General features: G+C 46.6%; 1 protein-coding gene and 1 long non-coding RNA gene across 2 annotated transcripts; one reads left to right on the forward strand and one right to left on the reverse strand.

Moving 5' to 3' along the window:
• The first annotated feature begins 19565 nt into the window (after positions 1-19565).
• LOC144180529 (uncharacterized) lies at positions 19566-22886 on the forward strand. The gene is made up of 2 exons (XR_013324452.1): positions 19566-19726; positions 22293-22886. It is a non-coding gene; the product is annotated as an uncharacterized LOC144180529 (long non-coding RNA).
• Positions 22887-28967: 6081 nt separating this feature from the next.
• LOC144179967 (endothelin-converting enzyme 2-like) lies at positions 28968-59847 on the reverse strand. Its single transcript, XM_077708383.1, has 6 exons — positions 59458-59847; positions 53894-54319; positions 46695-47039; positions 31287-31337; positions 29263-29386; positions 28968-29062 (listed from the first exon to the last, which is right to left on the reverse strand). Exons 1-6 carry the CDS (start codon positions 59845-59847, stop codon positions 28968-28970), a joined length of 1431 nt encoding a protein of 476 aa, XP_077564509.1.
• Between the last annotated feature and the right edge of the window lie 1101 nt (positions 59848-60948).

Genomic DNA, 60948 nt, shown 5'->3' on the forward strand with positions numbered 1-60948 from the left:
GAAGCGGCGCGACTAACGCAACGCCGTAAACACTGTCAAGTTCAGCTTTGACGAAGTGAATCCCACGGCACACACACAATAAAAGAAAGCAGATTTGAAATTCACCGAAGCTCAATGAGACGAACACCCTCCTAATGAAGTTTCTAGTATCCGGAACAACAAAAAACAAACGCCAGCATCGAGCATCTGTGAATAAGCGGACAGTGATCTCGATACGAACGGACGTTAATCTACAGAAACGCTTCATTGTGCCTGGGGGAAGGCACAATTCTGATTTGGAGCACGATTAGGAGAGTATCAGCGCGCCTGGAAACGAAAACGGACGACAAAAGCTGCCACCCGAAGACACGCAGAAAACAGCAGTTTACGGCCACGGCCGCACCGACAAGCCCCGAGCTCCCCTGAGCCCGATCCTGTTTTTCAAATCAATTAAACATTTTATTTTTTTCTATTTAGTCTTTCATTCGAGATACGACCTAGCTAACAGTGCAGATAAGTTGATTATTCGTGAGTAATACAAATTAAGTACTCATGAGTACAGATTGAGTACTATGAGTGCATAATGAGTAGTACTCATGATTGCAGAATGAGTAGTACTCGTGATTGCAGAATGAGTAGTACTCATGATTGCAGAATGAGCAGTACTCATGAGTACAGAAGATTGAGTACTCATGAGTACAGATTGAGTACTCATGAGTACTGGGTGAGTACTCATGAGTACAGATTGAGTACGAATACTCGTGAGGACAAATGAGTTTGAGTACAAGTGAGTATGATTACAAATGAGTATTTGATGAGTGAGTACGAGTGATTTTGTGAACAGACCAGCTTTTTGAGTCTGAGTTTGATTGAGTACAGCGTGAATGAAAAAAATTGTGATTGAGTTTGAGTGAGTTCTTTCTGTTTTGCCGACCTATGGGCTCTACACATGCCCAGGCGTGGCCTTGCAGCGCGCTTTGGGTTTTTTAAGACGGCAGTATTTCTTGGGCTACTTAAACGCGAAAACTTTGGTCTGTGTCTGTATGTGTATTTTTCTGTCTCCCTGTCGCTTGATTCAGCCGCCCAGCCAGAAATTAGAGGAATTTTTAAACGAGACGTTTCTGTAGGCAAATCATATCTAAACAATTTAATCTCGTCAAAATACTTCTACTTGTCAAGATTTCTGAGCAAAACGAAAAGACATAACGCATATTTGAGGCAAAACATGAATACACAACTGATATGTGCAGTGTTTTTTAATCGAGCAGCTATGTAAATAATACATAGCTGCTTGATTTTTGCTATACACAAAACACAAAATAGGCTTTGGAAAACAAATTTTTGACCGGAAATACAAATCAGTTAGCGGCGCCCCCTCAGCGCGGCATTCCAAGAAGGCCAACAGTAACAAAAGCTTCCAGCAGTTGGCATGCGAGCAGTGAAATGCAATAAAACAAAAACTGGTACTGGTTTGAACAAATCTCCTCTGAGCTTATCTTGAAGGAGAGAGACGGAGGGGAATAGCGAAAGTGGTGGGTGGTAAACTAAAGACAGGCACTTACGCGGCAGGAGCGGCAAAAGACTATCGCCTTTCGGCGATATTTTTAGTGGAGTGAGCAATGCCCGGCCAATTTTTGCTTTATTTCTTGGACAAGCAGCTTTTCGATACGAGTCGAACCAATAAAAGTCATGCGGCGTGTTCCTTATGCGCCGTGTTTCTACCACGGCTTTCTGCTGACGGTGGCGTTTTTGCGGAATGACCCAAGTAGCGTTTTAGCGCTGATGGAACTCCCGGAAAACACAAAAATTACCAACGAAGCAGCATGTGTTTCGGAACGAGCTCGGTTCTTTCCTCAGGGGTGACTATGGGAATGTTGCAGCGGCGGCTTATAGTCGTCAGCCCGAACATTCGAAAGCTCATCCAAATGCCAACACATGATATTATTTAGTAATATCTTGCCCAGTGAAAAATGGCAAAGCAGCTTATTCGTGACTGCGAAGATAGAGGTGTTCACGATGCGTGCACAGTGATCGAGTTTGGCCTTCACTGTGCAGAGTAGCAATAGTGGTTATAGTAGCAGGAAGTCATTTGATACCAGGTCTATTTTCGTGGCCAAGTTGCACCAATTATGTTTTTCTTGCCAAAAAATTACAATTAGTGTGGCATTGCTCAATAGACCACTCACTCGTGTTTTTTATTGTTATTATTGTTATTTCAGGCTCCGTGCAGGAAGTCGAGTTTCCAGCGGCGTAACTGTGCATACTGTTCCCCAGCTTTGAAGAAGCAGTAAAGGATGCCATAGACATTCTTCCGCCAATATTTTGTTACCTTCTGCCAAACCGTTTCCTTCCAACACCAACAGGGCTGCACATCACAAAATTTCAAAAGGAGTCATCCCTAGATAAAGGCATTCAGGGCATAAACAAAATGTTCCGCAGTTTTCATGGTGTGAAGAAGTAATATTACATTTGGTTTTAACAGCACAGCTGTTCAGGCGGCACAAATCCGTCCGACGCAGGTAGAAAACCACGAGCGCACTTGAGCACGAGCCTCGCGGTGAATGCCCGGCGTCGTCCAGGCTTGCGCGTGGGCGTACGCCACACGAGGAGCTCACAGCTGTGCTGTTGAAACCCCGAAGCCTAAAGAATGCCAGCGTTCGTGGCGTGATCTTCTCGTCGCTGTGCACGTGCGTTCGCACCTCGAATGGCCAGCACAGACAAGCTCGCGCTCCCGGCGCCGAGTTTTCGCTGCCGGCTACAGCCGGTATACTAGCGCGTGCCAACGCGGCCCACTTTCCGAGATACTTGAAAGGGGGCGTCGCAACAAATCGTAGTATAAAGGCTCGACTACAGCAGTGGTCTGCCACACTTAGCGATGGGGACATCGAAGAAGCTCCCAAGTGCTGACAAGGAGCAAGCCGTTTACGGGGAATAGCGTAGCGCTGCAACGCGAGAACACTCTCTCCTACGCCATGCCGGCCCGGCAGAGCAAGCCAAAGAGGCCACGGCCAAGCGACGACGCCGAGTCGAGGACCCCGTGTACGTCCAGCGACACAAATCGAGAGACCGAGAGAGGAAGCGGACCACCTGACTTCCCAGCCGCCGCGAACGAGAAAAGCGAGTTTCTCTTCCTTGAGTTTCGCCACATGTACCGAGTCTTCTACCGTCTCTGGTTCGGCGCTAATCTCACTACGCTGATGTCGGTGCGCAACTTTGAGAAGCGCTCTTTCAGGCTAAGCTGAAGTCCTTCCGTGGCAAAGCCGCCTATTTGACTCAAACAAGGTTGCAAAGAATGGACTCGAGCGGCGCAAAACAGGAGCGGTTGGAGGTCGATGGAGGTCGGAGGTTTGAGTCCTTCGTCCTGCAGTAGGCCTAGTCGGCTGCTGCTGCGGACGATAATGATACAACAGCCGGGTCTACGACGAAGGGACAGGAGCGGCCACGTCTGCTTTTTCTCAAGCCTTGCACCACTAGTGCAAGCTGCGCCATTTTTTTAACTCTGCCCTCACCTTGTTGCACAGAAATGGTGGATATGGGTTGAATTGATATGGATTGATATATGAGTGAACCACACTGAAGCATCGGCAGGTTGGCATGACTGATAGTGCTGTACCTAATTTCACCAACTCCAAGCATCACTCTTGAAGATGTGAGGTACGGGGCGGCTGCCACGGTGGTGGGCAAAGGAGTGAAATTAAAAGTAATAATTTTAGATGTTATTAAATGTATTCGAAATATCACATTTAGGCGCGTTTGGTTTTGTTGCGCTTGAAGCAACAGGAGGCGACATCTCTTGTTTTGGTGTTTGCATTTATGTCGGCTCCCTTCAAAGCCGTTCTTAAGTTCTTAACGCGTCAGTTTTAATTGGTTATGGACAAACAAACAATTCCACATTTTGCCTTCAGTAAAAGAATGCTGGTGCTCTCACGTTGCGCCTCAAAGCAGTGTTGTACGGAACGGCGTTACAAGGAACGGCGTTCCTGGAACTAGTTCCTTTTTGGAGGAACGGATGAACGCCACCGTTCCATTATAAGGGTTGGTGGAACTGTAACGGTAACACGTTACGTTTTTGAAGTAACGGCAGGAACGGTGTTCTTGCCGTTACATCGCTAGGATTTGGCTGTTTTTGATGTCAAGGCTCGAGCACAAAAATCCACAAATCGCTACTTGCTTCTCTTCCTATAAGCTGGTCAATTGGCCCGCCCTTCAGCCGTAAATGCTTCCTCGAAGGTCAAAGGCAGAAGAATAGCCACGCAGCAGGCCGCAGCTTGTGCTTGCTTTCATGCTGGATGAACTTACGCGGCGTTCGACGGGGGAATAGCGTAGCCGCGAGAATGCTTTTCACCTTTCATGGCTTGCCTGGGGAGGCCAGGACGCGCGTCTGGTCGATAGAATTGGTTCCTGTCTAATACGGGATCCGGAGATTTCGGTGTCGGACATTTAGGTGCAGGACGTTTTGGTGCGGACATTTCTGTGCACTGACATTTTGGTGGACGACGTCTTGGCCCAGACATTGTGGGATTGACGGGATGTCCAAGGCATTCTTTGAACATTTTAGCTTTAATATTGTAATTTCGTGACTTGATATGATTTTACGTTCGAGACTTGTGCTTTCGCCGCCGTGTGTGGAAACGAACGCTAAACCCTGGCGGAGCTTGCCACGTAAAACAAACTTTTTTAGTAGATGGTAAAAATTAACGTTGTTAATTTGCACCCGTTCCACCTTTTTTTTAAAAAAACATTCATGTGAACAACCCTACTACTTTAAGTTTTACCAAAGCGCTTTGCTTTCACTTCACCCTACGGTGCAAGACGCTGCTGCTTTTAGTACATTCTCCGCTTCCCCCCCACAGCAAAACATCCGCAAAAAAAAAAAAAAAACAACAGAAAAACGAGGTAGAGTAAGCGCGTGTGCATTCCGTTTTAATTATTGTCTCAATCAAACTCGTATTCGTTGCATCCGGTGTCGGTTCTACTGAAAACTAACCAACCAACAATCGCACTTACGGTGGCGTCACTTAGGGGACGGGAAGGCTGAGCCCGGCGGCTACAAGCCCCCTTCGTAGAGAGAGAGGGGTGTCACTTGTGGTTCCCCATTGCGTCGACTGGACTTCGAAAACGTGAAGACGACTGTTGCCGCTCTCGTCACACTAGCCTATTCAATTTTTTTCCTCCTTATAATGGGAGAAAGCAATGTATGCCTGGGGTGTCCATGATATGCGCGACCTGAGGAGTTGATTCCCAATGGGGCGACCGAAGGCGAAGAAAGAGCGATTCCTGGAGTGGGGGCGCCATCGGTATGACCGCGACGCGCGGAAGGGTGTAGCCAGCAAACTATACTGTCCATTGTGTTCTCAGCGGCTTTTTGGGTGGCTTTTTGTGGCACATTATAGAGGTTTCGTGAGCTCCTGGTGAATGTAAAGCTTTTTCCTGTATCACTGCGGTGAGGCTTCGGAGGCCGTGAACTCCGCCACGCCTGTAGGATTTTCAGGGGAAACCGAAAATAATATGACTGAAAAAGAAATCTGGTCGAGATTCGCAGGTCGGGGAAGGGGGGGGGGGGGCTAGGACAAAGAACTAAAATGTGGTGAATGTAGGCATGTAAACATAAAACGAAGGTTGGTTTTCTCGAACGGGATGGGTGCAATTTGTATGCACAGCCCGTGCGCGCTTAAACAACACTTAGGACATTAGAAGCTGCGGTTGTTTTCAAAAATGCCCGTTCTTCCTCCACGACAATATCGTAGACCAGTGTTCGCAAATTCATTTTAGCAAGGCAGTCCAGCCTACGTAATACCCTTCATAAGGTTTTCTGCATTCTGTGGGCTAGCTAATGTTTGTTACGTTTTGGATATTGAGATTGTGCTTGTGATTTAGTAATTTGAAGTTGTGTAATTAAAAAAAATGCAAAAAAGGCGTCGGACCATCGTAAACACCGGTTAATTGTCTTAGCTAAAAAATAGGGAATATAAATTACAACCTGTCGTAAATGCAAAAAAAAACGTGTGCTAAAAAATTCAATCGGCTGCATAACAGGTGTCCGCAGGAATATGTATTAAACAAAAATATATAAATGTAAATTTCTGAAAAAATTAAAAAATAAATTCACTGCTCCAGATTGTTGTCCATAACGCACGTTAAGCGGAAATAAAAATATAATGGCTGTAGCAAAGAGGCAAACCCCGGGTAATTTGGTCGCCGAAAAGTTTGCGCACCGAAAAGTTTGCGCACCGGAATGTCCGTACACCGATATGTCCGCACACCGAAATTTCCGCACCGAAACATCCTGCACCGAAATGTCCTAGAGCCGTCTGGAGTTTGTCCAGTGCTCCCTGAAACAAAATTCGCCTAGGAGATTTTCTTTTGATTATTTTTATCTCCAGATAATCTGCTTCCGGCGGTGTTAATATTCGTATAATATACGTAGTTTTAAATTTCTCACTTAATTTTGCCCCAGGATTATCCGACTCTACATTTTAATTTAAAAACCTAATTGTAACGTTAATGTAACGACACGTTCCAATTTTCCAAGTGGAACTGGAACGCGTTCCTTTCGCAATAAAGGAACTTGTAACAGGAACTCGTTTCAAAATTGGGAAGGAACGAGGAACGAGCTTTCGTTCCTATTTTAGAGGAACGTGTACAACACTGCCTCAAAGGTGTCTGGGGTCTCATTTGCGCTGATGAGTGTTACCATGCATGAGCCATGAGAGAAGCTCTAGTAGTTTCAACTGCATGCCTTTAATATATATACTGCGTGTTCAAGCATTTCCTCAGCTTTATTTTTATTTTTTGAGCCGTCGGCCATTTTTCTGCCATCCACCAGGCGTTTTTTGCTTACCAATGTCAGGAATTTCGCCGTCAATTATTTCGTTTGTGCAGTTTTTCGCTCCCTTTTTGCTGCATTCTTGATAGACACAAAACAGCCCTGAAGTGAAGTGTTGTTCTAAAGCTCACCAGAGGTGCAATTTTTTCCCCTCATATTGTAGAAGGTGGCCTGATTGACCATGATTTTTAGGCTTAATAAACTTCTCCATCGAAAAACTGGCTGCAATATAATTTTGCTGTACATGTGTACGTCAGGCTCCAGATTCAGATGCCTTTGATTTTTACACTTATTTTATTCAGCTTCTCATGTCGCTACGCGCTTCTTCTCCACGTGGGTCCCTGTAAAAAACCTGGTGGTCGCAGGTGTTCGAGAACCTTCGGGGAACCGGACCCAAACCCAGTTCTGATGATGAACGCAGCCCGATGCATGCGCTCAATATTTGTCCCCGATGACTAATAAAGCGTCTCAGGGGTCCGGGCGGTAATCTAACGAGCACGTCTACATGGACGTATTTTCGCGCCAGCTGGGCTGAATCTCAACGAAGAAATCAGAGAACACCTGGGAGTGGCCCTAACGGGACGTTATTCGTGTAGTTGGCCCCGGTATTTTTATAAAGTCATCAAAAGGATTACCTTTGCGTGCGCTGCAGCAAGCGTCAAAAATAGGGGTCATTAGAGCGTGACAGGCGAGCTCTTCAGCTCCTGCCAACGCGCCTCTATTATATATGCCCTTCCGGTACCCCTCGCCCATGCGAGCGTACTTTGATCACACCTTGTCGCCCTAATGAAGCCTCGAGAGGCTTTGAAGTTGCTTTCAGGGGAAAAATTACTCTTCACTCATCCGGCATCGTTGTACAGCGGCTAGATAGAAAAGAGAGATCAAAGCGTCGTATCTCTTCTGTTTTTTTTGTGTGTGTATGTCACGCGGTAGATAATTTATAGGGCGGAGGTAATTCCAGCAAGGTTGCATTGCAAATTTTCATATTTCTCGCTTTTTACTACACGTTACTTCTTCAGCAAGGTGCCTATTTGCGGTTTCCTGCTTCTTTCGTGTGGCAGCAATTACCGATGATTTCAGTTGACCATTCTCTTTTTTTTGCACTCTAAATGTTCCTGTTATCCCCTTTCGTCCCGGGTTACCATGTAAAAAGACGAAGGACGCCGACACTAATGCGTAGACGTGAAGGTAGCGAAGCTGTAAGCAACCTTCACCACTATCACAAAGTTTGCGCCCACGATTGCAGCCGATTTACTGCTTCTTCGCTGCCGCAACGACCTTTACTCCATCCTTCTTGCTATAAGTGTGAGCGCCTTTCATTTTTTGGAAGTGATAGTTATTGCACATCACTGTACGCTATGACATGTCTTTCTCGTTCCGAGCAAACATTGCCAGGATTACGGCGAACGCTGCAGTTTTTTTTTTTTTGCTCAATCTTGGCCCATCTTCCTAAGTGGGTATGCTTGGCTCGACAAACGTGCGTTGGGGACGCTGGGCAGCCGTCTCGAGTTGCGCACACACGAGCCCTCAGTGTTTTCTTGGGTTTTTAACTACCGTGCAGTCGCCGCAATCTTGTACAATCTCCCTAAGTGGGTATGCTTGGCTTGACGAACGTGCGTAGGGGACGCTGGGCGGTCATGGTGAGGCATGTAATGCGAAATGTAAAAGTTATTCAATCCTGCTTTTTTGTACAGAAAACTTTTTTCGTGGCGGGAATAGTGTTCGGCGAGTTACTATTCATGTTCGCGGTCCCTTCAACCACCCTTTTAGTCTCTAATGTCACCTCCTCTTGAAGAGGGGCAACACCGCCTTTATTGTCTTCGTGCCGCTGCCACTTAAACGACGACTCCGCATGCTCGTCCCATGTATTTCCTTGTTCTTTTGCGCAAGGAATTCGATTTCTTGTTCCCGCATGCTGCATTACTTTCCTTTCATCAATTTCAGGCGCTACTCGGTCTCGCAATCACCGGAGCTCCTCCACCGTGCTCCTGCTGAATCGCTTCGCAAACACACGCGCAGAACAGACTGGGGTCAAAGACTGCGATTCTGCTGCCTAGCATGACTTGCCTTTTTTTTGTGTGTGGGAGCGTGTGCATGAGAACGGAGGCAGAAGTTCGCGTTCTGAAAGACCCGTTGAAAATAACTCAAAGAAGCCAACAAAAGACCAGTGTAGTTCAAACACTTTGCACGACGATTCAGAAATGTGGGCGCTCAGCGCGCGAATACAGACGTGGGCTGGAAACGGTGCAGCATCCTTTTTTTTCTGCCATGCTGAAGGGTGTTTTGCTCGTCGAAAACGACAGAAGAAGCGGAAATAAAAGGCAAAGGAGGCAAACCAGTTTCGAGTAGTCAGGGAACAGTTTGAACTAGAATAAAAGCAAGAACTGTAGTGGAACGTGGTTGGGAACACGAAAATAAAACTCAAGAGGAGGAGTTGTTCTTTCGGAACGCTCGGCGTGGTGCCGGCGCCTCCACATTGTGCATATAAAATTCGCACTCGGAACCGGTGTTTTCCGCTTTGTGATGAAATTCCGTTCCGAGAATAATCGTTCTGTCAACATTTGCTCTCCTTTTTTCCCCTCCTAGTTTGGTTCGTAAACGTCGCCCCTTTTCCCGCCCTCTGTCAGTCGAACGAATGAATAAACCATAAGCCTTCAACTCCGGCGGAAGGAGAAAAGGTAAGGACACAGCCTGCTTTGCATAAAAAGAGAAAAACGTTCTAAAAGATCGAACAAATACAACAACCGGGCTAGATCAACCGAGGTGCGTCTCGGAAAGGCTGTTAGGCGTGACGAAGCAAGGGTAGCCGAGCCGCAAAAATAAATTTCACTACCATTCATTACGTTGCGTTTTATAAAAAAAAATGTGATGTGCTTCCGTATGCAAGCTAAGATTTCACTATAGAAACATAGTTCACGACGCATAATCATCATCATCATTATCATCAGGAGATCTTTACTTGCCGGCCCCACTACTAACGCAGACATAGACAAGTTAGTAAAAGCAGCTAAATACCATTATCGTTAAGCACCAAAGCAGTAACAAAGCACAGTACTCGTTATTAAGGGACTCGAAAGTAACAAGTTACTTTTACTCTTACGTAACGAGTTACTTTCTGGGTTACTTTGATAACTAAACCTTAAAATTCTTCCATGGCAATTTGAATTATCTGCTACTCAATTGGCGTTATATTAGGCCAATGGCTGACGGTCAGGGTTGCCGCCAGTAATGTTCTCGTGTTCAATTGAAAACACATCTCCGGTGACGCCAAAAGCCTTGCACGGGAGTGCTCGACGAAACCAAGGCGTTTATGTGCAGGAACCGCTCGTGTATATAGGGAACTCTAGTCTGAACACCACGCATTCGCAAGACTCCTCCCAACGTGACGGTGGATATACTGCTTGGAAAGCTGAAAAAATTATCGCCTAAATAATGCTTCTCGGTTTTATTTTCGCCATCGGTTTGTTCGATCTTTCCAAGTTCATCCTTCACCTTGTCATTTCTCACCTTGGCATTTCTCTTGTCGTTACCTTGCCATTTCACCTTGTCATTCATGTCATTCACCTTGTCATTTAAACTTGTCATTTCACCTTCACCTTGTCATTTCTCATGTCGTTAAAATATCTATCTTGTACATTCTATAAATACCAGACACTGAAATATAACCTACCCATTGCACGGAATGAATTCTCTCACAATGCTTGTTGCAAAAGTCGGAAAGAATTGCGCTCATTTTTTGCGCAAAATCGAAGTGATCGCTTGTTTCCTTTTTGAAACCTTGGAAATTTTCCTTGTTCGCACGTTCGAGAGTGTATTTAGGAGTTGTTCTTGTTTTATACTTGTTTTATACATGTTTTCTTTGGCAAAGCAACGCCCAGTAATGCGGATGTATTTTTGGTTATATCTATATACCGCAACATTTTTCTAATTCGTTGGGAAATGTCTGTACGTCCAATTGTATCTGTATGTACATTTTATGTATATATTTTATATTTTATGTTACATTTATATTTTATGTATATATTACCTGTATGTATATTGTATGCACCTGTAGACATTTATAGGAACTGTATAGAAATTTGTGTGTGTGTGTGTGTGTGTGTGTGTGTGTGTGTGCGTGTGTGTGTGTGTGTGTGTGTGTGTGTGTGTGTGTGTGTGTGTGTGTGTGTGTGTGTGTGTGTGTGTGTGTGTGTGTGTGTGTGTGTGTGTGTGTGTGTGTGTGTGTGTGTGTCAAGTGCACAGTTCTTCGTTATATCTACTTGCCTTAAAGTGCCCTCCTGGGCCCTGTCAAGCTCGACGCGTAGCTTTTAGCCCAGGAGACCATCCAGTTCTGTATAGGTTCTGGAAAAATAAAATTGTATTGTATTGTATTGTATTGTATTGTATTGTATTGTAGCAGTCAGAGGCGCCAGCAGGACTTAGAGGGTGGTTATGTTTCGCCGTTTCTATACATTCCTGCCCAAAAAAGGGGCTGAATGTGCTTACTCATTACTCCATCTAAGCCTATTTATAACAGGCCACTCGCTTCTTTTCTAAAAATGTAGCTGGGTCGCTACATCATTCATGAAAAAAAGTCCACTACGTGCAGGTAACACTTCAGTGTACAAGTTGATATACACTACAGTACAAAATAAAATGATACGTCATTCCCACAGTCACAAGCACACATCAACGATGTTAGTGAGAAGCAGAGAATGAGGCGCACTGTATGCATAAAAACTAGTGAACTCCACGAATAAAAACTCGTCAAACTGGACAGGAGTGAAAACTTCGCAACTCCGCTGTGCTACATCTGTTGGCTAATGTGAGACCCACAATAGAGCACCAAACCAAAGCCAAGTGCTCGCACTTCACTGCTAGCATTGCAAAATATTTAAAAAGGACCGCGCCTAAAATTATCCTACTCTCATTGTTTTCTAGCTGGCTACACATATAATCATCAGGTACGCTATTAAGTGTTAATTTGTGCTTGTCAGCCCTGCACTCCGCAAAACAAGGCCAGCTTGACTTTGTTGAACGTGTGCTCTAATTACTTCTGTCCATCATTGTTTGCAAATCTCACTTTGCTGTGTACAACCTGCTCTCCCGCAATATGAATGTATCCTCACTGCTTTTCCGGTTCATAAAATCCCGTTCGCCGGCATGCGCAATTATGTTCGCAAGCTCGGGCACCCAGCAACTGGCTTGACTGGAGCGAGTCTACTCTACCATGCAGTGTCCAAAGTTGGCGACAGGGCACACGGAGGAAGTCGTGACCACAGCTTAGTAGTTTCGGGGACACAAAAATAGCAAGGCTAAGGCCCGGGTGGCCGATCGTTCGAACCCTTGTTACATGCCTCCTGTCGTCCAAGTTGCACCATCCTCTTTCGCGCTAAGGGTTATGCAAGCCAGGCGTTCTACTTAATAAATTTGCATTTGTAATGTTATCGCAGGGCTCATTTCGAAAAACCAGGCAATCAACCAAGCTCATTTCGTTATACGGAAGTGAAAGCGGAAGCAAGATATAGCATGGAGACGAGACATTGCTCAGCATCCTTCTTGTTGTGAATTGAACCCCCGGCGAAACGGCACTTACACAAAACTTGAGACATCGCGACAGGAAAGTGCAGACGAGGAAAATAAAGAGGACGTCATATCTACTTGTTCTCTTGTTTTTTATGCTCAAATTCGATTTGCGCTCTTACAATCAACACCCACCGCTATCTTCCGGAAATGAGGGTAGGGGGCAGCCGCATTGCAGCACCTCTGCGCCTGTATATATTTGCTGTTGTGCTGTTTTATGATGAAAAGCAGCGTAGCCTCAACGGGCGAAGGGTAATATTGGATTAATGTTCCCTTCTTGTGGGGTTTTAGTTTCACCTCAGCTCGGGCACAGAGAGAAAGTTACTGTCTAGGTCTGCTACCCGATTTGCTAATGGGATTGAAAATGTCGACGTTGCTTCACACCTGCCGTTCCTAAAATAACCAAAGGAGCGTCAGGAGCCATGAACATATGCAGTTTTACAAAGAGCGTTTCACGATGGGATGCGTTATGGGGCCCTGCAGCACTTACCATCGACTACTCGGAGTGGATTTTAGGGTAAAGTCTATTGTCCCAGCAATCTCCTTCCGAAAGAATTATGAAATTCCGTTCACTATCACCAAAACTAAGCGCGATGAGAAATCACGCACAATTGTTCCCTCTCAACTCGGCCGCGGACAACGCGGCGAAAGCTGCGCTCTCTTTCCCGGAGAGGGGGGAGGCTCGCGGCGTTCTCTTCGGCGGCCTTCGATACATCACAGCCCGGGGAGTTTTCTCCTTTTCTTCGCAGCGTGGAGGTGGACTATTTCCGGTCTGGTGCCACAAAAAAGCAGGCATTGCTGCCTGCTCGCGAGCGAGCGCTCCAGCTGGTAGGGCATCTTTGAAGCAATAAACGTTTGTTGTCGAGTGGTCTGGTTTGAAAGGGGACTATTGAGGTCTTCAGTGACACTCCGCATGCACTCAAAACACAAAAGAAACCCCAAAACTGCGCGTACACGTTCAGGCGCAGGACAGGTTGATACACAGCGCCAACAATGGCGGATCCGCACAGGAAATGCGAGCAATAAGCCGTGAAGTTCACCAGAGACAGCCAATAGGACAGCCATGGCCTCAATGACGTCGTTTAGGCCATGCCAGGGTTGCATCATGACGAAAATTGAAGAGAGCGCGGTTTGTTTTTCCGCATCTTTCAAAGCGATTTGCACGCTCACCGATTCAAGTGCACGTGTAATATTTGGCTCAGGTATTCCTGGAAGTGTGATCTAAACATCGCGCAGGTTTACTTCAACTGCTAAGCGATTGTTGCAGGGTCCCTTTAAGGCCAACCTGTTCTCTTTCCTTGCTAATTTACCTGTGCGCGTAGAAGTGCATACAACTTTATGCATTACTGGACTGATGACACCGAAGTTCTATTTCTGAAACCAGATCTGAGTTGCTTAATTTAGATGCCAATATGTCTTTCTGTGATTCTGTAGAAACATCTCTGGGAGGTGCGTCACACAGAAATTTCAGACAATGAAACTCGGAGTGGTGTGCGCCTTCACGCCGATACTGAGCCTACTAACAAGGCCAAGGTTCAGGCCAAGTGAGGAGAGGAGTTCCTCCGCTGTGGTGGTATTGAAGACATCTTTCAGTCAAAGTTCGATCTAAAAGCTCGACTCTCTTCCTTACTCTCCACCTGAACTTTCAAGAACACCATGATGGCCTTGACCTGCTCTTCTCGAGTCGTTGTCTCAATGTTTTTGTCGTGCGGTCTCTTTCATGCACTGGCGGTGTAGAATTGCCACGTCTTCAGGCAAAGAGCGCAAGAGGACGTGATGTATAATCACCGGGTAGTTTGAATCGGGAACACCTAGGCTCTGGATGCAGCCAGTTCTAAACGGAACTTGCTCATGCAGGTCTGGGAGGCGCGAACCTTGCGACGACGACTCAACTGTAGTGATGGCGAGCAGACTGTCCACGTGGCCGTCTACGAGCAAATGCGTACGTCCAAACAGTCACTGAGGATCTTTATAGCTTGACTGTAGTTGCTCTCTTTGAGGCGATTTCACTTAACGGCGCGTTTTGCAGCCGCGGTCGGGAAGGTCCGGATCATTGTGAATCGTTGCCTGAAAAGGTTCCCGAAAGTCCTGCCATTCGTGTAGCTCGCCAGAAAAAGGTGGACACTACAGCATTGGCAGGAGAACCCACGATGTGAACGTGCGCGATCCGACGTGCGGGGCGCCAGTCGACTGTGGTGAACGGCAAATGCCTTCGGACACGATGCTGTGTTGTTGAGGGGATGGTGGTTCCCTCTGAGTGCCGCCGTCGGGAATACTCATGCCAGGCGCCCGCAGGTGAATCAAGGCTGAGGGCAGCTGACTGAGGGCACGGCATCGGCTCTCTTGGTATTCTAATGCATCGGCAAAATCGTGGTCGAATTCATCGCCCTCCAGTGCTTCCTCAATAGAGTCATCAAGTTCTTTAAGTGAGCGTTCTTTATTTGAAAGCTACTCTACAGCCTCTTGCAGGTCACGTAAAGACGGTGAGGGGTTTTGGTAGAGTTCGGTGGCCGCCTTGAGCAGCCTCGTGACGGTTCCACGAAGAGTGCCTCGCTGGCAGGACACGATGCGGGTCTTCTCCCAGGTTATGGCACCAGAAATATTAACGGGAGAAGACCCAACGCCGCGCTACCGTTTGGAACATCTTGCACTTTTATGTCTTCTTTTGATTAATCACGAGTGCCGGCCAAAGTGCGCCCTTCATTCTCCTTTTCGTCCAAGTGGTCGCGCACGCGCGCTTTCCCGGATTCGAGAATCAACAAGCTTCGGGAGCGCACGGAAGCGTCGGTATTTGATGGAGTTGAAATGTGGTAGCACCAGATTCTTATCCCCTGAACATTATTCGAAAAGGTAAAGGACACTGCCATGAGTAAAAAGACGAATGATTGTCAGGTGCCTTTGATGAAACGAGAAGCCTTTTGTAAGAAGAGCCGGAGGACAGGAAGAGTGGAGAATACCTGAGAAATGGGTGCAGTATTTTGCCACAAAGGTAATTGTACAGCTTGTGCCCCCCCCCCTCCCCCTCCCTGACGCGATGGAGAAGACGTCGTCACTGCCAGAGGGTCCTCTGGCAGTTAAACCACTTGGACGCAAAGTGCGCAGAGGAAACGAGCGGGGCAGCATCCGGCCGGTGACAAAACACGCGGCTCCCTTTCGATCTTGGGTGGTGTACCCCGCACGTTACATCCTTCGAACGCCAATTGCTCGTCCAGTGCACTGTGCATGCCTCGCTGCTTCTTTATTCCTTTTTATGTTTCCCCTGCCTGCACTGAGGGAATATATGTTCCGCCCTGCGAGAGGAAGTGGGACTTTAACGGTCTAAGTTGCTGTACGTCACGGGAAGAGTCCCGCAACGCCTGTTAAACCCAGGCAAATATTTTCTAAGTCCCATAGTGGGATATTTTATTTGTCCAGTATATGTACTGTATATACTTTTGTGCATAAAGAGTACGTAGTTTTGACTAGGAGTTTTCCTCGTCACTCACTCCTACATAAGATACAGCGGCGTGTTAGTAAAGGAGGAAAAAAAAATGGTAGCCAAGGCACATGGGCGTCAGCAAGAATGTGCGAAAAGGGCACTTGCCACCCCCCCCCCCCCCCCATATCCACATCAGCACAATTATCCCTTTCCTCGGCCACCTCGCTCTCCTGGTCAATAAAATCTGTTTGCCCCCCTCAAGACGAAATCCTGCCGACGCTGACGCTACGGGGCAGTTGACAAATAAAGCGTATATAAACTGGAAGTAATCCCCTTAAAGGAGCCATGAAGACAAAATACAAGTTGGGTTTATTATAAAGACTGCTTAGTCCCGATAACAATGATGCCAATATCATCGCAATCTTCCAACAAATAACGGAGATATTAAAGAAAACGTGTGAAGCAGTCGCGACCACCTAGCCAATTTCCCGCAACTTTTCTATGACGTCACGGAACCTTGTTTGTGCGATTGGCGGCCGCCTAACTGACCTGTCGCGCCGAGACATGACTGGACGTCTGTAATGGGGCCTCTAGTTGCATTTGACCGCATCACTTGAATGCTAACGTGCAGTTAACGCACTGAAAATTATGTTTTATTGTTGGCCCGTATGACGTCATTCTTGCTCATAACACGTCACTGTGGCGCAAAGTTTGAAAGTTTTTAAATACTTCTTGCTTTTTTTCGCTAAAAGATCATATTTTGTGGTTGTAATGGAGCTTAGTGAGATACTGAATTCTAGTTCTTTCAAATTAAACAAAGTTGTATTTTCTCTTTATGGCTCCTTTTAAGGGCGCAAAGTATCACCTGACTCTGATAGGCCATGGGCGTCGGCAGTAGGATGCAAAAAGGGCACTCGTCCCCCCCAAGGAACGTCAGCACAATTGCCCATTCCCGCTTCCCTCTCCCTTTCCCCCTCAGAACAATGTGTTTCCCAGCCCTCAATACAAAATGCTGCGGACGTGCATTCTAAGCGGCAGGTAGCAAATAAATCCTAAATAAACTGGAAGTAATCATCTCACAAGGCGAAAAGTATCAGCTGACACTGACAGGGACATGGGCATCGGCAGTGGGGGGAAAGAAAGCAGTTGAATCTCAAGCCACATCAACGCAATTGCCCATTTCCTCCGTCCTCTCCCTTTTTGCCCCTAAAACAATGGGTTTGCCCCCCTCAAGACAAAATAATGCGGACGTTCAGTCTAAGGGGCAGGTAGCAAATACAGCCTTAATAAACTGAAAGTACTCATAATTCACACGAAAGGTATCGGCTGACTCTGACAAGGGCATGGGCGTCGGAAGTGGGGTGCAAGAAGGCAACTTGCCTACACTACGCCACATCAGCAGAAATGCCCCTTCCCCCTGCCGTCTTCCTCAAACCCCTCAACACAAAGTATTTGCCCCCACCAAATCCTGCAATCGCTCATGCTAAGGGGCCCGGAGCAAACAAAGGCTAAATAAACTAATAGTACTCTACAGGGTGATAAGTACCAGCTGACTGATAAACTAAATGGGCATATAATGAATGCATACAGAATGTTGCTCCTAATATTTCAAATACTCAAAAAGTTGTAAGTTCATTGTTGGAAAAACTGTATTCGAGGATTTTGTGGAATATTTGTGGGGTTTTCTGCAAAGAATTCCACCCCTAGACTCTGCGAAACAACAGTAATTTCCGGCACCACCTGCGAGAACTCGCATTCTAGTAGTAGTTGTATGTTTACTGTAATGGTGCGAAGGTAGTTAAAAATAAACAGCACCCAGTATAGCCCGAATGTTAAGCTACTACCTAAACATAGGCGGCAGCCGACAACAGCCCCTTTTTTTCTAAAAAAAAGACTCTTATAAGGTGCAAGACCAACATAACGTCCAATTCTGTAGTTAGGTTCGCGATTCTTTTGCAGATATGAATGCAATTCGCAGAATCAAACACGACCAGTTCTAGCTATTGTTGACCACCGACGATCGGCATTAAATTTTTCATTCGCCGACAGGCACACGTTCCACATATTTCAAGTTGTGTTAACGGTTCGCACTTATTAACGGAAGTACTAAAATACGAAAGAAGTCTTCAGGAATTATAGTGGTGCGAGGACTAAAAGAGACCCGTGCATGTCCTCCAGGAGGCGCTCGTAAAAATATTGATTTCAACAAAAAGAACCCAAACTTTTTCTACTAATGCTGAAAAAAAAAAACAATTCGTGTAGGTAGTTAGCCAGATATCTCCTCGCTCGCTGCAATTGTCGTATAGCCTTCCGTCGCCCTCGCAAAGTGGCTGCATATGCCTACTCCCCTTCTGCCCTTCGATATCTTTCCATCAGCCTTCACGGCCCCATTATAAGAGCAATGGAGGTTTGTTCAAATCAATTCTTTTTCCCGCCTTCGCACTGCTCGGCCATCTCCTGAGACAAAGCGCGTGTGTTTCTTTTTAGCGTTTTTCCCTTTGATTAGAACGCCACGAGCTACCTTTCGTTTCATACTTTTCAATTATCTCGCATCTCTCCGATGCCGCTTGTAACCTGTGGTTTCTTTTTTCAGTTGCTATCCTAAAAACCAATACCACGTGTATTCTGAACTAACGCTTTAACTCTAGGTTGGGTACATACATTTGGTTCAAATATTCCAGAGGTTTCCTCGCGCTTAATAATGAACACATATAAACAATCCCCGCTGTTGCGTAGGTTGCAACGAACCTTCCTGTATATGCTTCGTGGTAAAAGATTGTTGGACTTCGGACGGGCGAATACATTTATTTAAAACCAGACAAATAAACCAGCAGATCAAAAACGTTCAGTTTCGGTGCTCCACAAAAAATAAGGAAACTCACACTAACCCGTAAGACTTTAATATAGCGAAGCTGTTTGCACCTTCACGTCCATGACGACGGTTTAAGTGCGGGATTGCAGCCAGTCTTTCTTCTTCGCTGCCACAGCAACCTTTAGTCCATAATTTTTGCTTTAATCTTCATTCTTTCGGAGGTGACAATTATTGGGCATTACATTGGAGGGGCGTACGTTGCGTCGCGTCTCTCTCCTTCCAAACAAGTGTTGCCACTATCACGGTGAATTGTAATTTTTTTGGGCAATCTTGGCCAATCCTATTAGGTGGGTATCCTTGGTTTGGAAAACGTGCACCGGGGACACTAGGCAATCGCCGCAAGGCACACACACACACGAGCGCTAGGCATTTTTTTGGTTTTGTTAACTGCCGGGTGGTTGGCGCGAAGCCCGCGCTCACGTGCGCGCGCTCGGTAATTTTTAGGTATATTTAACTTGGGACACAAAAAATTACGATTTGCTAAAGAGCTTCGCTCTTACAAAGCTGTCGCTATTAAAAATGTCCTCTCTGCTGAAAAGTCCAGTAAAAGCCGCTATCCTTAAGTGGCTTTCATAGGTCCCTTAAAAATTTTGTAAGAAAAAGCATTGGTTAACTACTTTGGTTCTACGGTAGCTAAACATTATGACTGAAAATATTTTTCGTATTTTCATTATTTGTGGGCAGTCCTGGAGCCGCTATCCTCTGACTAAAGTGTGTCAACGCTTGCGATTTCCAGAGGGAAGGAGCTCGGACGAGATCTTCCCCCGTTTCTCACCTAGCACGTACCTCACAACACACATGCATGACTGTTCTGACAGCTCCGAAAGGAAATACCGCATAAAGGAGCTCTGCCGAGCGTAGCCGTTCAAAACGCTTTGTTTGCTTGCTCTGCCATGGACAACAACATGGAATTCGCCACGTTAGCTTCTCCAACGTAGAGCTACGTGCACTTCCATTTCTTTTCCTCGCTGGAAAGCGAGTATATAGCCGACCTCCATAACATCGCAAACGCAGTGACCACGGAGCCGTTTGTCTCTCCAGATCGCGCTCCCCAAATATGAAGGACACGGTAAGAAACGTTCCGTCGAGGCCCAGAGCTTTGTCAATTGCATTTTAAGAGCTGTTGATCAATTACAATGTTGCAATTATTCGCCGTATGCTTATAAATTTCTAACACAGTGAATGAGTTCGACAGTTTTTAGTAGTTTTGAATGACATCCTTTATTGAAGAAGTTTCTTAGTGAAGCTATTGTTTCTTGCACAGTCCCTCAGACGATAACAGAATTTTTTCAGCTGGTGTTTTTAATATACTTAGTTCCGCTGGGGTCCCCGCGGAAATACGTGACATTCCACTCATGAGAGGGAGCTCAAAGGCCCTCACTGGTTGACTCCTGTCTTGCGTGAGCATTGGGGTGACGGTCAGAAACGCTCTGGGAACGACTATTCCTCTAAGCGGGAGACTGTAATAGCGAGCCAACGCTAGAGGCTGTACATACGCGGTGCATCAGTGCAGATCTCAGCACGACTAGGTCCGTAACGCACCGCATTTTTTTGGGTACCTTTTTAAAGTGAACCTTTATATTGCTAGGCGAGAGGAAACGTCAGCAGTCATGTGCACGCAGAAACGGCCTCCGGTGAAATCCTATGCGCATGCGTGAAAAAAAAAAAAAAAAAAAAACAGGTTGGATAGGAGGTAGATGTAACGGGAGACTCATAGTCTGAGTTTACCGCAGCGGAACGCGTGCTCAGCGTACTAGTGCGTGATTCACACTTCAAGCGCTAACCCGCCGCAGACTACGGCTTCACTTGTTAGTCATCTAACAGAGAGCATGGGTGCGTTTTGTTATGGCGGGAAGCGTTTATTTAAGTTTGTGACACAAAGTACGTTCGTCACAAAACAATTATACAGTTTTATGTCGGTAAAAAGTCCTACATCGTATTCACCGGGGGTAACAGTAAGAATGGGCCTAAAACTGGCGAAAATACTGCGGGTTATCGGCACCCCTTCGTTATTAATAATAATCCATGGTGGCATTACACACACCCTCATCTACCCCTCTAAAAATTGGTCGCCATCCCACCCTGCGAAAATGTATGTCCAGCAAAGCTCTTGCAAACCCGTAGATATGGTGATGGATGAGGGTATGAAATGTTTCTCATCGTCCCGATGGCTCGTCGCTTTCTCTCGGCTTGTGCCACTGGATAAGGGTACAGAGTATCGACACTCTTTTCTCCTATTGTTCAGGGCCGCCGCCGTCACATTGGTAGCTTCGCACCGCCATTTCGTTGTTTGTTCGTTTTAGTCGGTCAATCTTTGGAGGTGGGAGGATCAGCTTGTCCTTTATGCTCTGAGAGGCTGCGCGCGATGTGACGTCGTTCTGATGCGCACCAAAAATTTCATGTGTAACAGCAGAAGTGTGTCCAAAGATGCCGTTTTGCGGCATCTTCGGTAGTGTTGTTAAAAATGACCCTGTAGAAGTCAACGGTGAGGCCGTAGATGCGGCAGTCTCAACACTGATAAACACCAAAATGGCCGCCGTTTCTGACTTGCGTGCCTCAGGGGCGGTACTCCAATACCTTACTTACTGGCACTAGGCTCGCATTCTCTGGAGGCCAATTGCATGGCGTATGTGCTCGGCGTTCCAGAGGTTCCCTTGATCACAGGCGCCTTATCATCCGTAATGTGGAATCGATGGTTGTTTTGTGGTTTTCTTAAATGAATTCTGAGCTATATGCTGTACGCCTGATTAGCCTAGCGCATGCGCTCGTTCTCTTAGACCTTGGGGACTTCATGTTTGTGCGCACGGAGATGAAACCGTTAGGTGGCAGAGGTATACAGCTTTGCTGTAAAATAATGACAGGAAGAACGCCTCTGATATGGGCCTCCATCTGATCCATTCCTGCGTTACTACTGCCCACCCTTTGCGCCCAAATTTACTTCCAACTCTGCCGTGCGCTTTTCGTCTTTTACCCCACCTATTTGGGAAGAAACCTATTTTTGCTTGGGTCTTGTGTTTTTGTACCGGCGAACAGCAATACCTTTAAAGCGAGCTTTGCATCATCACCATTCGGAAGCAAATGCAACGGCTAATTTGTTTCTGATTGGCGCAAAACCACCCGTTTTTTGACACACTCAAGTTGAATAGTCTTTGTCATTACGTTTGCTTCAGCGGTAACGCAAGTGTGTCGTGTGCTTTATCTCAAACCGCATTGTATAATGCCAGTTGCGTCAAGTAGAAAGATGGAAAGTGAAGAAATATTTTTTTTGGATTACATTTTGTATTTCCATGGAGTAATTTTATTCGTTTATAGCCCCAAGGGTCTTACGACACCATAAATTATGTACTTAACATAATATTTGGACCCTAAAGGGAGGCACTATAACGAAAAGGTGGATCTGCCAGTGACGTCAGTTGGAACTCAGTACTATCTTTAGAATGATCGATGCACTGCACGAGACAAATATTGTTTTCATCGCCGATTCACTGCTGGAAAACTGCTGGAAAAAACAAAAATAAACCTTCTGGCGCTGTAGCTCACCAACGGAGTTTTCTCACGAAAGCTTGAGCCATTCTAGCACAGATCTTGATTCATTATACGGAGGGATCGCAGCTGCATTTTATTTTTTCTTGCAGGTGATTTGCCTCGTGCTGTTGCTGGCCATAGCAGTGGTCCTTGCGGACTCTCACGGAAGCGACCACCATAATGCTGCTCCAAAAGCTGGAAAAAAAGGCGGACATGGCCATGTAGTCAGGCCCTTCGAATACAGGCCCCTTCAATATGGCAGTGGAACTCGACGTCATCACCCAGTTCACCCCGTCTACGGTCAACACTACGAGACGTACGCGAAAGCGATCGGCTACCGCCCGCACAAAACGCCCGTACATGGCGGATACCAACTTCGCCCGTATGTCCATCAAGGGGGTGATTACCTACGTGCTATCGACAAAACGCACTTTCCGGGCGGCCAGAAACAGATCCCTTACGTCGGTAACGGGCGCTTCCGAGGCGGGCAGGTTTACGTACTCCCCCCTGACCCCAAAAAGAAGTCCAGTGGCGGGCACCGCCCGCACCATGATTACGTGTCCTACCTGGGCTAAGCGCACGCACCTGGTTAAATAGTTGATTTGTGTAGGCTTCTACATGGTCTGTTCTGCAGTGAACGCGCAAGACTGCGCGGAAAAGCACAAAAAAGGAGGTGTTTGGGATGTGAATAAAACAAAACTTTTTGGAGAAAAATCCGTCTGGGAAATGTTTTCTTTTTTAGATGCCCTTAGAACAATACTGCGTGAAATGAACATTATTGGAGCGTAAATTCTGAAAACCATCCATCCCTCGGGGTACCTGCCACACAGGAATGTAACAGCCTCACAATCACATCGCATCGCCGTAAAAGTTGGCACCTTCGAGCACTTATTGCGGGTACCTAATGCGAAAACATTGATGCCCAAAAGAACAGCTTAGAATTTTCGCACCCACATCGCGTTGAGGAAGGGCTTTGTTCTACGACTAAATTATCTTTATTGCCGATTGAGATTCTTTGCCTCGCGATCCTATAAAGCATTACACGCTGGAAAAGCTTCATTTCACATGCTAGAGCGCTTCACCGCTGCTACCTGCCACCGTAAATTGGGAGAGCTGACGGCGATGGTGGACTTGGTTCCCTGTCTGTTCTCTTGTTTGCTGCGTTGTTTTCCTGCTTTTATACGGTTATTCATCCGTGCTGTGCTGACGTGGACGCCCACGCTTCGCTCCGGCCGACCTTAAGCTAGCGCTGTGTTACGAATGGAATGCTTCAGAAACACGTGGCAGAGGAGCCATTTCGCTGTTACTGACGCCGTTGCTAAGGCCAAAGACGGGTTTTTCCCTCGATTGGTCATTTATTGAAATCGCAATAATATCGTCGAAAGGTATCCTGATTGACGGAGGTCATTCGCACCTAAACGCTATACCGTCTTCTTGTATGTGCTATGCTGCTTATGATCGGAGTTTATCAAAACGGAAGGGGAAGCATTAAAGAATTCGCTCATGCATGTCCTCAGGAAAGAAACATACTTGTTTGCCTAATGTTCGTGGGGCTTCAGTTGTACAGTTGTAAAATAGCAGATCGCAAGCCCTGAGTTAATTCGTGCACAGGTTCGGCAAGTACAAATTCATACCCGGTTGCAAAAAATAAAATTGTTGTATTTACCCTTTGCGAAAATCCTCAGCACGCGCTCCAGAAGAACAGCCCCTACCAGGCACTTCATTACTTTTAGGGCTGCTGGCGTTGGCGTCTCATGTCGTCGTCGTCGCCGTCGCAATCGTCGTTCGTCTCATGTAGTCTAGACATTTAAAAACGGGAAACCTGCTTACGCGTCGCGCTGGAACATAACGCGCGCTAAAAAACACCGGGACACTCGTTTACACCTCGCGCTAGAAAGCTTTGTGCTTCAAAGACAAGAAACGTTTACAGCAAAGCTATGTACTTCTACCCCCAACGGTTTCATCTCCGTAGGCAAAAACGCCAAGGCGCAAAGATTACTCTTAAACACTGCATGTTTCGCCACTCCCCAGGTTTCATGTTAATGGAAATGGCCCGGGATTTTTTCCATGGAGCTGCCACTCTCTATCATTGCAAAAAAATTTGACCTGGGTGCTTTTAACAACCACCAACGAAGCTTACATGCCGAAAGCACACCAACGACCAGTTAGTTGACGGAGCAAGCGAACATAATTTTTTCCGCTGAGAACATATCCCTGTAGCAGCAGCGATCAGTGATCATTTCACACTGCATTTCATTGTGAATACCGACAGAAAAAGCCGGATTTTCATGTTACTTTAACGTTAAAATATGTGTACAATAGTGGGAACGAGGACAAGGTATGGAGCGCCAGGAAACGTTAATGCGTGAAAATGCCTGGAACGCTATCTAAGCTCATGCTGAGCGCCTCTGGTAGAATGCCCTGAGGTGAAATATTCAAGCGCTGTGAAGAGAGAAACCGCGATTACAATGTATTATGGTGTGATTGATTGCCAATGAGAGAGTTTTAAAAGTGCTTACGGCGGGTTTGAATGGCTCAAATAGAGGGAAAATGCTGTATTTAAACATAGTCGTGAAAATGATATGGGGCGCATTTCTGAACTTGTTTATCCCAATATCAACATGGCAAGTTTTACATTTAAGGGGTGTGGCAACTACTACGCATGTCGTTAGATGAAAGCGGTATTCAGTTTCGCAAAGCAAGAGAAGACCTTAGCTAATTTGCGACAGAAAATTCTTCAAAAAGCCTACTTATATGATGAAGAGCACATCACAAAAACAAAACCAAGCAGGCTTGAATCAAAAGCGGCCGGCTCCGCCGGAACTACCAGCGCAAGTGTCACTGCAAATCCAAGAGCACGAAGTTCAAGTGAAAATACAATGTTTGACTACAGCAACGCAACCTCCCGAGGCAACACGTTTCATTCCCTGATGTTTGTAGGAGCCTAGGGCATACCAAAAGTTTTACTCTACCTCTGCAGTCTTTGATCGAAACACTACGCCAAGCCTTGGCCTATTAAGCTAGCCTCCAGAGTAAAGGAGGCCATGCAGACAAATTATTAGTTTGTTTTATTCGAATGATTTTGTGCTTTATAGTGCCTTCGGCACTTGTCCGGCAGCAAACGCTTTATTGAGTGATAAAATAAAGAGTTTAAGCCAAAATTTCTATTGTCCCGCTAAATCGTGTGTTTTCGTGACGTCGAGAATGACGTATCCAGAGCGGGGCCTTAAAACTAAAGATAGCCTGCTGACCAGGGCTGCTACCATCTCACAGACGGCCGTTAGGATATGTTGTTTATCGCCCACTTCAGGAGATGGCGCTGCAATACCTCGGAAGTACCAGTGTTCGCACTTTGCTTCTGACCGGTCCTATATATCTGCCGTATTTTAATTAGGATGCATACTAGTTGTTTCCTAAATCGTAAGCTGTGATTCGAAAAACGTGCTATATAAGTGACCGTGCCCCCAATGTTAGTTGTTCAGTGTTGTGTCAGAAACGTAAGTCCAACGCGTCCGACGGCTGTGCTAGGCAGTTTCTGCCGGCAATGCGCTTCAAAACTGCTTCGGTGTTAACGCGTTCGTTTGTAACTTCAATTGTTCACCCACAATTCTTACTGCTATAAAAACAACGTGCCTACAATTTAAGCGCAAATAGGTCCTTCGGCAAGCTTATAACCATTGCTACTTTGCGTTTGCTTGGCCGGCCTCAGCCAACCCGCAGCTGGGAATACGACATCGTAGGTTCTGTTGCGCGGAATAAGCTAGGGAGAAGCCTGGCCATTTATTTTTTCCTAATTATGTAGCTTATTTCAGCGAAGTCTACGGTAAAAGCGGTGTTAGTATGATTTTAACGAGGCAGTCTTTAGAATTAACCAAAGTTATGTTTTGTGTGCATGGCCCCTTTAATCTGCCTTGATAAGTGTCAGTTCTTGAGCTTTACCGTAAACTTACGTTACGACAAAGTCGAAGCAACGGTCAAAAGTTGTTCGTATATAATAAAAATATATTATTAAGTAGACGTTTTTTGCATTGTGCATGCTACGAGAGATAACGTAATGTAAATGTTAAACACAAAATTTATCACAATCAAGTTTGTCCTAATGAGAGCTTTTTTTAAAATCTCCAAACACTCCAGGCATAAATCAACTGGAGTCGGTCCTAAACACCAGGAAGACAACTGCGTAAATGAAACCTGGCATGTTTAAACACGAAACACAAATGTTATTTTCGTAGTTTGTACCACATGATCGAAAAAAATTCCACTACGGATTTATCGATAGGTTGATTACTAAGGATAGATATTCTGCAGTCGCTAATGACAGCTTGGAAGACAATTATTTGCTAAAATTCAGCGTTGTTTGCTCTGAACCATTCCTTTGAGGCAGTTGTCAAGGCTTAAAGATAGCCCGCAAATTGCTCATGGCCGCCGATTCCACGCAGGTGTTTTTTTCTTGCTTCTTAGCTTTTTTAGTTCGTTCTGACTCTACTTCAGAGCGTTTCCCGGCATTTATTCCTCAATTACCAAGTTGTTTGCGCTTTGCCGTTTGCTATTCGACCGCTCTTTGCGCGTTTACGGGCTTGCAGTCAGTGTCATTTAGTATTTATTTCGATCTATAGCACCGATTCACCAGAGGGTACTGTCCACTTTCGGGAACCTTGGCGGTGTGCTTAAATAAAGAGCCTTATGACGCACAATCGTCTGTTGTCTGGGTCGGCGAAAGCACGCAGCGAAGAGGTGTATGCCGAACGCGCACTGTGATGTCGCCCAAAAACCGTCCAGTGCAGCTAAACGTCCCTAGCACATTTCTTAGAGGCGCAGACATCAGAAACAACAATATACAAAGAAATTCCCAGAAAGCTTCTGAGTAACGTCAATAATATGACCAAACATATAGAGCCACATGGCACCCAGTATTCCATAGACTTCAGAAAGAAATCACCAGGCCGCGGTAAGTTCCCATGGGTTTTCTACGCGCTTGAGCACGCGTGTATCAACAGAAATAAAAGACGCGGATGCATCAGAAATCTCCCCAGTGTCGGCTGGCCTTGACGTCTGCGGAGGCAGTTAGCAATAGCCTGGATAGTCATTCCGTAATCATAATTGCAATCAATACTGTCACAATGGCGAAGGTGTCCCCGAATCGGGCTCCATCGCCTCCATTATGTAGTGGCGCGGTTTACGGGCGGCGAGATAAAGTGCTTCCCTCGGTGTTGACGACAAACATTCCACTGCAAACTTGACTGTTTACTGCATGGCTAGAGTTACACAGCGATGATACAGAACAACACTCTTTTGGGCGAGCTTACAGCAAGACTCGAGCAGAGCAAAATCAGGATCCAATGCTGCCGATCGAATAAATAATACCATGGGAGAAATCGCGCCATTATAACCCGAAGCGCTAGTGCTCAAACAGCTTTCGTAGTGCTTTGCACATGAACCGACACAGTACAGACACACGCGAACGCTCTTTCCCAAGTTCGTGAGAGCCGGTCGTTGAGTCTGAGGGAGGGGTTGAGGATATCTCGGCGGTCACCCTCCGGTCCAAGATGCACGCCTCTACATGCCACCGCTTGAACAGTTTGTTTTGTATTTTTGCATCTGCCGCTGCTTAAGTCCGCACCAGCGGGCGCCGCGCGTTAGGTGCATGTAATATATTTGAGGAAGGCCACATTTCCTGGAAAGCACAGGAGAATATCACCGCGCTATACCACACTTTGAGCACGCGCACACAGGGTTCCTATGAGCAGAATACTAAGAGCCCGTTGTCAAAGGTGTGGGCTAGAGCCGACATTGACAAATTGTCGGCTTCAAACCTACGCGAATTACGCTTTTGCGCTCTTATTCTTAATTGTATGCTTAGCGATCATTTCTAGCTTTTTTCCATCGTACTTTTAGTCAACAGATTATATTGTGCACTGTGGTATATTGTTTCGTACCGCTGAGCAAAAGCTACAGCCACACGCCAAAAAAAAAAAACTTGAAAAGCGAAAGCCTTATATCTTTATGCTGAATGGATCCAGCCGGAGAGGAAAGTTGAGGCTACGTCTTCTGCGGGTAGTGTTGTCAAGAGGCCCTACCTCAGGCCATAGAGTGAAATGATCAATGGCTCTGAAGGAACAGTGGTGAGGTCTGGCTGGTGGAGGAGGGCTAATGATATAGAAGTGGATGCATTGAAACCGTTCCGACGGAAGGGGGAATGCTCTGGGTGGCGAAGTGACGTGCCGGGTGATTTTCGTGCACTGGCACTGGGTGCGAGTGCGTGCCCAGGTGCGGCAGTCATGCTGCATAGCGGTCAGTAACAAAGCGTGTGGAAACGCGAATGCAAGGATGTTTGAGGTTGTGCAACTTGTTGAAAAGTTTGTAGCGATGCAGGGAAGACACGTAAGGTCTCACTCGTGCGGTGTATATGCCGCAGTAGAGACTATATGTCGCTCCAGCAACCGCAGCTAGTTCAAGCTGAAGAGAAGAGCCGTTCTCGAGCAGCTGTTCAGGTTCGGCGTCTGTTTTCTTGGCTTCGGCGAGGGTGTCAGTCGTCACGGGTAGCAACCCCACAGCGGAGACACGCGAGAGTGCGTCAGCGACCACATTATTCTTCCCACTGATGCGCTGGATGTATGCGGTAAACTGAGCGATAAAGGACAGTTGATTTTCCTGGACCTGTGGGAGTCTACCGCCGCGTTAAGAGAAGGCGTAGGTGATAGGTTTGTGGTCTCGAAAAAATGGTACAGTGCTCTGCCTCGAGGATGCGGCGAAAGTGCTAAACCGCTTCATAGATTGCAAGGAGCTCACTGTAGTATGCTGGCCAGGTCGTCTCGGTAGTGGCCGTAGTTGTATTGGTGGAGCTTCCAGAAGACAAAGGTGTCTTTGGGCTGGAGAGCGTCTTGGAAAAGAAGGCCAGCGGGCAGCAGTTGTTTTCCACACGCAGCATGAGGGAGGCGCCAACGGCGGTGTTAGAAGCGTCGGTAATGGGTCCCAAGCGAGCATCTGGCTTTGGGTGAGACAACAGGGTGACCTTGCAAAGGGCAGCTCTGCAGTCTTCGAATGCCTGTGTTCAAGATGGTGTCCCAGTAACGAACTGACTGCGCCGTAGGCTGGCCAACGTGTAGTGGAAGGAAGGAATGTGATATGTGGCCGCTTTAGCCACGAAACGCCGGTAGAAGTTGAGCGTGCCAAGAAAGTGGCAGAGGTCCTTTGGGGTGTTAGGCTGCGAATAGGTTTGCAGGGCGAGAATGCGGTCAGGCAGGCCGTAGTCCCTTCTGAAGAGATTTGATGGCCGAAAAATGTGACGACGTGGGCGCCGAGTGTGCTCTTCTGGGCGTTGATGAGCTGTGGTCGTCGAGGCTCTGGAAAAGTTGGCTCAGGTGCTAGCAGCGGTCCTCTTCGCTGTGAGAGAAGACCAGAATGTCGTCGAGGTAGACGAAGCAGAAGTCTAGGCCACGGACAACGCCGTTCATAAAGGGTTGAAAGGTTATGGCCCGCATTCCGGATGCCAAAACTCATGAAAGAAAACTCGAACAACTAGAAAGCGGTGATGATTAAGGTCTTCGGGACGTCATCCGGGTTGACAGTTATTTGTGTGTAGATCAACCATTGTGTGTAGATCAACCAGATCAACCGCTGACAATATTGGGCTACCGTGTAAGTGGCGCGCAAAGTCCTGTATGAGGCGAACTGGGTACCTGTCGGGGATAATGCAGGCGTTGAGGGCGCAGTAATCTCCGCATGGTCGTCACGCATTGGTATTCTTTGGTACCAGATGGACCGGTGAGGCGTATGGTCCCCCCGAGTGGCGGGTGGTTTCTTCGCAGAGTATGGCCTCAAAATTTGGTTGGGAAATTCGAAAGCGGCCTGGAGCTAGGCAACCTGCGCGGCAGTACACTGGAGGGCCGGGAGGGGGATAAATGTAGTGTACGGTTATGTGGCGTACCCCTCTAGGCCCTGCGCTAGGCCGTGCCAAGTCAGGAAATTATAATAGAAGGACACGGTACGCTGATTGGTGTTTAACGCCAAGCACATTGATGCTGGGCTGTTGGGTGGTAGTTCGCTGGTCCGCTTAGGAGAGACCTGTTGTGGCGTCGATAAGTCAGTTGTGTTGACACTCAGGTAGGATATTGTTGTATGCGTAGAAGTCCCATCGATAATTCGCTTTGCTACGTCGGAGATGACGAAATTCCACGGAAACTCTCGCCGTAGGTTTTTGGGGTAGATGTTAAGGCGGAATAAGTCGTAGGTCTTAATGCTCGGGTGGTTCGCCACACTGAGCTTGAAGGACATGCAAGAGCGTTTGTCGCGCAAGAAGGCTCGTAGATAGCAGCAGATATCGCAACCGCGGGCGAAGAGGAACAGCCGCTACGCGACTTGATCGGTGACAAAAAGCGACGGTCTCTATGTTGTGAGATGGCAGCCGTCTCTACGGGCTGCCGTTGGTGATTTCGTGACGTTTGGCTGAACAGGAAGGGTGAAATTGCGGCGCCATTTCCCCGAAGCGACTATGGTAGTTGCAGTGGCCGTTGTCATTGCGATGCGATGAGTCGGCGTTGCGGTTGGGGCTTTGTGAGCGGTTGTGGGGCCCGACTGTGTGTGCTGATCCAGGGGCTTTTAAATAGCGTTTGGCTGACGGATGATGCCGCCGATACGGCGCACGAGGTTGGGGGTGTGCTGCGGGGCGTCGAAGGCATGGACAGTGAGTTTCGGCGAAGGCGGAGAGACTTTGAGGCTAACAGAGTGGATCCTTATAGAAGGAAAGCGTGGCAGGGGGCGGCAGAAAGTTGTGTGGGCAGATGAATTCAAGATGTTTGCGAGGATACATTTGTCGCAGTTAGCACATGACCGGTATTATTGGAGATTTATGGAAGAGGCATTTGCCCTGTAGTGGGCGTAGACAGGCTGATGGTGATGACATCAAGTTTGGTTCGCACAAGCCGAGGCTCAGTTTTTTTCTGGCGAGCATAACTCAGGACCGTACGCGCTGCAATTATGTCTTCTCCAACCTCGACCCCCGCTATCCGACCAAGCTCCGCGACATAGTCACAAGTCCTCCGGCGGACGACAGTTACCTGCGTTTGAAGACGGAACTTATTCGACGGCTTTTCCTTTCGGAATACCAGAACGGGCGTCGGCTCCTTCAGCACGAAGAGCTTGGTGACCGCAAATTCCTGCGCAACATACGCGTCTTGCGGGCAACACGTGGGTCAACAACTCCATCCTCCAGGCCCTGTGGCTTCACCGCCTACCATCACACGCACAAGATATCCTCCATGTCCAGCCGAATCTACCGCTAGACAAACTCTCTGAAAGCGAGGACCGAGTCCTATTTAATGCTTCGATATTGACGCGGCTGCATACCCCACGAGCCCTTCTAAAACCTCTTGATTTTTAAAGGTTTACCTCAGCTCCACGTACATCGCGAAACCACTGTGTCAGCGTCGTTGCCTCCAACACACTTTTCTTGCCCGTACATAAAAAGGCAAGTACATCTGCATAGGCTAAATCTCTGACGTTATAGTGTGCCAGGGAGAAACCTTGAATGACACTGCTTTGGAGTTTACAAATGCAAAGGGGCTCAAGGCACAAACCGAATAAAAGGGGTGATAACGGGCAACCTTGCCGTACGAAGGATCTAATGGGAATAGGTATAGAGAGTTCGCGGTTTATGGTCAACTGGATTGTACAGCTTTTGCAACAGAGAGAAATGCCCTTATTCAAGGCTTCCCAAAGCCCACATGACTCCAAAACAGCGAAAAGGGGAGGCTGGCTAACCCTGTGAAATGCTTCAGCCAGACCAGTTTGAAGGACCGTAACCTGTCCACCACCATGGGGTGGTGGACAGGTTGCTCTAGTACTCAGCGAGCCATATGGATGCTCGTCTGAATGCTCCTCCTCTCAATCGCCCAAATCTTGTGTGAACCTATAAGACTTGTGATTACAATCTGTAGCCTGCATGCGATCCCCTTTGCGAATATCTGGTAATCCACGTCAAACAGGGATACCGGCTTGTCACCATCCGTGGTTTTCAACTTTTCTGCATTGTCACTTTTGGGGATTAGGATAGTATAACCTTTGTAAAATGTGGGAAGCAGAAAATTCATAGGCCTTTGTAAATACTTCATGTAAGTCCGGTACCAGAACAATTAAGAATATTTCCTAGAACTCCGATGTGAGGACATCAGGTCCAGGTGATTCGTGGGTTTTAACAGGTTTGAAATGGCGACTTTCACTTCTTCAAGCGTAATTGATCCTTCTACAAGAGCACGGTAATGGTCACCGAGCTTAGGAAAGGACTCGAGGAATATATGGAAATCAGCCATACTACAGGTACCCGTGTTGGCATTAAAGAGTTTCTCATTGTGTAAACAAAATGACCCAAGTATACCGCAGGTATTAGAAAAGCTTTGGCCACTATACTCGATTTTGACTATAACTTTTACTAGTGATGACTGCCTTGCATCCCCCAAATGCGGGTCACACTGGAGGCTCTTGCAAAACCCTGCGCGTTCTGGATCGAACAAGATCTCCCCGATATCTTTCAGTGATATGCTGGTGCATCTGAGCTTTAAAATTACATTTTTTATCAAAAAATGCCCGTGCCTCAGCTCTTTCAGCCTCATGTAATTGCGTCAAGGACTTGTGGAGTTCAGGCATGTGAAGTCGCTTGAAGGCCGATGCGTGTGAAAGGCGCGTGAAGGCCGATGCGTTGTTTCCAGCTTTTGTCACTGGAGAAACACAGCCGCTACTGTACACTATATCGGGACACACCCTTTGGGTCACATCAGTGTTTTCTGCTTCATTTGAAGGATCCCTGGCTGATTAACTGAACATTTCTTGATTAGCAGTTGCGCAGCAAGGTTCTATGAATCCCCTACCACAGCATATCTGCAGAAACAGCACTTTTTCGGCTGCGACTGCTATTTCACCCTGAGGAATAGTGCTCGCCCTGGTTTTTTTTTTCAAGTTTTACGGTAAAAATGGGCTCTATATTGATTCCTTATTACCTAATAAACTTTCCGTAACTGAGCTCCTGCATTTAACGGAGCTTGTATTTGCTACAAGAGTTGCTGGTCGCACACGAATATGCAGTTTGCAACTCCGGGAAACGAATTTTTGCCATGACAAACCGGCGAAGCGTCGTAAGCCGAAATACGGGTCACATTAGCGCTAGTGTTGCGTTGTATGAACTTCGCGGATATTACTATATTTGTTACACTCGAAGAACTAACACAACAGAACCGCATTTATTACGGCACGAAAGTTGTCTGGGCGCAATTACCGCTTCCCGATCGATTCCCGACGACCGACCAATATTGGCAGGGTCTTCGGTCAGCGAGCCAGTCACATCACGCGGACTTCCGATCGGCCGACGTGTTCGTGTCGCCCTCCGCGTCGTGTGGCAATGCGGTCTGGCAACTTGGAAGTCGGCTTCGCTGTCGTGTTGGCCTAGCAAACGCGATCGGGAAGCATGGTAATAGAGTAAAAAAGATAAATATGGACAAACACAAAAGCGTTAAGGGGGCCACAGTAATCACTAATTAACCAAAGGCACAACCACGACCCGCCGACGCTGAGCAGACAACGTTTCTCTTCGTGGAAAGTGCGGGAAAAAGGCGTCCAAATGAATGAGTTCCGCTCCGTGACGCGCGTGGGAAAATCGATGGCGTACATGCGTCAAGAGGGCGGAGCCCAAAAACACACCGGAAAGGGTGGGAACGCGCATTAAACTTGGCAATGAAAGTGTGAGCTTACTGGCGGCGCATTAAAAATTTCATACTTTGCACAGATGACGTTGACCTCCAGGATTCTTTCAGTGCTCCTGGGAGTCAACGCCTTTCAGTACCCCTTTAAGTTCAGAGCGTGATACAAGGTGCGGAGTCGCATGCCTACTCCCCGATTTCCTCATTGTGGGGCTAATTCGAGCAAAGATTTGGTTAACACTGGTGTCGCTGTGATAGCCTGGGAAGCTTTTGAATGAACCAAGCTTGTGCCTTCTTTTCACGGCCCATTTAGGACTGAATGCAGACTTAGCAGCAAGACCATTCACTTTGATGTTGATTTTCCATTGCCAATGACAGCAGTCATCAGGAGATCACGTCCGATTCACCGGTTTCCGTTCGGCTGCAGCGTGTGACATACCCAACCCCCTGGTATCCTAGGTACAAATTGGGACAGATTTACCAGGGAGAGATGTAAGCGCTGTGGTGAACGTCCTAATAATCCAAACCAGCAGCCCTTGACTATAGGGCGTCTGTCTTCCAGTGATCACCTAAATTCCCGTACTTGGAAACCACTGTTACTTAAGGCCTTTTGAATGGTTACACTACTGCCACTACAACTCCCAATTTGTCTGCAATGTAAACGCACCAAATTTAATTCACGTACCCACTGAGGAAGACTGTCCAGTAACCATGACAAGGGGCTCATGATCTGTTCAGCAATTCACATTGGCAGCGATATGAACATACTCTTCCTCACTTGCGCCTTCACAACGGAACCACCAGTGAAGTTCTCGAATTCTGATCTAAGAGAAAGTTTAGCTAGCCAGTTCCTTTTTGTAGTCACTACACAAAGCAGGAGCTATTTCCATAGTTAACATTCATGACGTGCATCCGTTGTAGCATGCTCACAGCACATTCGTAAACATTATTCTGCGTCTTTATTTTTGGCGAAAACATATTTGTTTGCACGCCGTTAAGCAGCGCCAGGTTGTTTTTAGTTAACTGAAAAAACTTTTTAGGTATGTTAGGTCAGGATATGTTAGGTTTGGTTAGCTGTAGGTGGGCTTACCTTGGGTAGGGTAGCGTTTAAGTCCGGTGAGGGTGCGCTGGAGCAGCCGTTGTAAGAACATGATGCGGCGTGGCGACCGGCAGACAGGCTGTCCATAATATTTAAATAAAAACCGCAGGGCCCCATGGTGATGGACCAAAAATATGCGGGTGCTCCTAAATGTGTTTGTGTTGCTTTTCGGTCCTGCCTAAATTTACCAACCGGGAAACGCGCGATTTGTGGAAAATTTCGGATGAAAGCGAGTTAGTAACAAATTATTATACTTGATGTTCGTGTATATAGGGGAAATAGAACATGCAGTAAATCCACGTAGTGAAAACCTCATGAGAACGCTAACGCATTTGTAAGCATTTCGCCATACGGCTACTACTGTTTCGTCAATGCCAGTTCTCGTTTCTTTTCACGAATTCTGTTATGGATACTTGTACCCGCCCCATCGTCGACTGCTCAAATTTCATATCGTGCCTTTTTCCACTCATTGGTTCGCAACGACAGGCGCCAATCTGTCGTGTTTACATCGTTCGGGGTCCGGCTGCAACCACGATTTGTGCCGGCCGTGAAAGATAAATACGCTTCTATACTACCCCGAGAAAAATTTTTAGGTGTTCGATCGTATGCGGACCACGAGTGCGCTTACCAGACTCTTTCTGCCTTTCTGCACAAAAACCCCCCAAATCCCCTCCCACGGCGCTTTGCTGTGGCCTTGATACAAAGTCGCGGATCTCTCGCAACGCCTTTGCGCGGCGGTCTGTCAAACCAGCAGTGTACTACGAGCTGAAGCAAACCGCTTTTAGGCGCGCCGTAGCTCGGCGTAGACTTACGTGCTGCGGCTTCGTGAAAAACGCGGTTTATGTGATGGTTGTGTTTCGCTAATCTCGAAACCATCTGAAGGAAACAAGCGAACTGAGACGGACGAGTTAGTGCATGATGCTACTTAGAAAGAGATTCTGAAGGGACTACTGAAGATCACAGATATTTCTATTCTCCTACTTGTATTTTTGGGTGCTCAAGCTACACGTCAGGTATGAGCTATACCGTGGCGGGTTGTTCCGCATTAAGCAGACCACCTAGAAATGTTTCACATCGAGTATTTTCTCCAGTTTTTTTAAACCAGTAGTGCCAGCACAGGTGTATGCATAACTAAAGCTGGATACGGGGAGAGAGTTCACAGCAGTCCAATGGCTGATTGTTGCTTCGGGTGACAAAGACTCGCACAAATACGAAGTGGGCTAGTCATGGCCTCTCCACGAATATACAGGATGTATGGGCTGCAAAGAATCATCATCATCATCAGGCTGTATACGCCCAGTGCGGGGCAAAGGCATCCCCATACATCTGCAATTATCCCGGTCCTGAGCTAACTGCGACCAATTTATCACCGCAAACTCCTTGATCTCAACTGTGCACCTAACCTGGTGCCGCCCCCTACCATGCTTCCCTTCTCTAGGGATTCACTCTGTTCCCCTAATGACCAACGGTTACCTTACCTCCGCATTACATGCCCTGCTCACACCCATTTCTTCTTAATTTCGGCTACTATGTCCTAACACGCGTTTTTTCCTGACCCACTAGGATCCGATCCCTTATTGTCCATTAACGTTACACCTATCATCTGCCGTTCCACTGCTCGTCGAGTCGTCCTCAATTTATGTTCCACCCTCTTAGTGAGCCTCCAAGTTTCTGCGCCGTAGGCAAGTACCGGTAAGCTGCAGCTATCATACACTTTGCTCCTCAAGGGCAATGGTGTGATGCCATTCTACAATCCTGAGGATGAATCTGCATCCACTTCGCGGCGCGAATAAGACGAAGACCTCTCCGATGCACATAACGATGATTACTACCATGTACCGCAACTCTGCAGACAAACAATGATGCTGAAACTTGTGTGTTCGGCAATTCTCACCTTCAACAGCTTCTTCATTCGATTGATGCGCGTGAGTGCAAGCGTCCCAGAATTTTTGCTGCGGAACTTCCAGTGCCACCCTTCACACAACCTAAAGGACATTATTGCGGGCCTTCTCTGCAGTGTATCGGAGGTGAATATGTACCTACGCAGGTCTCGTATGCCGCAAACTTCTCTGTGCAGCAGCTGTGATGAAGACAAGTCTGTCCACACCTACTTTCAGTGCGCAGCACTTTGGAGCCTGGTACAAATGGTTAATCGTTTGTTGGCGGGGACGGCGGCGGCGACGAAGGTGTAACCGAGAAAGCAACGCAGAAACAAAACGGCCGAGGAAAGTGTGGCGAAAGTCAGAGGGGGAGGGCGGCGCGGTCGCACAGAAGCCCAGCACGCCTGCGGTCTGCACGTGGTCGCTCGGCGTCCTCCTTGATGCGTAACTCAACCGAACCACGTGACATCTGCGCACTAAAATGGAGGAGGAAGGTATGGCGTAACTGAGAGGGGAGGGTGGCGCGCCCGAATAGAAGCGCCCACCCCTGCATGTTGCACGTGGCCCAATGAGACATTTGAGTGGGAGGTTCAAGCACGATTTATGCACAACATGGTCCGCGGCGGCGCGCGCTCTGGTATTGGCGGTGAGCGCGACCACGCGCGGCGCTGCGAAGCGCGCCCCCGTCACGTCGGCTTAGGAATTTTCGCATTTGTCGTCTGCTTCACTCGGGCTCGCTCTCCCTGCTCCTTCTTTAATTGCGATCGGTTGACGTCTGATGCTTGTCCGCACCAAACTATGCGTTTGGGTAACATTTTGCAATAGTAATAGACTTAAAATCGCACACACTATCTCCAGGCGTGAATTAAAGTATAGTTTTGGATACCGCTACGGAAGAAACATTGACGGCGTCGCCCCATTCCTTGCAAAGCCGGTCGTGTGCGAAGCGCAGAGTGGGAGCTAGGCATCAGCTTCTGTATTAAGCAATCTTTCAAACATGAAAACGGCCAGCTGCTAGTAACCAACAACAGGAAAAATAGGAGACCTAAACAAATTCCAGGCCTTCGGGGCTGTCGGGTTTGGGAGAAGGCATTACGATTACCGGTAATCATATGTAAAGTAAAACAGTTTTTGCAAACTTTCTGAACGCTAAAAAGTATTCCATCAGATCATTTTACGTTGGGATGGCATGAAAGTATGCCAAGATGAACTATGGGCTACAAAAAACGGTATGTTGGGTTCTAAATAACCCACTGTGCCGAAGCACGTGCTGTCTTTATAACAGGCTTCTAACCAGACTGGAGGTTTGTGGAGCGTAACGAGTCACGGGTACGGTAAAGATACATTAAGACTATGTTTGTTCAGACCTGGAGGGATATTTCGGTACGTTTCCCACAGCCATATCTTCCCAATATTCAGATATGCATTATACGAAAACTGCGCTCAAGAGGAGGAGGAGAAAGAGGAGAAAACTTTTTTAACAGCAAAATCGAGCTGATTAGTGGGCCGGGCCCTCAGTCCACGGAAAGAAAGCAAGAGTGATTTTCTTCAATTCATAGGATGGCATCCCGAGTAGACAGGATTTGTAATTTACGCCTGAAAGGGTCGGAAAACATTATGGAGGTGCTTTGAAATATTAATCCGTCTCGATTCTTGTAACACATGCATGTATGCTATTTATTGCGTTCGTTAGCGAGTACATCAAGCCTTCAACACCGTAATCATGTCATAATTGTTCGGGTTGAGCGTCAGTTCATTATGTTAACGATGGTTACGGGAAAAAATGGGAGCACAAAAGCCGCCTTCGAGATCACTGGACAACGTTGCCTGGGGCGCGTTCGCGTTGGCGTAGCACAAAATTTCGCGTTGATTTGCATGTGAATAAACAGCGGGCGCTGCGGATATGCACCTTCTTGCACGCAGTCATAACGAAAGCCAGTTTGTGAAAAGGGAATTAATGCCACACAGCCCGAAGAAAATATCCACAAGATCTCTATGAGCCTCCCAAACATCCCGAGACCTACTAATAAGACGTTTGTGACGGTGCCGAAAAACTTAATGCGTTGGGCGCAGAAAAACAAACAAGCATTCATTTGATCCGTCAACAACGACGAAAGAAATAGAACACAGCCGCTTTATTTCCTGCCGTGCGATGCACGTGTAGGTAGGTGCCTGCTGCTTGGTACGTAGCATTAGACTGTTGAGTGTTCATAAGATCATCTCTAAAGTACTTTAGGTAAGCCTCCGTATTTTGAATACTTATCGAGGAACTCATAGCACTGAACCTCGCGAATAAGCTAGAAAGGACGAGCTACACACGATCTTCTGACTGATGCTCTTAAGAAAGTTGTTCTCTCTCTCCCCGTGTGTTGCATACTTGTGGGGGATACAGCTTGAAATTCTACACATGTGTATGAAGGTCGCAAAAATAACTAAATTACTAGAAACACGCTTTTTAATGCACTAAAGCATCAAGGCGGGGGATTTCGGGCACAGAGACTGCTTCTCCTGACAAATGGAGCGTAGCAGGCCACAGAGGCGCGAGTCCCTAAGCCGATTTCAGAGCCAGGGGGCGCCACTCAAAGATCTCACCGCCAATAATGGAAGAGTAACGCGCGGCGCCGTGCGTTCGCTGATCACGAGATCAATTCCTGAGACGAAGCAGATAGGCACCGTGACCGAGAATACTGCAGATTGCGGGGCAAAAATTTCGCATTAGGCATTGCAGTAATCGTCAGTCATTTTTTTTCACCAAATCAACACTTTTTAAGAGTCGGATAATAACTCCTAGGGATAACTTAATCAATTCCGGCTCTGTAATCTCTCGGGGGTTCTTAAGTGGGGATTTGCCGTCGGGATGTTTTCCCTGTCCTCCTGCGATTCATTGAAAGTTGATAGATTTACGATGTAACTCGATGCATTTACCATCGCATATCAATAAAGTTCTTTCAATGTATACATGTCTTCACCTTTTTTTCGATCAACATTTTCTCGCTTTCTAAGACAAGGCATAAAGAAACACATTTAAATCTCTTTAAATTACCTTCCTTCAGTTCGCAATATAGAGAGAGAGAGAGAGAGAAAGGACTTTATTGGATCTCCTGCAGTCGGGGACGGGTCAGGCCTCGCAGGGCTTCACCGTCCCGTAGTCTTCGCAGCTCACTGCGGCGTCGGGCCGACCCCGAGGCCTGCGTCTGGTCGGCGCGGGCTACTTGGAGTTCCGCCGCTGTCTCCCCTAGCCCTCGCTCCCGCAGGAGGAGGCCGAGAGGAGTGCGGGTTCTCCTTTCGCCGTTGCTTGCCCAGTGCAGCCTCGAGCCGCTGGACACTTTGAGGGGCGAAGATAACATAAGATAAGATAATCTTTATTTCTCCAGAAGAAACTGGAAGGTCGTCCAGGCTAGAAGCTGCTAAAGACAGCTTGACAGTGGCCCGGAAAGCTTCACTTGGCAGGGTTTAAGAAAGGAAAAAAAAATCACTCATAACGAAAGCAATAGAAAGAGTACATCCTTCGTACGTAGTTCACAATAAGCTGAATTCGAAAAGTTATAAAAGAGTTATGGTTTCAAAATTCGCAATTCGTACAAATTAACACAAAAAGACAGTTCTATACACAGGAAGACACGAAACCCAAGCAATAGCACATAAATACAAAACACCAGCAATGATTGTAACAGTGATGGAATCTACAAGTTTACGAAGTATTGCCGCAAATGTTTGCGGGAAAAGCAATGTGTATTACTATGTTCATTAAAATGGTGGGAATGTTGAAGTGCAGAGCCTGATATTTATAATTAGTGCGGAATCGTGCACTACCCATTGTTTTGTGCTGCGCGTGCGTGAATCGGCATTCCTTGCTGTTAGGGATGAGAGTGATATTAAAACGCTTTTTAGTGCGTTTGATGCAGAGACAAATGCACTCAAAATACGAAACCTGTACAAGTTGTTTACTTTGATAATGTTGTATTTTGGGAAAGCATTTTGTGTTGATGCCAAATACGGAATATTGGCGATATTTCGAATCATTCTCTTTTGCAACCTCAGAATTTTTATTTCATTTGTTTTATTTCTCGTAGCGCACACAAGACTACAATAGTTAACATGCGATGCAAATAATGCGTTGTAAATTTGCAGTTTGACCTGTGCAGGAAGGAAATCCCGGCATCGCGATAATACTCCAGTGACTGAGGACAGTTTATTACAAAGGTTAATTATGTGTGTATCCGAACCTAGGTGTGCAGAAAATGTAACGCCTAGAATCTTGTGTTCGTGTACTATGTCAATAACTTTATCTTCATAAATTATGTTACTTTGCAGGTTAAGTGCTTTATTTTTAGACCTGAAGATAACTACATTGGTCTTATTTAAATTAATGCTAATTTGATTCGACTGCGACCAAACGGATAGCTTCCGAAGCACATCGTTACATTTTGCAATCAAATCGTTGACATCAGTACCGGAAATAAGTATAGTGCTGTCCTCTGGCTACATAATAAATTTTGCAGTTGTATCTATTTTTGTGATATCGTTGATATACACATTAAAGAGCAAGGGCCCCAAAATGCTTCCTTGCGGTACGCCTTTTGCAATAGATAGAAACGGTGACTTGTGGATGTCTAGGTACACACATTGCTGACGGTTGTGTAAGTATGAGCTTAGCCAGTCCGAAGCCTTTCCCCGAATACCACATGCAGATAATGTTTTATTAAGGTATCATGGTCCAGGCAATCAAAAGCACGACTGAAGTCAATAAAGAGACCTACAGTGTATAGTTTTTTCTCAATATTATCTATTATGTGTTCTTTAAGTGTGAGCAGCACGGTTTCCGTTGATCGACCACTACAAAAACCTAATTGTGCATCAGATAGAATATTTTTGTCAGAAAAGAAGTTTTCCATGCGATGATAGATCACTTTCTCTAGGCCCTTAGAAAAAACTTGAAGAACAGATATTGGCCTTTAGTTCGACACTGTTGATTTACCCTCCCCTTTATGTATTACAGATACCCTTGCTTTCTTCATCTCAGCGGGAAATACACCTAATTCTATAGCTAGATTATAAATATGAACTTGTGTGGGAGCAATGTGTTCTATGACGTATTTAACTGGTTTGATCTGCATGTCATTGATGTCCAAAGCTTTGCTCTTGTTCAGGTTCATAAATGTTCGATAAATTTCATTTATATCGGTTGGATGAACAAAAAGGCTTCCAATAATATTGTTTTGAACACATTCGAACTCTTCGATAAACGGCCCAACATGTGTCTGAATTGTGGTTTTGACAAAGTACGTGTTAAATTGATTAACAATGTCACTACCGATTACCTCGCGACCATTTACCAGGATTTTGTCGGGTGTGAAATGATTCCGTCCCCGCCCCGAAACGCGGTTTATAGCTTTCCACGCATTATCCGGGTGCCTGTTATCAATATGTGCGAACAGGGAATGATAATAAGCAGCCTTTGCTCGTCTTAGTTTTTTGTTGAGTAGATTACGCTGCTTCTTGAATTCCTGCAGCGTCGTCGGCAGTCCTGTTCGCAAGAATGCGTGATACAGTTTGTTTTTTCATTTGATCATTTTCATGTGAGCTCGCGTTACCCAAGGCTTTGTGATTTTCTTGGATTGCGTGAAGGTTGTGAACGGAAAGTGCCTATTGTAAATGGCGAGTAACGTTTTCATAAACTCAGAATATGCGTCATTTGCCGAATTCATATCATATACAAATGACCAATCACAAGCGCTTATTTCGCATTTAAACGATTCTAAATCCGCCGCAGACAAAACCTGGGTCTTGATAGCCTCAGAGTGATGCTTCTTATTTTTGTTTTGTTATCATATATCATAAAAACTGGACAATGATCACTTAGGCTGGATGCGATAGTACCGGCAGAAAAAAACTACAGTTTCAACGTTTGTAATCAACACGTCAAGGGCAGACGAACTGGTTTCTGTGACGCGTGTAGGTGTTTTGCTTAGGTTTAGAAATCCAACTGAACTAAGTGTAGTGCAAAATTCGGTGACTGTTGCACTATCTTCTAAGACGTTGATAATGCAGTCACCGGCACAAACAAGGCGGAAACCATTGTCGGACAAATGGTCTAAGATATTTTCGAAGAAATGCAGAAATTGTGAGATATTGCCTTGTGGTGGCCGGTGTACAGCAACCATGACGTCTTTGTCGTATTTGAGCGCCAATATTTCGTAGTAATTTGTGACTACTGAAAAAAAGTAGTCATTTGTGACTACTGAAAAGCCCCTTGGGTGCTCGGGCTGTCGGTGTCTCGGGTAGTAATACGTTTTATGTAGCCATCTTCCTAAACAAACTTGGACACTCGTTGTCCAGTGCTTCGCACTAGAACGTAACGCGCACTAACCTAAAAATACACCGGGAAACTCGTTTTCCAATGCCTCTAGCTAGAACGTCTCATTTCCGTTGGCAAAAACGCGTACCGTAAGTACCGTTACTACATGAGACGACGAAGACAGGAGGTGCCGACAGCCCTTGCCCTTAAAAGGAACAACAAAGAAAACAAGAGGACCAGGCCACGCTACTGCAACGGCACCTACTGCAACGGCACCTAGGTGCAACGGCACCTAGGCCAAATTAATGGTCCTAAACACTTCAAATGTCTCCGGTATATTCCTACTATGGCGTAGGAATTAATTTGCGCTCCTTTTTTTACGAGCTTATGAACGAAACAAAACTGTCTCGTCATCTGCTCGCTTGGCAGAACAATTCTGCGAAATATATTTTTTACCCAGCCTACCAACTTTCTTTTCGCCCCCTGCAGCCCCCAAAAACATTTTGAAAGAATAGTATTATCCTCCGAGACAAACAGGGGGCTGTCTGCTTCACAGTAGCTTTGTGCCGACGCTATAATCCAGCTCAGAGACGGCGGATTCATAAGACCAACGCCAACAAATAAAAGTGCGTGAACAACCGCCCGACTAAATTCTAGTCCTCAAATTTACAAACCATATCATGTTTTCGTATGCGCTTAAGCGGTCAAAAGGAATTTTGCGCAAGAAGCTTAAGGCAGGGGATACATTTAACCTCGTTAACAACCATGTCAAGGAGACGCGAATACTTTTTAAACATATTTGCAAGTCATCCCATGGCAGAAGAGTTAGGATTATAACTCTCTGGGCAAATCCATTGCGCTGTTGCTTCATCAGCAGGAGAAGCAACTGCAATGAAATTCAGTTTTTTTTGCCGTTTGAGTTTAAAACTCCAAGAAATATCGGCCTGCCTGTTTACTTTGCTGAGAATCTGCACTTAATTCCTTTATTGTTTTTCCTTATTCCGAGGTTACCCCGCATTGCCCGAAGACGCTACAGCAGGAGGCTGCAGCATAGTTACAAACATATATTCATTTTTGCGGCACACTTGCGCTTCAGACGACCTGTTCCACTCTTTAATGGTTCTTACAAAAAGATGACTTAGCGAGTTGGTCCGTCCTGGCACGCAATTCCCTTATTTCGAAAACATGGTCAGTTGTGTGAACGGTAATGAGGTTCTCCGAAGCATTTTTCTTTGTTAATTCCTGTTTTATTATTAAATATCTGCAAAACAAACTTTAACCGCAATTTTCGTCGTCGCGAGGAAAGCAGCTCCGACCCAAGTTTGTTTTTCTTCTAAATGCAACAATCTCCCCGCTTGTACCGTCCCATGAAGAACCTAGCCGCTCGGTTTTGAATATTCTCTAGTTCATCAATCAGTGTGACTTGGGAGGGATCCCACACGGCACAAGCATAGTCTAGCATAGGTCTAACACATGTCAAGTAAGCTGTCTTCTTTAGGTTTTGCTGTGAAGTTTTTAAGTTGCGTTGAATGAAATAGAGCGCCCTTCCATCTTTGTCCACCGCGTCGCTTACACGTGCATTCCATGAGCAATCGGAACCAACTATTGATGCCGAGCTACCTTTACGTATGACGATGATGAAACTGTCCTTTAGTTAACCAGGCTGCAAGGATGCGTTGTGTTTCGAAATACAAGATTACTCGTATATAATTACGCGCAATAACTACGTTAAGGGTCATCTCTTCGTTATTGCACACTCCCGTTTGAGGTAGCGGATGGGGCAAAAAGATCAACAACTAATTCAGTACGCCATAACGCTTTTCTGTTCGCCAAACCCGGCAGAAGGGATAGAGAGAATGCAGAAGTGAAGCATTTGCAAATTGGTATACAATGATTTAAAAGACGCATGTAACACTTTACGCGAAATTTGGGCTGCGACCCATACAGTGAGGATTAATAAGACGAGAATACTAACAAAATTCAAATTTTCAACAAAGTTCCTATTGGCTTCTTTGAGGACCAATAACCGACGGTTAGGAACTGGCACTCATGAAGGCCCAAACATTTTTAATGTCTCGCACTAGGCTTACGGGGGAACACTTAACTTCGGAATTCATCTACCCGACATATTGCCGCGAACCATGTATGGGCTTGCTTATTTATTGTTTGTTTTTACTGCCGGGCCACGCCCGGCTATGTTATCTGCGTTCCAAGCAAAGCGCGTCTTCCATTCTTTATTTTTATGCCGCACGGGCTATCACATTCAGATAAGCAAACTGTTTCGCCCTAACGTCGCTAGCCCAGAATAATCGTCTGTGATCTACAATGTTCCGGATGCGAATCGACGGTTCCAGAAACACTCGCGCCGAAAGATAAAAAGCCTGCAGAGCAGACGCCTCGGCATTCGATTCTGCGACGCTCGCCGACGCAAGCCACTTTGTTGACCGCTGCTTCGCCGCCTCTGCATTCTTTTGAGTTGTTAGGGGAGCACAAGTTCGCTCCAATAAACTTGTTTCTCCTTCAAGACAACTGCGTCGTCCTTGGCTTCGTGACAATATGCACACTACATTGAGCACCCGGCCGCCAGTCGGGGAATTCGCGATGATGCATGGACAATTCCGGCTGTCAGTACCTAACATCCCAACTTTCGCTCTCAGGGTGCGGTCATTTAGACGTGCGGATCGCACAATCCGTGAAAGGCAACAACGTCAGTGTAAAGCACCGACTTCAGTAGTGTGTTACATGATCCGGCCGAAACAAACGAAATCACTTACTCAAACTAAGCCCATCATTTCGTTCTTTCCGCGATATCTTCCTCAGGGCCAACAAGACCAGGCAGCAAATATATTTATGGTGAGGGATATCACATACAGAAAAACACAAAACAACATTTAAAAGATGCTCAATTCCCTGTAATGAATTCAGGTGTCGTGAAATTCGCAGCGGGAGGCCGTATTAAACCATGTTCCCGGACGGCACTTGAAAGCCTGCGCGAAATGCTTCTCGTTAGAGGCTGGTAGATTGCAGCGAAGAGCACGCGCTGGATACAAGCTCTCGAGTTGGAAGTGGTACGGGTTTGGCGCACAGAACGGAAAGCAGCCGGCAATGAAGAATAGCTGCTCCGGGGAGTAGCCCAATATACCCTGCTGATTAGACAGTGTCTTGAACGCAAGATAGGCCTTTTCTTGGCCCGCCGTGTCGGCGAATGTCTCAGACAGGGCGAGGACAGCGTGGAGAATGTTGCCGGTGGCTTTGTCCAGTTGCATACGAACGCACTGTAGTCGTTTTAAGAAATTGGCCATCGACTTCGATGTGTACCATGTAGCGGCTTCACCCGTCCTTGTTAGATTGCTGAAGCTAGGATCGAAGCTGTGCGTCAGCTCGTGACCCAGAATCTTGCCCATAGCGCCGTAGTTTACCACTGGTGATACCTTGTCCGACATGAACGGTGATAGCATTATAGCCGGAGGGATTGCCATAATGTGGTACAAGGGCATGTAATACGCGTTAGGCGTGGTCATGGGCAACGTAATGTCCTCGCGATGCACCGTCACGTTGGCGTCCTCCCTCAGCAGCCGCTTGTACTTGTCAGATCGCCGCTGGGTTGCCATGAGCCACGACTGGAGGAAGGGCGGCGTGAACTCTGGCAGGTAGTCGTAAAAGTTATCCAGCTCCGGGAGCGAATTCAGGTGCTCCGGTTGGGCGATGACAGAGATAAGTTCGGATGTGTGTTTGACGGCGGCCGCTGCTGTGCTCGCGTCCAGCCAGCTGAGCTTCCCGAAGTTTTCCTGTGTGGCTGTCCGCACTGCTTGCCAGGTCCGGTTGGTAGCAGCGATGGTGTGGGACAGCTGCAAGCGCTCGGAGAGTAGCCAGCCTAGGGCGTAGGAAGCAACCTGCACAGGGTTGATCGTCCTATTTGTCAGCTGAACACTGCAAAAGCTTTAAAAACGCGTTACGTTCTTATGCTTTTACGCACACACACACACGGACGCACGCACGCACACGCGCACACACACATACACATACACATACACACACATACACACACCCGCACCACGTGTTCCCGATAATATGGCCCCGGTCAAAATGATCCCGGACAATACGGTGCCAAGTGGAAACCCGCACAACATGGTCCCAGGTAAGCTTGGAGGAAGCAAGGCATTTTGGTGCAAATTATCTCGGTTAAGCGGTCCGTCCACATTAGTTGGGAACTGATGGCACCTTTTCTTGTATTCATTTTATATTATTATTTCATTAGCCGAACTAAATGGGTACGCCCCGTTCGCCACATGGCGTTTTGCCATAGGCCTGTTGGTGGAAAGTCGGGAGCAAGGAAAGATCTGGCAAGAGAAGGAAGGGGGAAGCGTGGCAAGTGACGTCGCAGAAGAGGGTCCTGGCGTTTCAGAGTAAACGTCCTGGAAGACGGGTGAGGATCAATCCGCTACCCCCCAGTTAGGGACAGGTGATTTCTCTCTTTCTCATTTGAAGGAATTCAGATTTTACCTTACCATGGCAAACGTCCGCTTTCTGTAAAAAAGAGGCCATCTTTGTGCATGATTTAAGTCTTGATTTTAACTTCGATTATAACCAGTAAGAGAATACGTGCAGTGCTTTAGAACAACGATAATTCCTAGACTTGCATCAAAGTTAACGAATAAACACTGCTTTGGGCTTGCAGGGAAAGGGAAGTTTGCTAGACGAAAGTTACAATTCTGACTAATACATACTTTTTCAAGTGAAATGGGAAGCATTCCGCGTTTGTTTATGAGAGGCGTTCTAATTAATTACGAAGACTGCAGGTGCAGCTTTATTAGAAAATATTTTCCCCAGCAAAAGCACATGCCAGCACAGTGTCTACGGATGCGACCGACGTCGGAACGCCGCTTATTGTAGCTTACTGAAGATAATATTATTCCTCTTGAAAACAAAACAAATAAGGAAGAAGAAAACAACCACATTTGTTTTCACGCATTATGACGAAGTTTTCTATGGGAATGATCTTATGTGACCGAATGACCTGTTACAAATCAGGCGCTGACGAAACGCCAAATGACAAACCGGCCTACACCCGCATGAGAACACGCAGCATGTGCACGCTAGATGCCTGTACACCTTGCTGTAGCTTCATTTAGAGACTTGAAACATTAAAAATAATGATAAACATCCGCAATATCCCGCCATTCACATCACTGGTTTAAAACGTAATCGCTACAGATATCGAACACTTCTTACGAGGTCTAAGGATTCATTTGGGACCATTTTGCCCTTGGTTGCCCCTTGGAACCACGATGTGCGGGTGAATTTTGTCTCTGGCCATTCAGCCCTGGATCAAATTATCCGGGACCATCTCGTACAGAACCATATGTTCCTGCAAACCATACGTGCGTGCGTGCGTGCGTGCGCGCGCGTGTGTGCGTGCGTGTGCGTGTCTACCTCTGTGTGTCTGTGTGTGTGTGTGTGTGTGTGTGTGTGTGTGTGTGTGTGTGTGTGTGTGTGTGTGTGTGTGTGTGTGTGTGTGTGTGTGTGTGTGTGTGCGCGCGCGTGCACGTGTGCGTGCGTGCGTGTGTGTGTGTGTGTGTGTGTGTGTGTGCAGGCGCGCGCGGGCATGTGTGTGTGTGTTCGTGTGTGTGTGCGTGCGAGTTTGTAGGTGGTTAGGTTTTTGGCGTCTTGTCGGTGGACATCCCTTTCTTTACGATAAATGTTGTACATGCATCCACAGCATAAGTGCATTCCTCCGGTGGGCAGGCAGCAAAGTCAGCCTGTTTGTGTCCCCTGCAGGACAAAACCTTGTAAGGATCCCCACGATAATGTGGTTGAAAATTCATTTAGGAGGTTTCTGGAAAATATACTTAACTGGAGAAGCGAAATACTTGTCTGGTGTGTGTTGAAAACACATTTTACAGGATTCCGGCAACTTCACTGAACTATAGTTGCCAAGCCCTTTTCTGGCACATAAGTGCTCGAAAAAAAGAGGATATAGCATCTGGTACGCGCATTTATGTGATTGGTATACGATCAATCGCAAGGAGGGAGATGCACGTGTTCCTCTATTATACAAGGACTCAAAGGGGGCTTTTGTTTAAAAGAAACCATTGGGAAGCGAATGGACGACTCGTGTCTAGGAGGCAAATGAACAAAAAAGTAAATTCCCGGTTTCGTAATCTGTTACGTGCAACTTTCGGGGTAGAAAGATTCCCGCCTGGGCGCCGTGGTCGGGGTCGTCTGCATTAGGACCAGACACGACCGTGCAGGTTTAGGTTTTGCTATGTCGCAAGCATAGCAGAGAAATGCTTAAATCCTTTATAGGTGGAGGAATAGTAGGCTCATTCATAACGGGTAAAGAAAAAGCGAGAGAAGAAAAGAGGGAAAATAATATTGTGAAAAGAACATAAAACTCTACCAGTGGTTGTGACGAACGGAAATCGCAGCTACAAGAAGAAAAAAAGAGGGAAGAATGAGAAGAGGGAAGAAGGGATCTAAAATCAAGATTTTATCTGTTGTAACGAGGTGCAACAAGTTGGCCAAATGAGATAATCTCTTTGCCAGAAGCATAAAACACATCCGCCGAACCTCCGCAAAAGATGGTCAAAGTACATCTATAGTAATAATTATTTAGAGGATCGTCTGTCCGACAGATTCACCAATGCCAACCCGAAACTACTTTACTTAGATGCATGAACTTTCGGACGTACATTGCTATTGCGGCGCATGACCCTTTCAGGATATTTTTTTTAATTAAACCACTACGGAAGTTGTCATTCTCAGCCTCATCATCATCATATCTACGGCCACTGCTGGGCAACGGCTTCTCCCATGGACCTCCATTTATTCCGGTCTTTTGCTAAATGCGCCTTATTTATCCCCGCAAACTTCTTGATGATATCTGCCCATCTACCTTTCTGCCGCCCTGTGACATCTCTAGGGATTAACTCTGTTATCCTCAATGACCAACGCCTATCCTGCCTTCACATTACGTGCCCTAGGCACAGCCATTTGTCCTTAATTTTTACTAATACGTCCTCAAACGCGTTTGTTCCCTGACCCACTCCGCTCTCTTCTTGCCCCTTAATGTTACACCTATCATCTTTCGTTCTATTGTTTATCCTCAGTCGTCCTCAATTGAGTCATCCTCAATTTAAGTTAAACGCTTTTAATGAGCTTCTAAGTTTCTGCCCCGCAGGTGAGTACCAGTAAAATGCAGCTGCCATGCACTTTGTTCTTCAGGGATAATGGTAGCTGCCATTCATTATCTGAGAATGCCGGCCGAATGCACTCCACCTAGTTATATTCCTTGTTGCCTCATGGTTGGGATACGGGGTCACTACTTGGCCCAAGTACATGTATTCACTTGCCAGTTCCACTGCCTCGCCACCTATCTCAACCGGTGTACTCTCTCGAGGCTAATAAGAATTACTTTCGTTTTCTCCATGTTAACTTTCAGGCCCACGGTTCTACTCTGTTGGTCCAGTGCGGTAATCAAGCTTTGCAATTCGTCCCCCGAGTTACTTAGCAAGGCAACGTCATCAGCACATCTGAGGTTATCGAGGTATTCTCCGTTAACCCTACGCCAACATGTTTCCAATCTAGTGTTCTGGATACCTCTGGTAAGTATGCTGTAAATAACATTGAAGAGATGGTGTCTCCTTGTCTGGCACCCTTCCCTATATTTATTTTACAGCTCTCCTTATGGAGGACCATGGTAGCTGTGGAGCCATTGCATATATCTTCTAGTATTCTTACCTAATGCTCTCCTACACCCTGATTCCGCAATGCCTGAATGACTTCTGAGGTTTCCACGTAGTAAATGCTTTGTCATAATGAATGAAGGCTATGTATTGGGGTTGAGTATACTTTGCGCATTCCTCTAAGACCTGATTGATCTGTGAACATGGTCAATTGTTAAATAGCCCTTACAAAATCCTGTTTGTCCATTACATCTCCGTCTTACATCAAGTCTGCATCACCATTACATCTCCATCTCCATCAACTCTCCGTCTTACTGTTAGCTCATTAATCGGTTTTTTTCGTACTAGCTTGTTACAGTCCCTCCTCAAATCTTGCCTAATTCGAGATCTTACCATAAGTGGGTCTCTACACCTCACCCTTCCGAACTCTTCCACATTCCACACGACGCTAGGGTTATCGCATAGTATGAAGCCTATTTCCTTTTTACGCTCCCCATTCGGGCTCCTCCCCGTCCACTTCCGGCTCCCCCGTTTGCAGAAGAAGGTATTCATGACGCCTAAATTACCCAGTTCAACGAACTTGACAAATTCGTTCCCTCAGTTATTTCTACAACCCAGGCCATACTACCCAAAAGATTTGTCTGCGTCCTGATTCTTGCCTACTTTAGCCCTTAAGTCTCCCGTAACTACGGTATAAGGTGTTTTTATTTTAGCCATCGCAGATTCCACGTCTTCATAGTAGCGTTCAACTAGCTGGTCGTCTTGGCTTTATATAGGCGCGTAGCCCTCTATCACCTTGATTTTGTACCTCTTAATTGCCCTCATTAAAAGGTCGGCTACCCTTTCGTTAATGCTACAGTATTCGTCTGTGTTGCCAGCTACCTTTTTATTGACTAGAAATCACTCTCCAAGTTCTCTTCTGTCCACTAGACCACGGTAACATAGGACGTGTCCATTTCTCAGCACCGTAAAATATTCACCTGCCCTCCTAACCTCGCTAACCCTATTACATTTCATTTGAATCCTTCTAATTCCTCTAACAACACCTCTATGCTCGACTCGCTAGTTAAGGTTCTCGTGTTAAACGTTGCCAGGTTCATGTCCCAATGGTGGCCTGCCCGGATCCAGGGATTCTTAGCACCCTCTGCCGCGTCACAGGTCTGACCGCAGCCATGGTCAATTGCTTCGCAGCCACTGGATACCGAGTGCTGTGGGTTGATTGGCGTATTCATGGGAGGATGTGGACATTACTACACCAGGGTGGCCAATACTGCTCTGGTGAGGGAGTGCGTTACCGGCAATGGTCACCGGGAGCAGGCCTCACCCCACGCCTCATTCTTCAATTCCATCCAGACGCGGCTTTTTTTATCCGGTGGGAATTCTGCGGCACCGGGATACAAACCACCGTCCTTCTGCACCGGAGGCGGCTGCTATACCTTTACGCCACCGCCACCACTTTAAGAAAGTAAAACGGGGAAATTGAGTTTTCCCAAATTTCTGCATGCCACGCTGTTTGTAATAATTCTTTTGCTATCGTGAAATCTAATACAAAGTGCATACGTAATTAACCGAACGTTACATTTCTCTCGCATTTTAGTAGCCCTAAAAATGCTATCGTTTTTACTAGTTCCGCCAAGCTATGGTGTAGATGGGGCCTGGCAGCGAAGCCGAGCTGGTGCTCTACAAAAATCACGATTGACCACGTCGCAGCCTAGACAGTTGGTAGAAACGAAACACGTCCGTTGGTGTATACTCTCGAATTATTACCTAATGTAACGTGAAAGTGTAAGTGTTATCAAAGCAGACATGCATGAGACTCTCTTTCACAGCGGCTAACCTGGCACGGCTGCAATCACTTAGGAGCTGCGCCTTCATGTAATTGGTGATAAAACTGCGATTAATAGTAATGACATAAGTATACTCCGTTGTCTTTGCAGTGGGGGTGCGAATAATATACAGTATTTGGGAGTCGGTGAGTTCACCTCCTATACACTGAGGCCATTGGAATGGTACTGTATATTTTAGCGGGAACAGCCGGAAAGTTAACGGTCAGTTCCAAACATAAATGGGAAGTAGTTGCATTTTCTGAGCACCGTTCACTGAGGTTACGAAATTTTAATCCCGATTTGTGTAGCGGCACAAAAATCGCATAAACTGTCAATAAACACTCGTAAAAAGGAGTTTGCATCATGGACTTCTTTACAGTCCAGACTAAAGTGCGTTTAGAGAAATATTAACGGAGTTGGGTGTTATTATCGTACTCGTGGAGGTTACTAATTATTTATTTGAGCGTGCTGTTCATATTAAAGTGGTCCTCACCCACACCAGCAGTGTGATCTTTCTCGGCTGTATTTTCGTACGCTTTTTTGCTGCAAACAAGTTTTGAATACTTCTACTAAAGAGCGATGGTGGGAGTAATTCCTGTTACCTTTCGGTATACCCCTGCATCATAGGAAGCAGAAACTGATTGTTACATTTAACTTAAGAAAATAGTGTTGGTAGAAGGTCTTTGATTGCGCCATCAATGACACTAAATATTTTTTTTTCTTTTGTATTCACAAGACAGAGGAGATGGCCGTTCCCAATTTCCATTCAATTCACGGTTATAATGTTCCGTTAAAGCAAATGCCATAATCTCTCTGCGCAACATTACGATCATACTACCTGACGTACATGCATGCTGAAATCCTCACCTTTCGCTCAAAACTCATACACTGAACAACGTTTCTATGTAGACTATCCACCTATACCAGCGAATGTCGGAGAAACATGCTTCAAAAATATTGACTACGAACGAATTAATAATCTCTACTTTTCTTACCCAGCCTGGGCTCTATTTCATGGCCTTAAGTATCAGCCCTAATATCTGTACGTTCGGTTTATTCTACATTTCTGATCCCGGTTTCGCTCAACATAGTACCATGTGATTTCATACCCTTGATACGTTACGTAATTTCTTACTGGGCACGCAATGTACGTTTTGCTTCACGTTTACCGCTGAAGCAAGCCAGCATTCGGGCTAGACTTCAGTGAAAAATACAAGCCTAATAAAATGGTCGAACCTCGTTCGTGAGCTCCTCGCAGCCCAAGGCAGAGGCAAGGTAGGCAAGGCCAGGGTAGAGGCATTCGAGGAGCGGGTAGGATGCTCCGGCGTAGACATGGGATATGATGTTCCAACCACCAAAGAGGGCGAGGTCAACGTGGCCAGAGCGCTTCGTGAAGTGGAGCACCTCGCGAAGCAAGGTACCAATGCTCACGAAGGTGAGCACGGCCTCGTCTTTGTCGATCTGTCGGTCCCGTGGCAGGTGCTTGTTTATGACACGGAGCCAGTCCTCGAGCGTGGCGTAGTCGCCAGTGTCGTTGGCCAAAGCGAACACAGTGCTGTAAGCCTGGGTTAGCCTCCTGATGGTGAGGAGTTGCACGAAGGACGAGGCCAGGTCACGGAACACGCCAGCGATCCGCTCTGCTACGCTCGTCCACGACACTGCCTGTGTGCTCGTGGACAACGCGGAGGCAGAGATACACCGCCTTATAGAGTCAATCGAGAAGGTGGTATCGCTGTCACCGGACAAGGTAATGGTGAGCGCCAAGCCATACCGCCTGTCTGTTTTGAGGTACGGTTTAGGCGTTAGCACGAAAGGCGTTGCCAAGCCATAGTCGAGTGGTAGCCCCAGAAGAAAATCCAGTGCGTCGAAGTTGGGAGGCAGGCTCAGAGAAGGCCATTCGAAATTAAATTTCTTGAATACGTCGAACAGGACCTGCGACAACAAGGACAAAAATGTGTTTAGAATACCCCGAAGGCCTTCTAACACAAATCTGACAAGCCACATACAGAATAGAAAGTGCAGGAGTGACAAAGGTAAATTAACTCCTAAGTAAATAGACGGGTACAAATATTGTAAGAGTGTGCGAGGCAGAAAACTAGGGTAAGAGAGGAGGCAAAACGTTTATTTTGGGAAATAATAATAATAATAATAAGGTGGGCGGCCTCCTCAGCTCAGGAAGCCGCGCGCCGCCGCTGCTCGCGTGGCCCGCTGGATCAGTCTGAGCTGCTCCTGCAGGTCCGAGCTGGTCAAGCGCATTCTCGGAGGTAGGGGAAGGGAGAGGAACAGGGTGTTGAGGGCACAGGAAGACGAGGTGGGCAGTGGTGGCTGGAACTTGACATTCCAGGCAGTTGTACTCGAAGCGTGAGGAGGAAATGTGGGAGAGGAAGGTATGTGGGAGAGGAATGTGCCGGTTTGTAGTTTGCGCCAGATTCGTGATTCTTCAACGGACAGAGTAGGGTGGAGCGGAGGATACCTTCGGCGAGCGTGGCGGTAGTGTGATAAGATGTCGCTGAAGAAGGGTTGAAGAGGATGGATAGTGGCCGTCTTAGAGTCCGAGCCGCGTGGCCCTGTACGGAACGCCTGGAAGTGAAGCTCGCGGGCAGCATCATGTGCTGCTTCATTCCCAGGGAGTGAGGCGTGTCCCGGGGTCCATATGATGGTTATTGTAGGTAGGTCGGTAATGGCTTTCAGGAGCTTGAGCGCCGACGGGGTTACTCTTCCCAGGAGGTAAAGTCGGCAGGCTTGTTGAGAATCTGTTATTATGGTTAGGTAAGTGGTGGGTGGGTGGGTGGCCGCCGCGAGGGCAATGGCGGTGGCTTCAGGAGCGGTTGAAGAGAGATAAAGGAAGGTAGCAGCGTTGCGGTGCCCTCGTTTTCCATGACTGCTAGGGTCGAGCGGGGGTTGGGCGATGTCGCTATAGCGATCATCCGGGGCTGAGGCGTACTTCCGTTGAGGGTACTGCACTCTGGCTTTGCGACGGCCAGGGTTGTATACGGGATGCATGTGACGTGGAATTGGCACCACCTACATATTGGTCCGAATGTGGGGAGGGAGGGGGTGAAGTTCGTTATGCGGGTTCGGCGTGGGGCGGCCTAGGGCCTTGAGGACAGTTCGGCCGGTAGGAGTGAGGGACAGGCGTGGCAATTGACTTGTCTGTTGTGCTTCAAGGAGTTTAGAGGGGGTGTTATGCAGCCCCAGTTGAAGCAATTGCTGTGTGGCGGCGAAAGCTGGAAGGCTTAGAGCGATCTTGTAAGCCCGCCGAATGAGTGCATCCAGCTTCCTCTGTTCTTGAGGTTTGAGACAGACGTAGGCGGTGCCGTATGTGAGGCGGCAGAGAAGTAGGGCGTGAACGAGACGGCAAGTATCCTGTTCCCTCAGGCCATGCCGGTGTGTGCAGATTCGTCGGATGAGATGGATAAGTTGCCATATCGTGCCCTGCAGTTGAGGTAGGAGTGCTGCTCCAGACCCATATGCGTGAAAAGGTACGCCGAGAATTCGCAGGGTTTTCACTTTCGGCACCAGTGCATCTTTGATATTAACTTGAGGATCTGGTGTGGTGCTCGAAGGTCGGCCACTCGTTCTGGCGCGGAGGACCAAGAGAGCGCACTTTTGGGGAGCACAAGTTAGGCCGCCAAAAACAAATAATTCTCTTAAGACTTCGGTTTTCTTCCCGGAACGCATACCGAACAGGTCTTGGACGGTTTTAGCAGAACCGATATATGAAGGTCATTTTTTCAATGTAGCTTTAAAGTTTCGTAATACGCACAAATAAATCAAACAATATGTAAATTATTCGGAAATAATTCATTTTTTAACCATTTTAAATTAACGTGCCATCCCGGGAGAACATAGATACGGAGATACGGGGGGTAGCTGTTACTGGCGTGCATTCAAAATTTCTCCACCGCATCTTAGCATCATTAGTCCCTTCAAACTCGGTCCAATTTCCCCATTTAGCTAACGTGCACTCTAGCAAGTGTATCGTGAAAGCAATTACGCCGAACTTATTTCTTTGTAATTCTGGTAAAGGTGATAATTTGTACTTTGCCTGGTAGACAAGCTGCCGGAACTCCTATAGCAAAGGCATTGCCATTTAGACACTCAGCGCAGATTGGAAAACGGATAGACAGCAAGCAGATTTTCCGTTTCAAATTGTATCAATTGACCGTGGAAGTACCAAAGTATTGCAGACTTGATTTATTACACTAAGAGATAAAACAGTGGGCAGATATAAATCTGAAGGAAACCAAAGTCAATTGTATGTGCTACGCGCTTGCTCGAGGCCCCCATGCGGAGGTACCCTGGGAAACGTCATGGTTGTATATAGCGCAGTCAAGACCGTCACATGTCTCCTCGGCGCTTCGGAGCTGTGGTTGTTTTAACAGTGACTGTTTTCTCATTCATGTTATTTCAAATTGCTTGGGAAATGCAGGCTTCAGATTTTAACAGGATCTCGAAGCCACTGCCTTTTTTAAGCGCTTCTGAAAACGACACAGTTCAGTTTTTTTTATTTAAAGAGCGTACCCTTTGTAAATATTTCCCATATGTCTTGTACTTTATTACACTTTATTTTTATTTAGAACACTCCTGTAGAACACTTTTTTTCTGCGTCTCATTTTCCTTATTTGCAGAAGGTGCATGTTCATGGCAGATACTTTAAGTGAATACTCCAGACTAAACTTTCATTTTTTGACGTGCAAAGACCACGCAGTGACTAAATATTTTCTTGCATCCAGTTTTTAGGTTACTAAACCAATGACGTGTCGTAGTTTAGCCGCAGAAATCGGTTTAACTGCGCCTTCAGGGCATAGCTGTTTTTTAAGTCCTTTATACACACGTCTTCCTTGTGATGTCATAGGGACCGCAAATCACAAGAAAAATAACTACAACTCCTTTAGCCTATAGTGCCAATCCAGCCACTCCTCAAAAACATAAGGCCGAGTCAAATACTCAAATACACACTCAAATTAAAATACAAACAAAAATTCAACATGCTGCTGTTCCGCAAGGGCAGTGGCGCAATTGCAAAGCAAACTTTAAGCAATTACGAGATATTAGAAAAACAGAGGAAGTGGCGACGATTTACCACGTAATTTCTCGCCCAGACTTCATGTTGTCCTAGCGACTATTCATAACGCCACCGGCAAGAGATATGAGGTTGGGATATATTTTCTACCATTTCCTTTTTTGTTGAAATTAGTATCGCCGCTATGGAATCACACATCACGCTAACCTTGAAGCCTGAAGTACTGAGTACTTAGGCCTGAGTACTGGCGCTTTCAAATACCAGCCCTTAATACCAATGAAACATATTTCTTATATTCGTAACAAAACAGAAAAATCCTACAACACGTATACAAACACTACCAATAAATTTGTTAGCTGTCACCTTATGTAATGCGTTAGCCACACTTTTGTTAAAAGTAAGCTTTAGTTAACACTCAGCCACTGCATTATTGCTCTGACCACTGCAATTCCTTTTGCGATAGCGATACTGGATGTGTGCATTACAATCAGTATGTCATCGCACCGCCTGAATCCCGGCCATCGTTCCGTGTGCTACATTGCGGAATCTTATAACAGATTATGCTGTTACAAAATGAAAGAGAAATTTTACGCGATGAGCATGAGATGGGTCTTTTTTGGGTAGACGCTCTTTATTTCGTCCACAGCAGTACTCCCCTCCGGAACGAGTAGCAGTAGAAGTAATGTTAATGTAGCGAGTGTGGCAGTCAATACAAGTCCACCTTCAAAAAAAAAGCAGTTTGGAAAGAGACAAAACTGCATCAGCAGCAAACGGCTTAGCCACTGAGCAGCTTCTGCGGTCACACTTGTCAAGTATTACAATCTGCAGGTGTCGGACCTTTTAAACAAATTACGAAATGCAAAAAGTTTGCACACATCGGGTGTGGGCTTTCGCTGTCGCGCAGTGGAGCACTCCTTCAGTCTGACTGCTCTAATAAAGTCGCAGCTAGGGAAGGGCAAAGTCGTTTTATATCCCCTGAAAGCTGCCGAGAATCACATTTCGTTTGGTTTGCACTACGCTCGCGCTTCCAGCAGCAACAGACCATTGCTACATTCGTGCTCAATCATTTCTCCTGTTGTTACATAGAGCGCGATAGTGTTAAATTGTCTGCAGGGGAAAGTGCGCGAGCGCTAACGACGTTGATTGTACGTGAAAGAAAAAAAGCCCTGAATTGCATTGACTGTGCAATATCAACAACGGTGGGTCGAACCGTTTCGGCATGAACCCGTAACCGTTATTGAACCCGTAACCGTAGCCCAGTGGGTAAGACGACTGACACTAACTCTGTCTCGCTTACCACACACAGGCTGCAATCCTCGCGGTTCCAGTGCCGGTGTATTTTTTGGGGGGGGTTTGTAAATGCTATGCACACGGACATGGACGGACATTGTGCGGTCGTAAGGTGTTCCGCGCCTAAAATGGCCACACCACCGCGGAGTTAAAGGGCGCGTGGCGCCTGTGAGAGGGGAAAGAAAAAGGAGGAGAGCGGCGGAGAAGGAGGGAGCAGTTGGCATTACCTTAGTTATTCTAGGGGTTTACCCCGGCACTTCTAACGATTTGTAAGTACGAAGGCATTGTCAGAATGATCGTCGCGTAGTGTTCCTTCGAAGTTTGCCCCCTTTCCTAAGACAAACTTTATAAAAATCCTGGGTAACGCTCCCTTTCGTCCGCAACTCGTGTACAGCGTTTAGACAAAACACAAAACCTCGAAATTTTACTTTCTTTCATTATAGATCGCGTTGAATAGCGCTCGTCGACCGGGGACTACCCGTACCTTCATGTCGTCTCGCCTGTCCTCGTACACCTGGAGACAGGACTGGTAGCCGAGAATGCTTCTTTTCACCGAAGCGGGGAGCGAAGGATCCGGCGGGTCATCGAGAACGTCGAAGAAGAACGCCTGGACGCGGCCGGTGAGAAGTTCGAACTGGCCGCTATCCATGAGCGGGTGGCGGCGCTCCCAGTTGCCGCACACGTGCTCGTAGAAGTTGTCGCAGGGGTGGACGTCGGGATCCAGGCTCTCAGACAGCTCTTCCACGTAGTCGTAGCAGTGAGTCGGGTGGTCACACCAGGGGTACGCAGAAATGGCCGCCTGGTCCACGACGAACTTCACGATGCCGTAGCCAATAGCGAGCAGAGCAACCACGATGGGGTTCAATGCAGGCATGGCGTTTTCCTTACTGCGGTTGGCGCTGGCAAGCGAAAAACGGCGGAACGACGTGCACCGGCACTAGTCAAGCAAAATGGCGCGGGGGCATGATGATGCCGATGCTGATGCTGCTCCTGAAGGTGGTCCGTGCTGAAGGGGGACTCCAAAATTTCTCAGGGCATTTCGACCTTCTGACGTTCTTTAATGAAATGACTGGAGATACTTCACTTCTTTTCTGCTGAAACGCTTTAGCGTTTTCTCGCTTTTCTTTTTGTCTCCCGGCGCAAATTACGTCACGAAGGAGACTGGTACACGCCACAGCTTCCCTAGAATCGGGGTTATGCGGGGCAGCTGCGCAACTGTTCTACTCATGTACCATTCCATTCAGATGTACCGAGGCAGACACATTTTACATTTGTGTTGTGTGTGTAATTTAGTTTATGTTCATGCCAGCTGGTGGCGCACAGTGGTAAGGTGGCCAGTTTACCTACAGCGGAATTATTTCGCGAGTACCATACAATCAAAGCAAATAATTTTTATGATTACCATTTAACGGATTTATTTTTCCCACGAGTGAAGAATAATGATCTATATTTGGCTGGCCTATCTGAGTTAAAGAAGAAAACGGGATTGTATGATACGCGTTTTACCGAAACATGGCTTGTACTGATACCACGCAATAATTATGACTTGCAGTCACTGTTTTATGTTCTTCAACAACTACTCAACCAATTTGAAATGCAAAACATTCATATTGCTATTTTGTCAAGAAAACGTTTTCACGATGTGTTTCTTTGATGCGCCCTGCTATTTGGTTTCTTTTGTTCAACTGATGTTCGCAACTGGAAAAAACGAAGTTGCACAGAGGGGATCCATTTGTTCTGTTCTCTTTTCTTTTTTTTTGCTATCACGAATAGTCAGATAGGTGTTATCATTTTATTTTCGTGTGCGCGAGTTAAATTGTGTTCCTTGTTGCGTTTTTTATGTGCATGCTGTATTAGGTTACACGAATTCAAATGTATACTGTGTGCGAGTATGTATCACTTTACTTTCCTGTTCAAATCTTCGCCGATAATTGCTGCCGGTACTGGGCCAGCCACCTCGTCAAGCTGCTTGAAA

This window comes from Haemaphysalis longicornis, unplaced genomic scaffold (assembly GCF_048455015.1).
Source record: "Haemaphysalis longicornis isolate Haplotype H1 unplaced genomic scaffold, Haemaphysalis longicornis Haplotype H1 scaffold_4, whole genome shotgun sequence".
NCBI lineage: Eukaryota > Metazoa > Arthropoda > Arachnida > Ixodida > Ixodidae > Haemaphysalis > Haemaphysalis longicornis.

What these genes read in the sequence shown, in the direction of transcription:
- LOC144179967 (XM_077708383.1), bottom strand. Translation starts at nt 59,847, where the DNA reads ATGCCTGCATTGAACCCCATCGTGGTTGCTCTGCTCGCTATTGGCTAC. An exon ending in GGGAGGACGCCAACGTGACG is followed by an intron (nt 31,338 to 46,694) that starts GTGCATCGCGAG and finishes TATGTTGCGCAG; the next exon opens with GAATTTGCGGTCACCAAGCT. An exon ending in AGGAGCCGACGCCCGTTCTG is followed by an intron (nt 29,387 to 31,286) that starts GTATTCCGAAAG and finishes ACCTATTCGCAG; the next exon opens with CCTAACACCCCAAAGGACCT.